The 60,667-nt window shown below is 37.1% G+C and overlaps 4 protein-coding genes and 1 long non-coding RNA gene across 14 annotated transcripts; 4 read left to right on the top strand and 1 right to left on the bottom strand.

Annotated features, from left to right (window-relative positions):
• Positions 1 to 3,077: 3,077 nt before the first annotated feature.
• On the bottom strand, positions 3,078 to 3,803 carry LOC126616967 (uncharacterized). The gene has a single exon (XM_050285067.1). It carries the CDS (start codon positions 3,801 to 3,803, stop codon positions 3,078 to 3,080), a length of 726 nt encoding a protein of 241 aa, XP_050141024.1.
• An 8,463-nt stretch (positions 3,804 to 12,266) lies between these two features.
• Positions 12,267 to 18,236, top strand: LOC126615956 (uncharacterized). 2 transcript variants are annotated; one of them, XR_007620953.1, is made up of 2 exons: positions 12,267 to 14,790; positions 17,838 to 18,236. It is a non-coding gene; the product is annotated as an uncharacterized LOC126615956 (long non-coding RNA). The 2 variants fall into 2 exon arrangements; XR_007620952.1 differs by lacking the exon at positions 12,267 to 14,790 and adding an exon at positions 15,862 to 17,351.
• Positions 18,237 to 21,555: 3,319 nt separating this feature from the next.
• LOC126615951 (UDP-xylose transporter 1-like) lies at positions 21,556 to 24,412 on the top strand. Of its 2 annotated transcripts, none has more exons than XM_050283895.1 (7): positions 21,556 to 21,890; positions 22,004 to 22,143; positions 22,240 to 22,424; positions 22,567 to 22,634; positions 22,731 to 22,863; positions 23,018 to 23,179; positions 23,915 to 24,412. In XM_050283895.1, exons 2-7 carry the CDS (start codon positions 22,023 to 22,025, stop codon positions 24,275 to 24,277), a joined length of 1,032 nt encoding a protein of 343 aa, XP_050139852.1. In that variant the 5' UTR covers positions 21,556 to 21,890; positions 22,004 to 22,022; the 3' UTR covers positions 24,278 to 24,412. The 2 variants fall into 2 exon arrangements, with proteins under 2 accessions (XP_050139852.1, XP_050139850.1); XM_050283893.1 differs by having other exon boundaries at positions 21,557 to 21,890; positions 21,992 to 22,143.
• Positions 24,413 to 26,220: 1,808 nt separating this feature from the next.
• On the top strand, positions 26,221 to 32,158 carry LOC126615948 (protein-tyrosine sulfotransferase-like). Of its 8 annotated transcripts, none has more exons than XM_050283883.1 (14): positions 26,221 to 26,586; positions 26,765 to 26,821; positions 26,950 to 27,023; positions 27,317 to 27,530; positions 27,626 to 27,697; positions 28,305 to 28,593; positions 28,735 to 28,875; positions 29,188 to 29,292; positions 29,413 to 29,560; positions 29,843 to 29,892; positions 29,987 to 30,055; positions 30,146 to 30,265; positions 30,944 to 31,069; positions 31,948 to 32,158. In XM_050283883.1, exons 3-14 carry the CDS (start codon positions 26,975 to 26,977, stop codon positions 32,086 to 32,088), a joined length of 1,524 nt encoding a protein of 507 aa, XP_050139840.1. In that variant the 5' UTR covers positions 26,221 to 26,586; positions 26,765 to 26,821; positions 26,950 to 26,974; the 3' UTR covers positions 32,089 to 32,158. The 8 variants fall into 8 exon arrangements, with proteins under 8 accessions (XP_050139840.1, XP_050139838.1, XP_050139842.1 ...); XM_050283881.1 differs by having other exon boundaries at positions 26,947 to 27,023; XM_050283888.1 differs by having other exon boundaries at positions 26,223 to 26,586; positions 27,365 to 27,530.
• Positions 32,159 to 52,692: 20,534 nt separating this feature from the next.
• On the top strand, positions 52,693 to 56,314 carry LOC126615952 (GATA transcription factor 11-like). The gene is made up of 3 exons (XM_050283896.1): positions 52,693 to 52,999; positions 53,875 to 54,102; positions 55,379 to 56,314. The coding sequence occupies exons 1-3, from the start codon at positions 52,955 to 52,957 to the stop codon at positions 55,994 to 55,996; spliced, it is 891 nt and encodes a 296-aa protein (XP_050139853.1). The 5' UTR covers positions 52,693 to 52,954; the 3' UTR covers positions 55,997 to 56,314.
• The last annotated feature ends 4,353 nt before the right edge of the window (positions 56,315 to 60,667 follow it).

Here is a 60,667-nt window from a genome sequence, read left to right as displayed (position 1 = left end):
ATTTTTGTTGAATTGTGAATAGATGACTCAATCGTTTTTTCAACTTTTTTTGTTTGACAGAAAATTTTGTTAATAGATAGCAATCATAGTATATATTCTTATTCATGTAGAAACTGATTTTCCTTGATTATTACAGCATCAATATACAGTGTGTGTATATATATACACACAAGTAAGTAGCTAATACTCTACGGTTACATCTTAAAGACAAACATAAACATAAATATGGAGTTACAACATAACAGACAACGCCCAAAATGATCAGTAAACAATCCCTTGGTAAAAACATTTGCTAGTTGATGAGTAGAAGAGATGAAGCGGACCCGGTGATTGCCCAAAGTGACATGTTCTCGAACAAAGTGGTAATCAATAACTATGTGTTTGGTGAGGGCATGGAAAACAGGATTGGCAACAAGATATGTGGCAGCTAAATTGTCACAATTAAGAATCATTGGATGTGTGAGAGGATGCCACAGTTCATGTAGAAGACCTTGAATCCATATAGTATCTACCCATGCATAGGCTAAGGCTCGGAACTTAGCTTCGACACTGGAACGTGAAACAATACGTTGCTTCTTTGCACTCCAGGAAATTAAATTAGGTCTGAAAAAGATACAATACCCAATAGTGGACCGACGAGTATCAGGACAACTTGCCTAATCCGCATCCGAATAGGCAATGAGAAATGAGGAATCCGTAGAACAACGAATAGGGAGACCATGTCCATGTGTACCCTTGAGATAATGTAGGATGCATTTGACTGCTTCATAGTGAACATCAGTGGGAGATCCAATGAACTGAGAAACATGTTGTACAACATACGAAATGTCAGGAAAGTCAAAGTGAGATATTGGAGAGCACCTACAATATGTCGATATGGGGTGGGGTCTGGCAAGGGAGTACCATGAGTGCGGGAGAGGCTGCCCTTAGATGACATGGGTGTAGAGATGAGTTTACAAGCCAACATCTTATTGCGTTGAAGGACGTCAAGAGCATATTTGGCCCGATTAAGATGAACATAACATTTCTCATATGTAACCTCAATACCAAGAAAATAATGGAGTCGGCCAAGGTCCTTGATGTCAAATTCAGTGCCCAATGTATTGATAAAAGCTTGTAAATAGGACTGGCTGCTACCTCTAAGCACGATGTCGACAACATAGAGGAGCAAAATCATCTTATGAAACTGATCGTGATATACAAACATGAAATCATCAGAGCGGCTTTGAGTAAAACCAACACAAATCAAGAATGGGCTAAAACATTGAAACCAAGCATGATGTACTTGTTTAAGACCATATATAGCCTTGAAGTTTGCAGACGTGATTGGGTCGGCTTGGATCAACAAATCCAGGAGGTTGTTTCATATAAACTTCCTCAGATAAGTCGCCATGGAGAAAAACATATTGGACATCGAGTTGACGAATTGACCATCCGGAACTAACGGTTGGCGTGAGCCCTAGTTTGATTAGGAATATAATTGTTATTATTGTATTTCCTAGTTTGGTTAGGAGTCATCAAGGAAGAAAATATCGGTAATATCGGAAATATCGGTAGTCCGAAAACACGGAAATATCGATGGAAATATCGGGATAATATCGATATCGATAAAAATAAATGGAAACCACGGAAATTGTAAGAAAAACTTGGAAATTTTTATTGAAACTTTGCAGGATGTTTATTTAGTCAATTATCTATTAGTTTATCACAAAAAATTGGAAGAAAATGCATTACATGATGGATATAACTGATTTAAGTTGATTATACAGCGAGCTGACAAACACTGTGAGTGAATAAAATATATAGTAATTAATGAAAAAAAATTAAACACAACATAATCATTTATATATAATGATTTACTACAACTTTCAAGTAAAACTCATATTTTAGTTTTTAAATCTACCCTAATTACATACTGCCGCACCCATCAAATCTCTACTACCTTTCTTCCTTCTTCACGTGGGATGTACTACCTCCCTCATTTTCTATTATTTCTTTCCTTTCCACACACACACACGCACAAACACACCCCACTCCCTCATTTTCTATTATTTCTTTCCTTTCCACACACACACACTTCTACACACACACACGCACAGACACACTTCAAAGTGCAAATCCACACCAGGGACCAAGCCATTTCCTTCTCTCTCACTTCGACTCTCTCTCTCTCTTCTCTGCACTGTCTCTCTCTTTCTCTCAAAATCCTCTTACCTCTCTCCCTCTCTTGCCGTGACCACACACACACAGCAGCAGCACCATCTGCTCGACTCGAGCAGCACCATCTGCTCGACTCGAGCAGCTCGAGGACGACACCACCATCATCACACATCATCAGTCTTCTCTCTGCAGCCTCTGCGAGAATGGCGGATGACATCGTGACCTCCACCGTGGCGCACACTCCAGCGAGCACCATCACCACCTGTGAGAGGCGCAGATCTTGGCAGAGAAAGGCGCAGATCTTGGCAGCTGCGACGACGGAGCTCGGCTGCCGTTCCGACGACGGAGAGAGAGCGATATTATCGATATTATCGATAATATCGCGATATTATCACGATAATCAATTGGAATACTCTGAAAATATCGTTGTTGGAAAAAAACGATATTATCGGCGATATTTCGCCGATAATATCGATATTTAATTCCTTGGGAGTCATTAATTATTATTTGTACTATAAAAGATGTGATTGATAGATATAAATATATATATATATATATATTACCATCAAGAGAAAGAAGAATAATACGGAGAAATAGATTAAAACCTTAAAATTAATTTTATCTTAATATCAGAGCAGGTTTCGATCATGAATATTTCTCCTTACAGATGCTGCAAATCTTTGAAAACCAAAAGAAACAATTTTGCAGCCTTATCGTGGCTGCAAGTCCCCAAAATCCAAAAAGAGACTTTTTTTTCAAGTGTCTCGAAGCAAGAGACATTGTTGCTTGGAAAGGTTTAGAAAGCAACAAAACCTTGGAAAACTTAAGTCCAATGTCTTGAAGCAAGGGACGCTGCCAACCTAGACTTTAAAGTGCCGACAGTCTCTTTTTTTTTTTTTTCCAAAGATAGAGATATATTAAAGACGAATAGATAGGTTTACATCCTTAGCAAGGAGATTAAACAGGAATTCAGGGCCAATACAATCCCAAGAGAAAGATCGTCCCTCCTTAAAGGCATACTTAGCCACCGAGTGAGCAGCACGATTGCCCTCTCTAGGCACAAAAGCAAAAGAGACAGACCTCAGCTTTTGTGCTAGAACCTCAATGTCGCCGAGAATGCATTCGATACTAAAATCGACCAACACTTCTTTCTTCAGCATCATAATAATCGTACTTGCATCAGATTCGATGATAATGTCCTCAAACCCATGGTCAATACATGACAATAAAGCATACCTGATGGCTAAAGCTTCCGCAGCAGCTGCGCTGTGACAGAAACCGGATCTAGACCCACCAACAGCTTGGAGCAAACCAACGAAGTCCCGCCCCAGCCAACCCACCCCCATACACATTGTATCTTTACACCAAGCCGCGTCAGTGTTAATTTTAATAGTTCCGAACCTTGGTTTCTGCCACTTTGTGCAGTTAAGTGTTGTAGCCTTGCTTGTCTTTGGCAGCCTTGGGCTGAAATCATCAGCGTTCCACGCTAAACTATCTTTATACTCACTAGTACTCTTTCTCCAGGCCTCCAAGATAACCAAAGGCTGGCGATGGATCCCTTTAAAAACCACGTCATTTCTGTTTTTCCACAATCTCCACAGGCCAAAGGCAAAATCCTGGCAAATATCATCCGCATTGATCATGTCCTTTACTTGGGCACAAAAGTTACTCCAGCTTTCTAGACAGTCTCTTCCATGGTTGATTATCAAGCCCAACCCAGGCGGGGCAATTAGCAGCACACGCTAACACACATGCTAGGTCAGTTTATGACATTAGGAACTCTAGTGATAGGTTAATTTCTGACATTAGGAACTCCAGCTCAGGGATTATGGGCATGTCGAGCCCACCAGCAGAAAACCATCATAATTTGGGCAGTACAATTGATCCGAATCCAGACGGTTTGGGCCAAGAGCTGTCCTTTTAAATTTAATTAATTCTCAACAGCAGTCCACTAATTCAGGTAACAAGAGCATAACCTTAATTGCATCTGTTGATCTTGACACAAGTTGGATTATTGACTCTGGAGCTACTGATCATATGATTTATGATCGGTCTCTTTTTAACTCTACAACACATCCACCTCGAGATAGTATTGTCACTGCTAACTGCGGTGTGGCCCAGGTTACAAGAGCGGGTTCGATTGCACTCACTCCTACTATCTCCTTACACAACTGCTTACTTGTTCCTGCACTCTCTAGTCATTTACTATCTATGGGACAGGTTACCGAACAATTAAACTGTGTTGTGCTAATTTTTTCGTCTTTCTGTTTACTTCAAGATATCCGAACTCATACGAACATTGGGCGTAGTACTAAGAAGAGGGGGTTGTACTATGTTGACAATGTTGCACAGGGCCGTGTTAATCAAGTTCAAGGTTGTCATAGTGAAAAGTTGAAAACTGCTTAGTTGTGGCATCGTCGTCTTAGTCATGCTTCCTTTGGATAATTACGAAAATCACTTCCGTCATTGTTTAGTAATATTTCAGATTCTTCTCTACAGTGTAATGTTTGCACATTAGCTAAAAGTCATCGTGCTTCATACTCTCCAAGTTTTAATAGACGAACTATTCTTTTTGAGTTAGTTCATTCTAATGTGTGGGGACCATCTCCGATTACTACTCAGCATGAAGTGCGTTGGTTTGGAACATTCGTTGATGACTACACTAGGATGACTTGGTTGTACCTCATGAAAATAAGAGTGATGTGGGTGGCATCTTCAAAATGTTTTATCATATGATTTACACTCTATATTCGCTATCAGTTAAAGTACTTCGGTCCGACAATGGTGGTGAATATCTTAATCAGAATCTGTCTTAGTTTTTCAAAGAAAATGGCATTCTCCATGAAACTACTTGCCCTCAAACCCCTCAACAACATGGAGTAGCTGAGCGAAAGAATCGACACATACTTGAGATTACTCGTTCCCTCCTTATTGGTGCGTGTGCACCTAAGACTTACTAGGCCGACATCGTAACTTATGCCATTTATCTCATGAACCGAATGTCGTGTGTTCTCTCTTTTAGAACTCCTTTGGTTGTGCTTGCTAATCATGTTTCACTTCTTTCCACCCTTCATCTCAAACCATGAGTTTTTTGGTCCGTGGCATACATGCATGTCCACAAAAATCAACAAAGCAAACATGATCCATGTGCGGTACGATGTGTGTTCCTTGGGTTTAGTCCACAACAAAAGGGTTATCGATGTTATCATTCATTCACTCGACATATGTACGTCACTATGGATGTTACCTTCTCTAAAGATGAACTATTTTTTTCCTCCCAACCATACTCCTTAGGGGGAGACAACCTTAGGTGACAATTAGGGCATGTTCGATATAGTGGAGAGTTTCCATGTAGAAAACTATGTCAGCCCAAGTGGGCTTTGCAGCTTAGATAGCAATAGCCCTGTTACACCTGCTGCATGGACAAATCATGAAAATTATGGGCCATTTTAATGCCCAACCTGTGCCACCTCATGTGGGCCTTGTGAGAGCTCAAATTGTGACAACCCATGTGGGCTTTATAAATCCACCACTACTACGAATTTTTAGCATGCAGTTGCACTGAGTGGGATAATATGCGCTTTGGCCCAAATGGGCCTGGATTAGAGACACTAGTTGCCCCGAATGTGGGAATAATTGATGTTGGCCCAAGTGGGCCTGGTTTGATGATTGTAGCTCCAAAATTAAATGAACAAATGAGCAGTAACAATGAAGAAGAACATGTCAACCCCTCTCATACTCCTCAAGTACGCGTCCAAGGTCCAACGGATATCCCTGAGATAAGTTCTCACTCAAATACTGTTAAATCATCTTATGTGTTACCTCCTCGGCAAAATCAAGGAAAACCACCGAACAGGTACTCTCCAGAGGGAAAAATGTGGTACCCTATTGTAAATTATGTATCCACTCATCGACTTTCATCAAAATATTGTGCACTCGTTCAACAAATGGAAACAATTAAAATACCTACCAAAGTGGAAGAAGCCTTGAGAGATCCGAGGTGAACAGAGGCAATGCAAATTGAGATAGAGGTGTTACAGAAGAACAAAACATGGAGTATGGTCACACTCCCCAATGGAAAAAAATATGTGGGATGCAAATGGGTATTTACCATCAAACATAAGGCGGATGGGACGATCAATAGATACAAGGTAAGATTGGTAGCCAAAGGCTATACACAAACCTTTAGTGTTGACTATTAGGAAAAATTTGCTCCAATTGCAAAAATGAATACAATTAGAGTTTTGTTATCTCTTGCCGCTAACCTGGATTGGCCACTAAGACAGTTTGATGTGAAAAATGCCTTTTTGCACGAAGATTTAAAGGAATAGGTATATATGGATTTTCCACCAGGATATGGCACTGAGAACTCCAGTGGAAAAATGTGCAGACTTTAGAATGCATTATATGGGTTGAAACGATCGTCGAGAGCTTGGTTTGGGAAATTCACTCAAACTATGAAGAAGTATGGATACCGACAAGGGAACTCAGATCATACTTTGTTCATCAAGCGTAATGATGGCAAAGTGACCTTACTTATTGTATATGTGGATGATATGATTGTCACAGAAGATGATACAAAGGAGATTGAATGGCTCCAGGGGTACTTGTCCTCCGAGTTTGAGATGAAAGATCTAGGAGGACTCAAATACTTCCTAGGAATTCAAGTTGCTAGGTCTCGAGAAGGCATATATTTATCACAACGTAAGTATGTGTTAGATTTGTTATCAAAAACTGGCATGTAAACCAATGGATACCCCGATTATGCATAATCATCATCTTGCGATATATCAGGATCAAGTCCCGACAAATAAAGAAAGGTATCAGCGGTTAGTTGGAAGATTGATTTACTTGTCACTTACACGACCTAATATTATTTATGCGGTAATTGTAGTAAGTCAATTCATGCATGCACCTAGTGAGGATCGCATGGCGGTTTTAATGCGGATTCTCAGTTACCTGAAATGGACTCTTGGAAAAGGGTTAATGTACAGAAAGCATAGACACATAGGGGATGAAAGGATATACCAATGCAAATTGGGTTAGAAATATTACTGATAGGTCTACATCAGGTTATTTTATGTTTGTTGCTAGTAATCTTGTGACTTAGAGGAGTAAGAAACATAATGTGGTAGTGAGATCATTAGCGGAGGCCGAATACAGGGGCATGGCACTTGGTATTTGTGAGCTTTTGTGGCTTCAGATTCTACTTACTAAAATAGGATTCAAGCCTAAGGAACCTATTTTGTACTGTGATAACCAAGCAGCAAGGGAGATAGCTAACAACCCAGTACATCATGATAGGACCAAGCATGTTGAGGTAAATAGGCACTTCATAAAAGAAAAGTTGGATATTAAGCTGGTTGATATTTCGTTTATAAGCATGGAAGAGCAGTTAGCAGATGTTCTAACACACTCAGTTTCCGCTGGAAGATTTCAGGACTCACTCGGCAAGTTGGACTTGGGCAATATCTATGCACCAACTTGAGGGGGAGTGTCAGCGTGAGCCCTAGTTTGATTAGGAATATAATTCTTATTATTGTATTTCCTAGTTTAGTTAAGAGTCATTAATTATTATTTGTACTACAAGAGATGTGATTGATATATATATTACCTCCAAGAGGGAGAAGAATAATACAGAGAAATAGATTGAAACCCTAAAACTAGTTTTGTCTCTAACTGCAAGACTGAGCACGATTCGAATTGTAGTTGGTTTAACAATCAGGCTAAATGTATCAAAATAACTAACCCATATTGTCGGATCCCTTGGCCACAAGAATAAACATAAACATAAATATAAATATACAAGTGAGTATCTTATACTCTATGGTTACATCTTAAAGATATAAACATAAACATAAATATGGAGTTACAACATAAGGGACAATTGGCCAATATTCTATAATTAGTGTCATTAACTATTGTAATTCCCTAACAAATCAAATAGCTTTAATGTTTTTTAACATATTACATCAAAACTTTTGTTACAGATTTTGAATTCCATCACTTCAATTAGTATCTGTTTGGGCCCAAAATATTGGTTTGGGCCGAGATGGATTCTCGACCCGGAATGCCTTATGGAAAGGTTATTGTGGACCGTTTAGTTCATGGGCTTCCTTACCTAGGTTGGTCAAGTCATGCTGAGAGACGAATAATTGAATCCTGGCGCAATAAGGAGTCTCGGCAAGATATGGATAGAAGTGAATCCGGCTTGATAAAGGACTGGCGTCAAAGTCATAGTGAAAATAGGACTGGTCGAGGCGGTGTTTGATTAGAAGAAGAAATCCTAATCCGAGTGGGGTTTTAACTCGATTCAGAAAGTACTTGGTGCTATAAATAGAGGAGGCTGTGCATCGTTCAAGACCTCTCCAATTCAACACACAACTGCCATGCGCAAATTCTCTCAACAACCTTGAGATTTTTTCCTTTTCTTTTTTCGCCAACACACATTTAGTTTGGATAAACAGCATTGTGAAGGCAACCGGTGATATCTTCAGTCGACATAAATAACACTGTCACCGTAGAACCAGCCAGTCTCACAACATCTTCAGTCGGCATAGATAGCACTGCGTCGAGGGTGACTGGTTATCTATCCAAGTCTCGATCGAGAAGGATTTTCGAATCCTTATTGATCGAGGTCATCTTATTAGCCTTCTCGGCGAAGTGAGGTGTTACAGTTTATTAGGCTCGGCACATTGCATGCCAAGTTAGTTTATGATTGGATACTCTCAAGTGGGATTTAGAGTTCGGCATTTTGGCGGCCGAACCACGTTTATTGTTAAGACATATATCCGCTTTGAGTATTTGTGCCCTTACATTTTGGTGTCGATTCGGCATGAGTCTACTCTGACGAATACCATCACTATGACCGAATCTGACGGTGACGATTTGTGAACTTCATAAGAATAGTAGCCTTGTCTTCAGGTTCGAGAACCCAAGTGGCTGAGACGTGTTCCTTCCTCGGTCGTAATCGCGAGACGCAGAAGTCAGTCGCGCACCCAACGCAACATCAACAAATTTTACTCCTCGGCCGAGCTCGGCCGATGAGTTAGCACGCCCCGCATTCAACCGAAGGATATAGTTAGCTTATAGATTACTCGGTCTGCGCGCCACGTAGGCTTGGTAGTTTTTAAGGTCAACAGTATCATGATTTACGTTGTACCAAGACCATCCGGTTTTGTGCATCAACAGGAATTAAGCATGGTTAATTAACTATCTATCTAACCTTTTTGTGTGCTTTCTTTTCAAATTCTTGTTCACAAACTAGAATCGAAGACTACTACATAGTATCTGGGATGACTGAATTGCAGTAAAGAGTGGATAAGGCGAATACGGAATCAAAGTTGGAATCCCAACTGAGAACCTTTTTATCAGAAGACTCACCTGCTTTTCACCTGACAATGCTACCGTTGCTCTAAGCAGTGGAATCAGCGATGTTAGAGCTGAGGACATCATGACAGCCATTCACACTCAAGCGTGAGGATCAAACTACAGTAGGAAGATGAGCTTATGTCAAATATATCTATTTAAGGAGGACCTGAAGACTTTTTTTTTTTTGGACAAACTAAGATACTTTTCCATTAAACAAAGAGACTAGTACAAGGAAAAGAGAGTCCAAAAGACATCTCACAACCGAAATACAAGCTCAGCAAGAAAAAGTAAATACAACACAAAGCCGAAAAGGCATAGCTAAATGACAACAGAAACCCTAATAATAAAGAGGAAACCAACAGCCATCACCAAATTTGACACGCCTCCATCGGAAGGCCACCACCACAAAAAATTGAACCAAAAACAGCAACCGGATCAAAGGAAAATAGGGGTGAGCGAGCAACCAGCGTTGTGAATGCTCCCATAATCCTACCAAATAGTGCAAAAAGCACTTTAACAGCCACCCAAAACCCAAGCACGTCACCGATGATAAGCACCCGGGGCTGAGAAGCAGGGGTTGGTAGTTGTGGACTCACGACGGAAGGAAACATTGGAGCAGGAAGGTGTCTACAGGTTTCGATATGAGACAAGCTCAGATAATTGAGACAAAGCTCAAACGAACTGAGACAAAGCTCAAAGAGAGCCAAAATGAAAACAGAAAAAAAAGCACCGCAGGAAAAAAAACAGAGGAGGGAAGGCGTGATAGGGGAAGAGGGAGGACTTGAGGGTATGGGTAGTGGGTTGGGTTGTAGCAGGAGAGAAAAGGGTGGAGAATGATGACCAGAGGGCGAGGGAAATGGGCTAGAGAGGACAAGAAAAGGGGGAGCAGCAAGGAAAAGTCGGCCGACTCCAACCAGAGGAAGGAGTCGGCGGCGAAGGCTGAGAATTTGGGGGGGGATCCTGCTGGAGAGAAAAGCAGGAGCATTTCAGTAGGAGAGAAAAAGGCTGAGGATGACCTGAAAACTGAAGTATGTTTTTGGATGACTAGCTCTTACAGGTGGAAAATGATCATCGCCGGATCATTTTCCTAGGATCCAGAAGATCCCGTGATCGTGACCGTTTATCGTACATTGTATGGTCAGAAATCATTTAAAATTTAAAATTTAAAATTAAATCTAAATAGTACCTAACGAAAACTGACTGCACGATGTACGATGAACGGTCATGATCATGGGATCCTTGGATCCCTAGGAAAAAGATCCGGGGTCACACTTGGACCTGTTGAAATCCCACACATCGGTGGGTGAAAAAGAAAACTATGGGTTTAAATATGATTACCCCATTCTAATTAATATCGAGGCATTTTGTGGTAAAACTCTTCACCTAATGGATTGGGCAAGTGGTAAAGTTAGAGACAGTATTAGTATCGTTAGAGTGGGGCCCCACGGGACCCGCCAATCCAAAAATCGAACATGGCATCAGAGCTAAGGTTCGGGCCCGTGTAAGCTAACGAGCTTGTCACCAAGAAGGGAACAAGCCAGGACACTTAACATAGAGCCGGCCTCTAGTCTCGACTCTTAACATAGAGTCGACTTCTGAGTTTACGTGAAGGGGATTGTTGAAATCCCACATTGGTGGGTGAAAAAGAAAACCATGGGTTTAAATATGATTACCCTACTCTAACTAATATCGAAGCCTTTTGTGGTAAAACCCCACACCTGACGAATTGGGTAGATGGTGAAGTTGGAGACAATATTAGTGTCATTGAAACAGGGCCCCACGGGCCCGCTGATTCAAAAATCCAACAGGACCCCAGTTCCCACATCTATGGGTGAAAAAGAAAACCATGGGTTTAAATATGATTACCCCACTCCAACTAATATTGAGGCCTTCTGTAGTAAAACTCCACCTCTGACAGATTAGGCATGCGGTAAAGTTAGAAATAATATCGGTGTCGTTATAATAGTGTCCCACGGTCCAGTCAATTCAAAAATCCAACAGGACCTCAGTTTCGATCCTCAAGCATTGCCTTTGATTACAAACGTCAACTACAAACAAGTTGCGGCTGAGAATGTTACTTGTTCAACGAGACTGGAGAGAATTCCTAATGATCCTTTCAGGGGGGTATGCATCATTTCTAATGATGGGACAATCACTCTGACCGAGAAGCCAATGAACTTGCAATGGAACTGCACTGATGTGAGGGAATTACAAGCAATGTGACTCCAAAGGCGTGCTATTTGTTGCCGAGGAAGCAAGAAGTAGTTGATTGTGCTTTCCCTGATGATAGGTTGGCTGAACTAGGATGTTAAGTAATTAGTGACGTGTTTTGCAAGTAACCTTATTCTGAGAGTTTTTATTTTGAGTTTTTTCTTTTTAAATTCGTACTTCCATCAATGCGGATATGGTGACTGGATTTAAGTTTATGCTTTGTGTTTGTCTCTGGATGTAAATTTTCCATATAAAATATGGAAAATTGATAAACTAAGAGTACACGAAGTAGAATCATACCATTGTAAATTAGTTTGTAGAAATAAACTAAAAGAATAAACGATAAAAGAAACATTACATATACTAATGAACAAACGAAACTACAACCTCTATCAAACTTTTGGTACAGATTTTCTGTGCCACTCAGTCCTGCGTACACTTCGATAGACCTAGCATTTTAAATCTCACCCGTTAATCCAATCCGACCTGACCTGTTAAAATGAGTATTTGGATGAGTGTTTAACGGGTCGGCTGGTAACGGGTTATTTTGGGTGAACTCGCGAAACCCCGTTAACCATTCGTTAACACCTGTTATTAAGAGCTTTTGTGTAATTTCAATAGTCAATGAGAGCTTTTGTGTAATTTCAATAGTCAATAATAGAAGACCCTCACTCTGTCTCGCATTGCAAGCCGCTGCTCTCTGAGAAGTTTTCCTTGCTTCTGATTCTAGCTCCCGTTCTCTCCCTCAGAAATTTTACTGAACTCCACCACTCTCTTCGGTAAACTTCGATTCCCTTCCACCTCTTATTTCATGGCGATTACTAGGGTTTACGTGTGATTGGATTGGAGATTTTGGGGTTTCTAGGATTTTGTTGTGCTGCTCTCTCAATTTCCTTACTTTATTTCTTGATGATCATTAAATTACGTGACAATCGGCATATTTTGTGTTTTTTTCTCGTTAATTGGATTGTTTATGCTATTTGGTTAACCGGGTTTCAATGATATTAGCCACATGTGAATGTATTATGGGAGGCTATGGAAGCTTATTTTCTGCATTCTCTGAAAATGCATTCGTTGTCATCTGCATTCTCGTTAATTGGATTGTTTCTGCCAACTCAAACCTTCCTGGTATCGATTAGAATTAGATTCGTTTGCTATTTCATATTCTCAATTATTGCTGGCATGCTTGATAGTCCCAATCTCCTCGATACCAAAATCTAGTTTACTGATTGTAAGCATTACTTTTGTTATGCATTGAGGATTAGCTGTCATTGGATTGACAATTTGTTTTTTTTTTTATAAATAAAACTAATCTGAGCTTGCATTTATTCAACCTTATAAGTAGTTAGTTGAACATTCAAGTGCTTAATTTGCCCAAAACCAATTGGGTATTCGTCTGTTTAGTAATTATACTCTTTGAAAAGTCTAAAAGATTGAATTTTTAAGCCACCCATTTCCTGCTATTAAGCACGATTGTATTGATCTCATTTTAATTTTCCCAGCTTAAAGTTGCATTCTTGGAACCTGATATGTCAATTTTTGAGCTAAACTTCAGCAGTTGGGTGCTTTTTGGGCTGCAATATATATGTTCCAGGAAGTAGAAGGTCAAAACTATTGGTAGATATTGTAAGAGTATGAGTATGATTCTTACAAGTCTTGGGATAAATCTTTATGGTCTCATAAATCTTTATGGTTTGTATAACTTTGAACTCTAGTCCAATTCTGATAGGGAATGGACAGAGGAGTACTATATATATGGTTCAAACCAATGCTCTTGCGATACCAACTTGTGTTGTTCTAAAACCTATTGATTAGAGAAGTTATTATCATCGTAAAAGAGGAGAAGGTTTCGAACACAGAGGCTGCAATGGCTTCTTCATCAGGATCGAACAATGCAACTATGTTCTAAGGGTTTGATTCTTAAGTCTGTATAAATACAAAGCTTAAACTAGATGAATTCTTGATTCTTGGATAAGGTGTTATAAACTTGTTCTTACATGTGGTATCAGAGTCATAAAGATTCAACCATTGAATTTGACTCATGATTAAGAAATATTGCATACAACTTCACTGCCTGGGTTTCGAACTGAGCTTTAGGGCTCTTAGAAATACATAAATTCAAAAACTATGTCGTTTTGTTTATAATAGAGCCGTTGGAAAAGGAATCGCGAAACGGTGTCGTTTTAGGTAATATTTTAATAACTAGATTTTTTGTTGGTTGGGAGATCTGGGTCTTTACCTTTTATGGTGTTCTTCGGAAAAGGGCTCTCCCTCACTGTCCTTCGAAGAATCTTATCTTCCATTCATCACTCATCTAAATCTAAATTTAAGACGAGATTGATGATGAGATTGATACGATCCTGAAACCATTCATAAAAGGGTATGTATTTTGAAATCTCATTGCAATTTCCTAAATTTTGTTTAACATTTAGACTGAGTTAAATGAAATTGGTGTCAAGATTCTGCAACCTGTGTTTCTCAATCTGGGGTTGAGAGAACTTTTTCATGCTTGCTTATTTGATGATAAGTATAGTAATTTAGTTGTATACATCTCTCTTAAATATCATAATTCACTTTTTTAAATTATTGCTTTCGCTGTGTTGATTATGATGTTTGCAGATTGAGATAATTTTGGCTTATTAATCCTCTTTGTATTTATTAGTGTAATGAATAAACTTGTATTTTGGTATGCTAATTGTGTTATTAAGAACCATTGAACAAAGATCATGTTATCTGCATATTGAGATTATCATTCTGGCCCTTCCTATTGACGTTAACTCGTTCATTGTTCTATTGTTTCTCTTGTTTTATTGAAATATGAATGAGAATTGTCTTTTTTTGGGAATTGGTGCCGATGGGATTCTTGCTGATAACTTTGTTGATGATTTTGGTTCGGCGTGTCTGTAACAATGGCGAGGTCCATGGAAATTTGGAATGATGACAATCCGCATGGATGGTTCTCAAGCATTAATGGATAGTTTGTTTCTTTGATGTGGAGTTGAGGAATCTCAGTCGGGTTGACGAATATGGGTCCAGTGATGCATTCGGGTAACTCTGTTTCACTATTTCATGCATGATTAATTGTTTTCCTATATACATGATTATATAGTGCGATGAATTGGAGCATAATAAATTAGGGCTTTTGCTATTTCAAATATGCTTGTTTATTTATTTATATTGTGAAGGCATAATTATACTCGAAATCCCTATAGATGCCACCTTGTGATTTACGTGAGATGTTTGGAATCACAATATATTTAATTGTGGGGAGCAGCACTTGCACTTCTTATTGTCAATTATTGATTTTCAATTGGCTTGATTTATGTCAAGTTTGGTTGGAATTAATAGAATTGACTGCATATCATGTATTCTTTATACGGTGCAAATCTATGATATTAATTTTCGTCAAATATGAAAGCTTGTGGGTGCTATGGAGCAACACATACAGAAGAATATATAAGGTAGATGTTTTATTGACCGCCTACAATGACTCTTGCGACATTAAACTTTTAGCCATTTACAAAATGTATATTCTATTATGAATTGGAAAGTAAATAATTATTTTGTCATCTTATTGGAAATTCATAAGATTAAAGATAAGCGGCTGTCATTATTTTCTCCAATGACTTGCTTACGAATCTATATATAATTGATGATGGTGTTGATAATGAATTAAAGATATGAAGATTTTTAATTTGGATTATTGTCAACTTATGTTATCATGTATAAATCTTAGGATTAATAGACTTGTTATTGTCTATGGTCTATTTATTCTATTATGAAAATCATGGAGTTTAAGATGCATGCTTATTGTATATGTATATTTGTAACTTCATTTATGATGCATGTTTCCGCTATTATGTATTGATTGAAATCACAAATAGGGAGGAAGCTGAACTTTGAGCTCTCCATAAGAAATAGTGGTCTTGATTATCTTGTTTTAAAAAAAAAAGGTCGTACCCAGTGCACAAGGCTCCCGCTTTACGCAGGGTCTGGGAGAGGTGAATGTCGGCTAGCCTTACCCCCATTTATGGAGAGGCTGCTCCCAAGTCTCGAACCCGAGACCTACCGCTCATGGGCGAAGGCACTTACCACCGCACCAAGTGCGACCTCTCTTGATTATCTTGTTTTAATCAAAACATATTGTTGTGATATATATCCAGATATTATCAAGATTTGGTTGATCTTGCTCGATGGATATTGAACTATTGAACTAGTTAGGATAAAATTGAATGCAAAAGTATTGTGCTTGCTATTCTGATTTTGATCGTTGTTGAAACTAGTGATTTTGGGTTTATGTGAGATAAGTTTTTCCGAATGGATTGTGACTATCTTTTGATGCATAGACTGTTTGCATAATGGTTTAGGTGTATATGACTAAACTGAGATTATGCAATTGGTGAGGATTCGGGAACCAATTGATTCATATCTCCGGTTTCTTTATCAGCTGTGTAATACATTCTTCTTATGCTTAAGTCGGAGAATCATATGTTCGAATGTAAGCATAAGGCTAAGAGTATTTAGGCCGGCCATTATAATTCATTTGGATGCTTAAAAACCAGTTTATGGTTTTATTGAAGCAATTGATTGAATTATTTGTGTTACTTAATTTGTTTAAGTAATGAGAAGGATCCTATTATGTTAGCATTCAAAAGGAAACAAATTTGGTTTCCATATGGATTCTGATTAGTCATTCATTGTATTGGAATGATTTTTAGTTAATATAGTTGCTATTAACTTGTACTTAACTTGGTTGTGTTAAGTACGGCCTAGATAAGTGGGAGCAAATTGGTTTGGTTTTGCTAAATGTTCACATAATTACAAAGTGCAAATTAAGTATGTTGTGACTTTTGAGTTAATTCTGTGATGTAACAGAAAAGATTCTTAAGTTCAATACTTTAAAATGCATAGGTAAGTTGTATGTGAGGTTAAGCTTTTGTTATCCAAAAGATTTGGTGATCGCTTCTATGAATATGATAATGATGTTGATTGGATCATAAATGTGATATTTATACAATTATGAATAATTTTAAGCTGACAACTTACTGTCAAGAATATTTGGTATTTTTTATATCAATTTTGGGCTATATGAGTGGGAGTAGATGTCTTGGTTTACTCTTAAGCTTAGATACATTGCTATGAACATGAACTGGACATTGTGATTTGTAAGTTAAATTTGCATTTTGTGTTGCAGAGGCAATTATAAATTCATTGTTTTGGTTTATGTAAGCTGGTTGTGTCTATGTACTAGTGTGATGGTAAATGACTTATTTGATCACTTTTATAATAATTTGAGATGATTATTTGTTGTGATGAATCATAGTCAAGTGGGAGAATGTAAGAGTATGAGTATGATTCTTACAAGTCTTGGGATAAATCTTTATGGTCTCAAAAATCTTTATGGTTTGTATAACTTTGAATTCTAGTCCAATTCTAATAGGGAATGGATAGAGGAGTACTATATATATGGTTCAAACCACTGCTCTTGCGATACCATCTTGTGTTGTTCTAAGACCTATTGATTAGAGAAGCTATTGTCATTGTAAAAGAGGAGAAGGTTTCCAACACTGAAGCTGCAATAGCTTCTTCATCAGGATTGAACAATGTAGGTATGTTCTAAGGGTTTAATTATTAAGTCTGTTTAAATACAAAGCTTAAACTAGTTGTGATTCAATTGGATGAATGCTTGATTCTTAGATAAGGTGTTATAAACTTGTTCTTACAAATGTGAGTTAGGCCATTTGGCGTCCATCCCTTGCACCCGAAGTAGAATTCCCTTCGGGTCGTAAACTAGAGTAGTTTAGAATAAAATATCGGATTATGCAAGATTAATGCTTACTTTTATTGTTCATTTGGTATCAACACTAATGGAAATTTCACTTCTTTATCCAGTTTTTTCTTTATGTTGGGCCGAATGAATAGAAACATTTAACGCTGCATGCATCCTTTGTGTTTTGTGATATAATTGTGTTTGCACCTTGTAAAGCACCACCTTGGCCTTGACTTGTCAAGGAAAAATATTTCCAATTTAATCCCTTTGCATCATTTTATTACGTCTCTCCTGGCTCTCTGACTCAAAATTTTAAACCATATAGGTGAATGAAGACACTGCAAAACCCACCCCAAAGACAAAGGGACGAAAGCCATCAATTCGACTTGTTACTGTAAATGTTGGCAAAAAAGCAGCAGAGGATGCAATGCAAGAAGAAGGTTGACATAGAGAAAATTTTAGTTGCAACAAGATGAATTTTTCGTTATGAAAGAGAAGTGCTGCAATGAGACGCTGATGGAGAAAGAGAGCCATTGTAGTGTGACATTGGTTGAGAAAGAGAATTACTGTGTTTTAGTTGATAAACAATTTCCCAAACCATGTTAAGATTCGGAGACGCATATAATTGATAGAAAGTCGAATTATACTATACAAAACGGGGCTGTATTTGATTTGGATGAAATGTAAAAAACAAAAAACAAAAAAAAATTGTTAACAAGTTAAACAGGTGACTTATTAGATTAACGGGTTAAGTTTGGATGACCGTTAGCTTAACGGGTTAGGCTTGGATGACCTATTAAATTAACAGGTCAGGGTTGAACTTGACCCAAACCCAGTAACTTAAGTTGTGATCTCCTTCGTAGATCTGTACTTTCTCTTATAACCGTAAGACCTCTCATTCTTCCTCAACCGACAAATCACAAGATCAAAATACCTATTAGTATAGTAATTCTTGGAGACCTTTGGATCGTGGCCATCAGCTCCAACAAGCAGACTATATTCATCTAAACACCACCCTGCGTGTTGCTCCGAGCCTTGATTCTCGTATAAAAACTTCCTTTTTTGCCCGACAGGGTTGAGATCTCCATTTTCCTCTGCATATATAGTAAACCAGTTCTTCTTCACTGAGTTCAATCCAAGTACCTGCATGATCAGTCTTGCGATGGATGTGCGAACCCATCGAGTTTAACCTCTTGACCTTGCATAAGAAATATAGTTCTTGATTATAGTGTTGATCTCCTCCGTATTCTTCCCAAATATTCCATGGTTCTTTGGTGCCAAAGAGGTCCTCTTCATGCACAAGGTTATCGTACGGCGGCATCAAAGGTTTTCTTTCAACAACAATCTTGTGGAGAAAGAAGCGAATGATTTATCGGTCTGTAAGACGGAAGCGGATACGTACCAAACTTCCCACGAGAATTAGGCATTGCTAACAAAAGAGAGACGATTAGACGAAGTAGTTCTTGTTTCTCTATCTGTTTGTTTAAGTTTTGATGGGAAAGAGAAGGAGATCGATGAGTGGTATTTATAAGCAAAGAGTATTGGAAAGTTGGAATAGGACTATAGGAGGTTTTGATCTAATTGACTAATATACTTGAAGAAAAAAGAATGGAAAGTAGAAGGGTTTTTGAAATTCAAATCTGGAAACTCGTATGAATTTGAACTTCTTAAGAATATCTCCTTGTCGAATCAGGAAAGGTGCGCCAGGTCTTAGCCTTTCTCATACACCACTTGTGACTATAGCAACTTGTCAGCAGTAAGGACTTGGGTTTTGGCTAAAAGATTTTTATTTTTTGTTAGCGTTTCTTCGGTCAAATAACAAAAAGAGATTAAGTTGTTTAGTTGGCCACAAGGTTCAATATATAAGAATATGGTAGATCATTAATAAATTAATAATGGAATCTAAAAGTTCACAAGGTCAAATGACCCCTCTAACTACAAGGTGGCTCTGCCGCTGGTTACATTACTAAGAATCGTCTGACCTATGTAGATTGGCATAGAATTGTGTGCTGTCAATTTTGACATGTTTTTTATTTTTTAGATGTTTTGTTGTGTGGATCCTAATAATGCACCAGTAAAAAATCATGAAAATTAGTTTTGATTGGTTTTCTTTTGAAGATTGGCCTTGCCTCACACCATACCGGTGTGTTGAGTTCTAATTTACCATACCAGGAGCTTTTCGTTAAAATTCCTTAATAATAAAAACATATGGGTTAGAGCAAAAGAAAATTTGGCATTGCCATATAGGCCTTCAAATTCACATTTGACATTTTTCTTCTCTTGAAATCTCCATTGGAGATGCTTTATCTAATTAACTTGACAAGCGTGATAATAGGCCTCAAACCCTCCAACCAAATCACACCACATGCACCACCATGAGCTCTCATGAGAAGTAATGGTTTCCTCTTACAAGAAACCCTAAACTCTTGAATTTTCATTCATCTTCTGAATCGACCCTAGACATCAGATATGCCTTGCCTTACACCATACCGGTGTGTTGAGTTCTAATTTATCTATTCCCTCCTTGACTGCAGGGATAATAACAAAAACTATTGTGAGGATTTTATTACCCATAATCACATGTGATATTTGAACTCAGACTCTCTTCTAATAAAGGTTAAGTTGAACACACTAGTAAATCAAATTAATGGCCATTGACATTTGAACTCATTTTCTAAATGTTTACTTGGAAAGTATACGTTCTAGCTAGGATATAAGACTACATTGAGCTAGATGATCAGAAGATATCACTTAACACCAGCTAAGATTCAAGACTGCAGTACCATGCATGTATACATATAGAATGTTATGACTTCCACATTCATGAACTAAAATGCGTATCACCCCAAAGCCGATCGTGTTTTAAGATTCTGAAAGGTAGGTTTGTTTGCTCCATTTATATGTCTTGGTGTGTGATGCCATAAAAAGGGGCAAACGATGGGCCAATATTTCTTTTGTTTACCAAAAAAAATAAATTGGAGTGGGACTCAAGTTTCTTCTTTCACCAGACACTAATTGAGGTTGAGGGTGCCAAACAATTTGCTTGCAATTGCAGATACCTCACCCTCATAAAAGAAACGTTTCACCTCACCTTCCTGGCTTGTTTGCCAAGACTTCTTAATATTTCAACCAGTGTCATGGTGTGCAAAGAAGTTTATCAAAGAAAATTCCATTGGTCTTCCCTCCCACCAAATACATGGACATGATCGGTCTAATCAGACTTGATCAGTCTCAGTCGCTAATGATTACTGGCTAGCTAGAAGATGAAACATCAATTGTTGACAAAAAAAAATTGACCATGGTAATTTTTGGATTTTTTTTTTGTAAGTATAACAATATATTTTATACTAAGAGAAGAAAGAGTTCGGCTAAACGACACAATGTGCAACCTAATTTGGTATCAAATTCGCCATCCACGAGATTCGAACCTAAAGCCTCTTACTTATAAGTGAAGAGGAATATCATACTGTAATACTGAATGACGGTAATTTTTGGACTTATATCATGCCAAAATCCATATGAATTCGATCAATCAGCAAAAGAGATCTTTAATTAGGTTGTTTTTTTTTTTTTGTCGAAAATGGGATTTTTTATTTGGTTAAAAATGGTTTTTTAATTAGATTATCAAAAATTGCTTTACCAAGCAATGAATCCAATTCATGCGTTTGAGAGTTAAAACTTAAAAGTCATCTTCAAATGTAAAGTAAATTACTTGGTGAACAAAATTTCATCATGTGCATCAAAGACTCTTTTCCAATTCACTTTCCAAATAGGAAGTGGGAGGTTCTTTCTGGGATTCAAATTAATATCAGGTTGACATCTTAACGGTCATTTTTATTTGACTGTCAGTTGCAAGGTTTGCTTATACTTTCCGTTAACTTGCTTCTGAATAAACAGGAAAGGAACATGTGATAAATAAAATATCCTTCGACCCAGAAAAAAAAGATAAATAGAAGATCCAAATAATATTGTTTTAAATTTAACGGCGTTTGGCACCAACCACAAAAACCATCTAAAATAAAAAGGGTGCAAAACCTTTGCATTCTTATACAAGTCAATTATTGCCACGGCAATACTATTCTCTCTCTCTCCATTTCTCTCTCTGAGTTCGTGGTTCAATTAAAGCTTGGTCTTTCATATCCAACTCCACCATCAGTTTGTAAAGCTAGGGTTGCATGGAGTTGTAAGATTCTTAGCTACGTATTGTACATATATATATATACATACATATGAATCCTTAGCAAATCATAATTGGCACATTTGATCATCTCAAAAGGTTGACAAGTAGCCTTGATCATTTGTTGCAATCGGTTATCTTTGCTGAGGTTTCTGGGGCTCCTAAACTCCCATCAGGATTTCTGGTTTCATTGAATTCAAGGTACTTACTCATCTATCTATTTGTTATTTTCCTTGTCATATTCTTATCAATTCTTTCGTTGACCAAAAAAAATATTCTCATCGATTCTTTACTGATCATAGAGTCCAAAGCAGAAACTCGTACAATCCTATCATGGGAGAAATGGCTGGATTCCAATTGGGCGTTATTGGTGCACTGTTTCTTTCAGTGGCATCATCTGTCTCTATTGTTATATGCAACAAAGCTTTGATGAGCAATCTCGGCTTCCCTTTTGGTAATAGATCAATTTCTCTTTCCTCATTTGGTAATAAACTTTTTCTTTTTTCTTTTTTCATTTCAATAATCTTTTTTTTTTCTTTTTTTTTTGCAGCAACAACACTTACCAGTTGGCATCTGATGGTAACATTTGGCACCCTTCATGCGGCACAACGTCTCAAATTTTTCGAGAGTAAATCAATTGACATGAAGACTGTCATGCTCTTTGGTATTCTAAATGGTGTTTCCATTGGACTGCTGAACTTGAGCCTCGGATTCAATTCCATTGGATTCTACCAGGTAATTTAATTTAGTTTTCTAATTTTAGGTCATATCTGTACGAGAAAGATGAGCGGTAGATATAGTACATGTAGCACCGTCGAGTGTCATATGTTCTGCACAATTGTCTTTGTTATAACATTTTGGATTCTTGTTTTTGCAGATGACCAAGCTTGCAATTATACCCTTTACTGTGTTACTGGAAACTCTTTTCCTTAAAAAACAATTCAGGTATCAAGCATTTTTAAATGGAAGTTCCACAAGTTATATATACTAATATATATTTCAAAATTAGTAACCCTTTTATTTTTATCTTAATTATTGCAGCCAGAAGATCAAGTTTTCTCTCTTCTTATTAGTTGTTGGAGTTGGAATTGCCTCAGTGACAGACCTCCAGCTCAATTTTGTTGGAACTACTCTCTCTCTTCTAGCCATCGTGACAACCTGTGTTGGACAAATTGTATCCTCGATATTCTTTTTATTTTATTTTATTGCACTTCAAATTTTTATTCTTTATTTTCCAACTACCTTCTGTTTTCAAGTCTCTTTTGGGTGGCTCATCTGGCTCAGTTGCTTGTAGAACAAGTTAATTCTTAACTAAGCTTCCAATTCAGCTAACAAACACAATACAGAAAAGGCTCAATGTCTCCTCTACTCAGCTTCTCTACCAATCAGCCCCTTTTCAAGCAGCTATTCTTTTTGTATCAGGCCCTGTGGTCGACCAGTTCCTCACCAAGCAAAATGTCTTTGCCCACAAATATTCTTCCATAGTTTTGGTAGGTAGATTCTTCTTTTCATACACTAATTGCAATTTATATTCCATGATTGATTTCAATTAAAATAATAACTGTTCTGGTATATATAATATGTCAGGCCTATTAAGATATGAAGAGTAATGGTTATGATTGATAATCTGAAAAAAATAATATACATATATATAATTGTTATAAACACTCTAAAAATCTAATTGTGCACCCCCAAACTCTATAATTAGAAAGAAAAATACAATTATAAGGAGTACATAATTAGGTTTTTGGAGTGCTAATATAGTAGTTTATATAGCATGTCAGACTGCTTAAGAAGTGAACAAGCATGATTAATTTCAATGAAACATTTTCACGATTCATAGTTCTAGTTGATGGTGCGATGACAAGTGCCTTCGCCCATGAGCGGTAGGTCTCGGGTTCGAGACTTGGGAGCAGCCTCTCCATAAAATGGGGGTAAGGCTAGCCGACATTCACCTCTCCCAGACCATGCGTAAAGCGGGAGCCTTGTGCACTGGATACGACCTTTTTATAGTTCTAGTTGATATAAAATATGACAACGTAACATATCAACCTATTTAACAAGAGAAGTTGCACATCTAAATGTTAAAATACATATAATTGAACGTTCTCTAGCCATACGTTGTCAAACAATCAATCTACATCATCAATTAGGTGGATGCTTATTTTAATATGTGGCTTCAGATTCTAACATATTTCTGCGTTATGTTTTGTTTATGTGTGCAGGTATTCATCATACTCTCATGCCTAATAGCCGTGTCTGTAAACTTCAGCACCTTCTTAGTAATTGGCAAGACATCACCTGTTACATATCAAGTGCTAGGCCACCTTAAGACATGCCTTGTTCTAGGGTTCGGCTACACATTACTTCATGACCCTTTCACTGAGAGGAATATAATTGGAATTCTGGTTGCCATTTTTGGGATGGGATTGTATTCGTATTTCTGTGCCCAGGAAAACAAGAAGAGACAAGCTGGTGGTGACCTCTCATTGGGATCTCAGATCAAAGATAAGGATGGCACTCCACTTTTGATCCAAGATAAAGATAGCCATGAGGTTAAGAAATTAACTAAGAACTCTCTTGTTTGATTGATAGGGTTTTTTTTTTCAGATCATATGGTTGCATCTGTATTATTGCAATCTGAGTTTTCAGTCTTTTCCACACAAGCTGTAATTTGATTTTTATTCTTTTGATTAATAAATTTACCCTTTACATATGTACAATTACCAGTTTTTTTTTTTTCCTTGTGTTTTTCTCTCTTCTTTTTGGTCTTATAATTTGTTTAGGGAAATGGTTCCCACGCCCTTATTTTTATTTCTGGTACTTGGATTGGATAAATAAAAGAATGAATAACAAAAAAAATTAACAAGAGTGTGAAAAAGAAAAATATTATGCCAAAGTAAAAAAATGATGTTAGAAAATCGTTTTCCTTGTATATAATAGTGCCTACTTTATTGAAGCCTGTTGTATATTATTCGTCTGGTCCACTATGAAATTGGGCTAAAACACAAAATAAATGAGAAGCCTTGTAACAACTAGACTGCCCATAATAGAATTGTGAGTCCAAAATATAGGCCCCGCTACTGCAAATGAGCACTTATTATATTTGATTGGGTAAGAGTTGGTCTTGTTTTTCTAAAATACTTAAGTAATGAAGTCTTATTTTAGTGAGATTTTTTAGTATGCTGGGAACACAACCTGGTACTTGGTGCTCATTCTTCTATTCATTTTTTTTTTCATCATATTATCGAATGTTCTTTCTCTACTGTTTGAGATGATTTTCATAGTCCACAAACTAGTGCTAATTATAACACCTCCTTCCATAACTCCTTTTTTGCTTATAAGTACATAAAGGGCATCCATGGCAATATTTTTGAAATAGTGTTGTCAAAGTTGTATTGGTAAACGAAAATGGCAAGCAAAATTTTGCATTTTTAAATTTTGAGAATTATGTCTGGTAGTTTACACTGAGAACGATGCTCTGAAAAAGAAAATCGCGAAAAATATCATGAGAATGAAATAAACAGTAAATATGCGTGATGGGAGTGGGGTGTGAGTCATAGCAAAGGTGATGGCGGCAGAAATGGTAGTTAGGGTGATTATGGTGGTGGAGGCAATGGAGAGGCTATGGAGGTGTTCAGTTAGTTTTGGAGAAGCACTTCAAGTGCTTTTGGAGTCCAATAACATTTTCTCTAAAAAAAATTCAGTTATTTAAGAGTGAAACTATCCACAAACCCCTTTTATCTCTCACACACCATATTAATTTATATCATTTGATCTTCAACAAAGCACTTACCAAACAAGCTTTTAAATTCAAGATTTATTTTGACAACGTAAAGATTTAATTTCACTAGACCAAATTCAGTCAATAAATTATGAGAGTAAGTGGTGCAATAGTTATACAGATTAACTCAAAATTAGAAATCGAACTAGCATAGGATGTGTGCAGTGGTTGCCCCGGGAACGTGAAAGAAACAATAGCACCAGGGCACAAGGAGCATTGCATATGACAAAACAGCAAGTGCGGATAGGCAGAGGGCTCCACTCTTTTTGGCCCCCACCTTGTATTATTATGGTAATTTTATAAAATGGTAGCAATAGTTCTTAATTTTAACTTGAGTCTTGATCTCTCAACTAAAAATATGTGACTATTAGTTTATTAACTCATCAAAACGTGTTGTTTTCGTCAACTTTGTTAGAACTTCCGTCAAAATAAGTCAAGGTGGAAGGACGATTGCTACAATTGAGTTAAAGTTTGGAGGCTATTTCTCTAATTGGGGTAAAAATTATACGACCATTGCTCCAGTTGGATTAAAATTGAAGGAACATTGCCACAATTTTCTCATTTTAATTTTTAACATTTTCTCATTGATTTAGCCTTATGTGACTCATTTTGACAAAAATACATACGAAACTAACAAAAAAAAAATCATAATAGTTTGTTTTGACGAGTTAAAAGCAATGGACCACTATTGTCCAACCATGAGATAAGAGGGACACGCTGTGTCGCACTACTAACAATACAAAATTAGTGTCCCCAAAAAGCCTTTGTGACCCAATCTTCTAACTATTTCATTCTTTCAATGCAACGAAACTTTCCACTTGGAGTAGCGCGCGCACAATTGTATACACAAACAGATAGATACACTGTATCTTTACATGACCATCCTCACACATAACCGCAGAGGGATTGAGTGATAAAAATCCTGAGAAAATCGGGCTGTTTGGTTGCTGAGAAAATTTGAATCCGGGTGGGTTGGACAGACCTACCTTTTCAGGATCTCTAAAGGTTCTGAAAGGTGGGGACCACATCCGTCATCCCTCATTCATCATCCTCCGTTTGTCTGCTACACTCCCAACACCGTTTATGAACACAACACCCCCGATTTCGATACAGGTATCGAATTTTGTTCCTTTCCCCCCTTTTCTCGCTCCGCTTTATTGTCGTTAGGGTTTCAATTTTGTGGGCTCTTATAAGTTTGCATATTTCCATATCTCGGCTTTGTAATTCCGGAAATGTCTGGTCTTTGTTTTGAATTTTGAGGTTTTGGGTTCTAATCCTGTTTGTTTGATAGGAAAATAAGAGAATTTTCTGGGAAAATTTTGCACCAGCTAATAGAATTAGTTTAAAGGTTTGCTGATAGATACTCATTTTTCATTTGATACATACATACATATATATATATACGTATTTTTATTTTTCTGAACTCTTTTGAAAGATGCCAACTTTGGATATTGTTGATTTTGTTGTTTGCAGCAGTGGTTGGAGAATAGGAATAAGGTGCATGGATCTTACTCTGAAATTCTCTGTCCTGCTGTTGCTTCTCGGATTCGGTATGTATCGAACACAACTTGTGTCTCTTATGCTTGCTCTTAATTGTTCTTATCATTTCGTAATTTATAGTCTTCAAGTTAGCACTTTTGGTCTTGGTAATATTGTACACTAAATATATGTTCGGGGCGGTTTAGGTGGGATTGTCTGGAGTGAACCTTATGCAATTTGAACCCATTTGAGTAACAAACGAAATGGGGACCGTGCTGTTCTGAATAAATTGTTTTTGGTTACTTTCTTTCTGTTTTCTTTTGGTTCGTTTCGTTGCAATTACTTGCCTAGTTATATTGGTCAGGATGCTATTCTTGGGGTTCTTATAACTCATCCACACCTTCTGTATCAGCAAATGCTTCGCCTTTTAGGAATGATTTTGGTCACTGTGAAAGAGTTGTCAAAAAATGGGCTTCTTCTTCACTTGAACAAGAAGTTAAAGAAGACAAACACACACTGGGGGATTTGCTGTTTTTTCTTCATGTCCCCAGAACAGGAGGGCGTACTTATTTCCACTGGTAATTCCGCATAGGTCCAACTTTTAAGCTAGATTGACACCCATAATTTTGACAACTGTATTAATGCATGATTCTGGCTATAAATACACTTGCAGTTTCTTGAGAAAGTTGTACTACAACTCTCTGGAATGCCCTCGATCTTATGATAAGCTGCGATTTGATCCTAGGTAACATCTTGAGTTCTATTTGTTAACTTTTGTTCTTGACATTTTCAATTCAGTGAATTCTCAATACTTTAGCATCATTTAAGTTCTAAGTTCAAATAATTTTGTCAACAAAGAATTAGTAAACTCAAGTATATACTATTTTATTTTTGAGCATTGAAATGTTACAAGGGTATGATTGATTTACAGTTGAGATGTCTGTAGGCTTGAGTGGTTTGTAGAATTGTGTTGAGAAAGTTTTGCAGGAAGGCTGTTTATATTTGGAAAATAAACTTGACAGATACAGTAGAATTTGGTAGCTCCATTTCTTGGAGAGGGGAAAGGTTTATCATTTATCATTTCAGCCATCTTTTTCTATTTTGACTGTGATATTCTACTTGTTGAGTCATAAGTTGGAGAAAAATACAATTAAAAGAAGAAAAATCACAAGGGTATCATATGTGCTTCTACTAGGTTTGCATCTTAAAAAGTAAAACTAAGCCTGAAGTCAGCTACTAAGTTGGATGCCAACAGAACTATAATATTCTGTCACCCTTTTATTAACCCTTTCCTTTCCTAATTTTGCATATATTTGCATTTTTAATAGATGTTAATTCCATACCCTTTGCAGAAAGCGACATTGCAGGTTGTTGGTTACTCATGATGACTATAGCATGATGTCTAAACTTCCCAGGGAGAGAACATCAGTTGTGACAATACTTAGGGATCCGGTTGACCGTGTTTTTAGTACTTATGAATTTTCAGTAGAGGTAGCTGCTAGGTTTTTGGTACATCCTAATTTAACTTCTGCAACACAAATGGCAAGACGTATACGGTCAAAGACTAAAGGAGTAAGCACGCTGGATATCTGGCCATGGAAATATTTGGTTCCATGGATGAGGGAAGACCTTTTTGCTCGGGTATGTTATTTTGGTTATGTACTGCTTGGACGAGTTGACCTTTTTGGTTCTGCAGCTCTCATGCACTTTTGGGATATTTCTGCTGAAGTGCAGTATTTCTTCTTCACATATTATTTGTAATGTACTGACTTTTCTGGACAGAGAGATGGTCAAGAGCATAAAGGCTCAGGTTATGTTCAGAGCAGTGACCCGTACAACATGGAGGAAGTTGTGATGCCATTACACGAGTACATTAATGACCCTATAGCTGAAGAAATTGTTCACAACGGAGAAACATTCCAGGTTGTTTGTCCTCCTATAGTTTTGAATAACATCATGGAAATCTTTAGTGCTTATTTTTAGTTTGCTCCATCCATGACTTGTGAAAATGCTAGAATGCTTTGCTTAGAGTCTTAGATGCTAAATAGTTGCTTATTTTTCTTAATAATGAGATTCCTCCCATAAGACCTTTTTGTTTGATTTTTCTTCTATGTGGACCCCCTAGTGGCTATAAAATGATGAGTTTATGAGATTTCATTATGTTGAAGCATCACTACGCACACATCTGTATATAATACTTTAATTTATTATATGGTTGACTTTCTAGTTCAAAAGGTTGCAGGATTGACAAACAACTCCTATCTATCAGAATCACATGAAGTGCGCCATTGCGTACAGAGGTATAAACATCTTGGTGAACATGTCCTGGAAGTCGCAAAGGTAATTAAAATGAAGTTTGAAAATTTTCCATGGTATTTTCAATTTTGTTATAAATGTTGTTTCTCTCAATATCCATTTTCCCGTGATTGTAATCACTGTAGCGATTTGTAAATTTTTCAGAAGAGGTTGGATGATATGTTATATGTTGGTCTCACTGAGGAGCACAGAGAATCTGCAACCATGTTTGCAAATGTAGTTGGCGCCCAGGTGATTTCACAGCTAGGAGGATCAAATTCTAGCGAGGAGAGTGCTGCTAACAGCAATTCCGGTCAGTGTGGCGTCTACTTAAAATTTCTGTTATTTAACCTTGTTCAGGTGTAGTACTCTAAAAAAATATGGAGTTGTACTATTTGTTCAGCGTTAAGAGCACAACGAAGTTGAGAACATTGAGTTCAACTTTGAACTGTGTAATGCCTCTAGCTGAGTTTTTTAGGATTACCAAATTATTTGCATAGTACTTTGGGTAACATGTTGATTTGTTATAATTGCTATATAGGGTTGATTTACACTACAATCTGGCATTTATCTTATTCCTCTGCTTGTTCTACAGAACAGAGCTACTCAGTTTCAGATTCCAAGTCAGATAATAATGAACTTCGGGTAATTAGAAAAGACCATCATCAGTACGTGGATTGCTTCGTATTTGTAAATTGACTTAGCAGCTTTCTTACTGCAGTGTTTCTGTATATGACAGGACAGGACCCCAAATGGAAAGGAAAGTAAGATTGCTTCACCTGACACTGTTGAAGCAGTGAAAGGAAATGTAAGCCATTTTGCATATTGAGTTATTGACACAATGATAGTTGATCTGGCTTCCACTTTGTTGACTTTGATCCTCTCTACACCTTATTAGATGACTGTGGGAGAGCTTATGGAAGCTTATGAAGACTGCATTTCTAGTTTACGAAACACCCAAGCGAACCGGCGCATCTCTTCTTTGAAGAGAATCTCCCCTGCAAACTTTACAAAGCAGGTAGCATTAGGTTTCTAGTTTCTTCAAAGTAGATGGTATAATAGATGATGTTTTGCATCACTCATTAATGTGTGTGCACAGCATTCATTCATCCTTGTACTCATTCTCTTCTTGGTTAGATGCACATGTAATCTAGAACATATATGAACCTGTGATTTATCGGAAATAAATATTGTAAAGCCTGTTGCCCTTGTTTGCATGTTGCTTTGCAAACTACCTTCTAAGCACTTGAACTTGCTATGTCAGTGTTGAGTTGCTATAACCCACCTTTTTTCACTTCTTTATATATAAAGAGTAGTTCTATCCACACACCCATTTTACTTCTCACACACTCCTCTCAATTTTTGGTTGTCGGATCGAATGAAATGAAGATCAATGGCCAAAAATTAACAAGGGTTTGTGGGAGGTAAAATTGGGTGTGTGAATAGCACTATCCTATATAAAGGGAGAGGGGGAGTTAGGTGAAACTATCAAAATACTAAAAATAACCCTTGAGTGCTAAAGTGAACAAGACACTCATATAATACGGATAAATTAGTAAACTGTATAATTAAACACAAACCAAGGAGAACTACATTGGATGGCCAATTGGCATGCGCGACAATGTGCCAAGAGGCAAAATACTCAATTTGGGCCCTCTCTTCTTTTAGATGTCATTCTGACCCTTAAAATTTACAGGCACGGCTCCAGGTACCCGAAATGGTCCTCCAGCAGATAAGGGAACTTAACCATCTTGATGTGGAGCTTTATAAATATGCACAAAATATCTTTGCAAATCAACATAAGCGTACTTTTGGCATCACAGTAAGTCTCTTTTTCAAGGCTAATAATTCCCTATGCCAAATACATATGCATGTGGCAGGATGTGCTAGACCATCTTATAGTGTTTTATCTTAATTGGTAAATTTACAGTCAACCATCACATTTTCAGTTTTGTCAGACTAAAAATTAGGCCGGGGAAGAGAAAATGTAATTGTGGTCGAAGAAAATAATTTGTGATTTTTAAGAAAATGAAAGCCTTTTTTAGGCAGCGTTCATGTTTAGAAATTGTTTAGATGTTTTACAGGTGGTATCCACCATCAACTTTTAAACTCTGTTATAATGGGGTTTCGGAATTGAAATGGTAATTGTTGCTGGAAATTGTTAATGGTGGTTTGGATTTAGAATATAGAAAATCTTTCTTTAGGCTGCTTGACCTCAAGTCTGTCTTGTGAATTGTATTCAACCAAGCATCATGGTTATTCTGTCCAATATCATATCCCGACTGTTTCTCTATCATGAGAGAGTAGCTTGGGTTTATTCCACAAGTACGATAACCATTAGACATTCACTGGGAACCTCTATCTAGTCTCCTTATTAGTACGTATGTGGTTATTTTCTTTTATGCCTATTTCGTGTTCCAGCTTTTATTATCGCCTTGAAGTGTGGTGATAGCCTTGTTCTTGAACATGTTGCCTACTTATTTTACACAGTCTGTACATAATCATTGAACTGATCCTGTACTCTTGCTCTTTTACACAGTCTGCTTCATTATTTTGTTTAGCTGTTTACGGAAAACTGAAGTTTGTATTTCTGTGTTGTCCCGTTGGGGGGAGATGCAGGAAGAAATTTAGCCTTCTTAGCACCCCAATTAATTTGATTTAACAAACTTAGTTCCATCAACTAATGCATCGAAATTGCAGGGAGTTTGGGAGGGGATGCAGAACAGCACATATGGCACGGGCATAAAAGTCCTCTCGTTAGGCGCGACTCTTGTTTTACTTCTTTTGGCCTTCTATGTATTTGTTAACGCCCAAAGAAGAACGTCAAAAGTCAAAATATGAATGTACCTTGATAGACTGGTGTAGAAATATTGAGAAACTGAGATGGAAAGAAGGTATCACATTTGCTTAAGTGTTCATCCTTTGTGTTTATTTTAAGGGAAATTAACGAAAAATACTTGAAAATTTTGAGTTTTAACGATAAGGATAAAATAAAAGGTAAAGTGAATAGTATCAGAATTGATTTTTTAATGTAAAAATATAGTTTTTCATTAAAGTGAACAATATCGGAAGTTTTTAAACTAACGAAAAAGATTTGAAAATTTTGAGTTTTAACAATAAGGATAAAATAAAGGGAATTTTAACGAAAATCACCTGGTACTGTTCACTTTAACGAAAAACCACATTTTAACACTAAAAAGTCAATTATGGTACTATTCACTTTACCTTTTATTTTGTCCTTATCATTAAAACTCAAAGTTTTCAAGCCTTTTTCATTAGTTTTTCTTAAAATAAAAGATCAAATAAATAGTACTATAATTAACTTTTTAGTGTAAAAATATAACTTTTCGTTAAAGTAAACAGTACTGGAAGTTTTCGCTTTATTTTATGGGTGTCTTTTTAATGTAGGTCCAATTAATTACGGTGGAGATCTTCGTTTTTGGTCGTTTGCTATCAGTCCTAGACGAGAAAGCTAACAGCTTCATAGTTTTTTCATGGTGCATACAAGGACATGACATATTACTATATGACACAAACAAGCACTCCAATTTCTTTACCAAGGACAATTAACCATCAATTTATGTATTTTTTTTTATAACCTAGGACACTCAATCTTTTAACAAACAATGGCAATAACCTTTAGCGCTTTCTTTTTACGCTCAAAAGACAGGAGATTGCAGAGGAGTTTCTCCTCAATATAAGTGTTTCATGAACAAAACTTTGTATTTATAATCGTGATTGTTTATATTATATATCATTGTGTGAATATCATCTCTATAAAAAAAAATTAAAATTAAGGTTGTTCAATCAATCACTAATAATAAATAGATAGATGTTCATAATTCTTTTATTGAATTTGTCCTTTTATTTTTGTAGTTTGATTACTAAATGATTTTATATTTTATTATTTTTTACAAAGATGATATCTATAGAGTGCTTTATAATATTAATGGTACCGAATTGGCTACGAAGTAAATTGATGAGGAACTCTTCCTCAACTATTGATGAGTCAAGTTAATTCCCTTACATTTAAGGTCTAAAATATCGATATTATCCCGATATTTTCATCGAAATTTCCATGTTTTTGGACTATCGATATTTCCGATATCATCGATATTTTAGACCTTGATAGGAACTCTATGTGGTACCAAGTCACTCATGTATCTTACCATGCAATGTATAAAGTGTAAAATATTGTACTAATTCATTATATATAAATTATTATGGTGTGTTTAAACTTCTTTCATTAATTACTACATATTTTCTACACTCACAATGTTTGCCAGCTCGCTATATAATCAACTTAAATCAGTTAAATCCATCATGCAATGCATTTCCTTCCAATTTTTTGTGATAATTTATAGATAATTGACTAAATAAACATCATGCAAAGTTTCAATAAAAATTTCCAAGTTTTTCTTCCAATTTCCGTGGTTTTTATTCAATTTTTATCAATATCGATAATATCCTGATATTTCCATCAAAATTTCAATGTTTTTGGACTACCGATATTTCCGATATCATCGATATTTTATACCTTACTTACATTTCATAGAAAAAGGTACATTTTATGTTAAAAAATGAGAATTTTGCACAAGTACCACTTGAACTAATAGGTGTGTGCACAATAACCACCCATACTTTTTATTTTGGCAATAGATCACCCAAATTTCATATTTGGTGCAAATCTACGACTTGCAACCAAATTCCCTTCATAAGAGATTGAAAAATTAATATTTGAATAAATTAAGGAAATCACAAATCGATTTGCCAACCTACAGAAAAAATTGAAAATTCATTATAAATTTTTTTTTTAAACTTTTTTTATTATTAGGGGGGAGGGGGGAGGGGGGAGGGGGGAAGGGGGAAGGGTTTGAAACTATTACAATAAATGTAGGCAGGACACATAGGTAGAAACCCAACAAACTATTCATTGTAAATGAAAGACTATATTTTTGTATAATTTCACTTCAATTCTTCTACAATCTTTACCAAATTCAAACCCGAAATCAACTTCTCCCTTTCTCTTCATGACCTAACTCCAATGATGCTAAAAAAAAATGTCGTTTGCCTCTGTATAAATTGACTCTAGTGAACCCTAGGAAGTGAATTGACAAAAATATCCCCCCATGTGAAGGACATGTGACATATTATAACGGAAAAATAGATGAAAAGTAACGTAGGTGGTAGATTCTAACAGTTAAGAGAGTGTAGGTGGTAAAAAACAAAAATTGAAAAATTTGTTAATATTAACGCACATACTTACAAGTTCAGGTGATACTTGTGCAAAACCTCATATAGATATTTAGGGTTCCTAGACTCTCTAGTCACCTAAGTCGAACTCGTATGTTGAGGATTCAAAGGCCTTGGCAGCACGAGAAGGGGTGGATCTTGCTGGTTGCCGAGGTTGGTTCTATATATTGAGGTGGCGGTGCTAAATCGGGTGATAACACTTCTCCAGCGTTGCTTACAGAATAAGCTTGTGCACATGTACAAAGAGGAGAATTCTAAAGCTGCGTTCGTTTAGTTGTTTGAAGAGAGCTCCCTGAGTTATCCTAGACATTCTTTTAGCTAAAAATATTGGCCGGAGTCCGGCAGTTTACTCCCCACTGTTCTGCTATTGCTTAGTCGAAATTCTGAAATCGCGATATAATTAATCAAACAGCGCGACTTAGGGTTGGCTATAGCTAGTATCAACACCAACTCGAAACCAACAACGAACACCATCGCTAACGTTAATTAAATGCGTATTAGAACATTTATTTTTTCAGTTAGAGTCATGTTTCTGTTTTTGTTTCTTTTTCTTCTCTTTTTTTTTTTTTTTGGCCAAACGAAAGAAATAATTTGGAATCATGCTGCGGGTAACATTCAATGCACAAGGATTTCACATAATTAATACTGTTTCCTTCTATTGCAATATGCCACCCAGAGAAATAAAGGTAAGAATCCAACCCATGTGATAATTTTCCTTAATTGACAATTCTTGTTTTTATCTCCCTATTTAGTTTTGTTATATATTGTTGTGAACAATGTAATAAGCAAGGCATCATTTCTATTAGGCTTTGATCCCCACCATGAAAAATTTGTCGCGTAAAAGAGTTAGCAATTCAGTGAGTTTGCTATTCTTTGTGTCCACAATAATCCAAGGATTTTTAATATTTGATATAGGCCTTGACAGCAAGCACTACGGTTTTCACGTGGAATTCCTATGATAATTGAATGAAGACTGTGATACTTGAATGATGTGTCAAATATGCGAATTTATTTCTCCTATCAAATTATGGGATTTGTTGCTCATGAAAATAATTGTTTTTCTCTTTTTTTTTTTTTTTTTGCCTCAGAATGGAGATTCGCATGCGATCGGGATTCCCTGCGTCTTGAATCGCCAGGTGCACAATACGTGTGTTTTAATATTCCAAGATATACTGCTTTCGATTTTTCAACAAGCTACTTACTGTGCACCTTATGTTTGTAGGCTTCCATCGACGATCCAGATGCTTGGCGGACTGTTACCCTTACGGATGTCAATGATTTCCATACTACGACAACAATAAGGAGGAGACCGAGGAGGAGGCAGTGGCGGCCAAGCAACGGGAAGATGATGATCATGTTTGGTCTGTCTACGGCCATGATGATAAGAAAGCTTACGAGCTTCAAAAAAACAAAGCGCCCTTCAGCTCTTTAAGTCCTTTTTTTTAATGACAATGCCTCTCCTTGTTGCCAAGTTTAATTGTTGCTCTTTGTACTTTGAGTTGATGAGTGCTTTTTTCGGTTCCTTAACAAATGAGAAAACACAGATTTTTCAAGTGATACCAAGTAGTGAGTTGTTTATGAAGTGAATGAGCTAGTACATTGTATGATCATATTCACTCATCTTATAACACGTGAACTTATTATATCACGTATTATTTCAATTTTACACAAATTTCGAGGCATAATTTCAGGTTGAAGCATAAAATCAACTCCAATTTAACCCTATATTAAAGAATTTACCAAATAGAGAACAATTACAACAAATTTCCAAACAGCAATAAAATACATGCACAAAATTAAATGCAGAACTTAAAAAGTCGGCTTCATTATCAACTCGAGAAATGTTAAGGGGACTCTCTCAAAGTGGGACTCTCTACTACCACAGTTTAACGTCAATTCATATGTCAACATTATCAAAAACATGAGGTGGCAGAGAGTTCATGGAGAGTCTCAACTAGCCTCGTTCTAGTCATTTTCTTTTAATACATGATTCACATGTATTAGTTAACAAACACTTTCACACCGTTGGTTGCTACTATTCATTTCATACTCGACAAGACTATCCTATTGCCAATGTCGTAAACATATGGCGAATATCTATAGATATACCATTGGAAACCACACGATGTTCTTGTGGGTGTGGTCGACTCACCAAGACAATGCCTTAGTAACCAACTAAGTGTCATTCTAAGATCTCGCATGATGAAGTACCATACTTGGAAGATATATTTTTTATTAATAAAAAGTGAGTAGATATTATCGACTCTTATTTCCTTACATAAGTATAACCCTTTCTCCCAATAATGACAACACCATTCATGAAATTTGTCTCAAAACTTTTCTTTTCTAAGACAGAAACAGAGACAAGATTCCTCCTAATGTTTGGAGCTTTCTTTTCTATGACAGAAACAAAGACAAGATTCCTCCTAATGTTTGGTGCAAACAGAACATTTTTAAGTACAATGGTAGACTTACAATTGTTGATCTTCCAATCTCCTTCACCTAAAACATTGACATAAGTATTATTGCCCATGTAAAGACAATGCTCTCCCAACGCTTTCTCCTTAAAGTTGATGAAGCAACTTTTGTCCTTACATATGTGTTAGGTTTGCTCCTAAGTCTATCCACCATTGTCCTTGACTTTAGCAATGAGTGATTCGAAGACAGTCAATATAAGCTATTTAAGAATTTTGTTGTTGTTGTGTCATTTGGGGCACTTGAACCTACAGTGACCCATCTCTCCATAGTTGAAACATGCAGTACTCTACTTTACTTTGAACTTGTTCTGCTTGCGCTTTCCAACTTTTTGAAGTTTTGGCGCTTGTTGCTATGTGGCTTACGCATGTGTGGCTTGTTTTTTTGAAAATCTTTTGCATGAGGAGGTTAACTCTGCCCTGTCCAATTTCCCTTTTCTTATGATACTTATGAATTTCTTCGATAGCCAACTTTGCAGGCAATGATCCATTGTTAATGCTGCTTGACCATAAGTCATGGAAGTTGGATGACCTGAATTGATTAAGTCCTTTTCCATTAATTATAAGGGATATGACTGTTGGATATAACTTGTTGATGCACAAAACCGGAGGTCTTGGAACAACGTAAATCCGACCGTGAATCTGCAAGTAATGTAAATGACACAAGAGTTATCGTGGTTCACCCCAAGGTTTGGGCTACGTCCACACTGATTGTATTGTATTTCTCTGTTGAAGAGGGAGAGAGAGAGCTTAGAGCTTAGGGGATGTGAGGAAGCTTTAAGAGGGGGTGAGAGGCTTGAGAGTTGGCCTCTGAGGGTGAGAATGAGGCCTCCCTCAATTGTGAGGGTGAGGGGTCCTTTTATAGAATAAGGACTCCTCACTTATTACATATTTGCCCCTTCCTTTATCCCATAATTACATTTAAGTCCCCTGAGTATTTGTACGAGATCTAAATACGAGGCCCTAAATATGGTATAAACAGTAGTCCCCTAAGTCTTCAGTCAAGAGAGTCTTTTGGCTGGAGACTTGAAATTCAGTCCATGTGTGGGCCGAAGTAACTAGATGTCGTCTAGAACTAATGCTTGATATGAGGCGGTGCCCAATCTGAAATGATGCTCAACTGTCACATGTTGCGAGGTTGCTCGGCTTGTGTTGCCTTGGTTGGCTCGGCTTGTGGCGTTTGAAGGTGAGGGAGTCCCTTTTATAGAATAAGGGTTCGCTCATTAATACATAAATAATGGGCTAGAGTCCCCCAAGTATTTTTCATGAGGCCCAGTTGAGGCCCAATATATGGTACATAATGTAGTCCCCCAAGTCTTCGGTCAATAGAGTCTGTTGGCTGGAGACTTCAAATTGAATCCATGTATGGGCCGAAGTGGCGGTTGTTCGGAGGCGGTCTTTGTAGACCATGCACTGAAGCTTTGTAAGTGAAGCTTTGCAAGTGAAGCTTTGAAGCTATAGCTCTGTAAATGAAGTCTTTGAAGCTAGAGCTCTTGTAAATGAAGCTGTTGAAGCTAGAGCTCTGTAAATGAAGCTTTTGAAGCTAGAGCTCTTGTAAATGAAGCTTTTGAAGCTAGAGCTCTTGTAAATGAAGTCTTTGAAGCTAGAGCTCTGTAAATGAAGTCTTTTGAAGCTAGAGCTCTTGTAAATGAAGCTTTTGAAGCTAGAGCTCGTGTAAATGAAGCTTTTGAAGCTAGAGCTCTGTAAATGAAGCTTTTGAAGCTAGAGCTCTGTAAATGAAGTCTTTGAAGCTAGAGTTCTTGTAAATGAAGCTTTTGAAGCTGATTGACATGAGTGATGCTCATGAATGTTTATGTTGATTGACATGAGTGATGCTCATGGATGTTGTCATGAGTGATGCTCATGAATGTTAACATGAGTGATGCTCATGAATGTTGAGATGAATGATGGTCATGAATGTTTATGTATGATTGTCATGAGTGATGCTCATGAAATGTTTATGTATGAATGACATGAGTAGTGCTCATGTATAATTTGGAGTACTAGACGTACTTTTGATGACATGGTTGGTGCTATTTCAGGCCTATGGGCCTTTGCCCTCCACAACATGTCAGCCCATTTGTTTTGGGCTTTTCCTTTTTTTTTTTTTTTTTTTTGTTTTTTTTTGTTTTTTGTTTTTTGTTTTTTTTTTTTTTTTGACCCTCTGATGGGGTTTATATATATTACCCTCTGATGGGGTTTATACAGATGTTTCCGAAAGATAATAAAAATAAATTACATCATTCGGGTGGGGTGTTTATTACTTGTTTTTGCAGTGTTTTTCTGCTGCACTCTCTTCTTCTTTTCTCTTTTTCTTTTCTGCTTTACTTTTGCTTTTGTTTCTGTCTTCTTTTCTCTTTTGCAGATGGCAGACAAGAAAATCATGTGGAGTGTCTCTTTTCCCCTTCTGCTTTTGCAGATAAAATCAGTGGAGTCTTCAGATTGCAGATGGCTTTTACTTTCTTAGAAATCAGAAAATGACTTTCCTTTGCTTTCTCAGAAATCAGGAAATCAGTGGAGCATTTTTTCCTTTTGCTTTCTCAGAAATCATAAAATGATGGCTGTTTTCTTTTGCTTTTGTTTCCCATGTGCTCTTGCAGAGCAAAACTTCTCTTTTGCATGTGGGTGGTCGACAATGGAGTGGGTGGGCAGCCACGCTTGCTTTCTACTTCCTTTCCATTATTCTCATACCTTTTCTCTTTTTCTTTACTCCAGTAAGATCGACTTGTCCTTGATTTTGCATTCTCAATCTCGGCATTGATTTCAGCCACGGTCATAAACCCGCCGGTAGCCGACCTTCAACATTAACTTCAATATTTGAAAGAACGGTTGCAGGAAACTGCTTTGGATCCCTAACCTGAAAATGTGGATCATCTGCAACAACTGCACGTTCATCCCAATTTAAACGACCATCAAATATATTCCAAACACCATTTTGATTCTGATATTCTGCACAACGGTGATTTAGAACAGCATCTCCAAGAACTTTTAAACTGGTATCATGGAATGTCTTCACAGTCTCCTTCAGTTCGTCCATATTTCCATATCTGGAGTTCATATTGTATAAATCCTTCGGCATGTACCCTTGAGGCGACACAAAATCTGTAGGAGGTGGGACCCAAATCACAATGAAACATAGTGAAGCTAATTCTGCAACTTTACTTTTGAGTTCCTTGTACCGTCTTCCAAATTTACTAGATTCCCAGTTAAAACCTTGGCACAATATTTCAAAACCTGTTCTTGTCCCCGAGCATATTTTGGCAGGGGCGACTTTCACTCTTCAGTTTCTGCAATGATTTCCTCCGGTATCTAAGCATCTTCAGACCGAACCTCTCTTTGCCGAGAACATGTTCTTGAAAAACGAGCTTCTCGCCGACAAGACGCCCCGGTGTCGAAGTTTGAATCCCCGAAGTTGAAAACCGCCGGATAGCTGAACTTTATCGAACTCGCAGCCGGTAAAATAGTTGCCAGCAAGGCAAACATTCTGAGAATAATGTAGTTCTTGGCAGCCATGGACGTTAAAATCTGAAAGCTTAGGACAAAGAAGCTGGATGGTGGTGGGCATGCGACGAATGGTTCGCTCATGGCTGGAGCCTAGAGGGAGAGAGAAGGAGATTGTGATGGTGCTATGCCGTTTTTCTGGGTGTCTGATCTCACAGAGGCGACGAGAGCTAGGAGCTGCGAAAAGGATCTCGTCTTCTTCGTTGGGGACGTCGACAGCGATCAGACGATGGAAAGATTGGGGTGCGGCGGAGGATTGGCGGGGCTGCGGAGCAGATGATGATGATGGTTGAGACGATGGAATCCCTTTCTTTTTCTTCTGGATTTTTTTTTTTTTTTTGTTTTTTTTTTTGTTTTTGCTGAGGGATTAGTTTAGAGAGAGACAGACAAAGTGTGTCTGTGTATCGAGAAGTGGGCTTTTTGTTTAGCTTCAATGTGTTTTCCAGAGAGAGAGACGAGTGATTTTGAGATCTAGATCTTTTCTGTTTCTGGGTTTTTGCAAAATTTTGCAGATTCACGACGGAGATGAAAAAATGAAATAGAACCGACACAACTTTTCGTATCGTTTCCCACAGACGGCGCCAAATGTTGATGCACAAAACCGGAGGTCTTGGAACAACGTAAATCCGACCGTGAATCTGCAAGTAATGTAAATGACACAAGAGTTATCGTGGTTCACCCCAAGGTTTGGGCTACGTCCACACTGATTGTATTGTATTTCTCTGTTGAAGAGGGAGAGAGAGAGCTTAGAGCTTAGGGGATGTGAGGAAGCTTTGAGAGGGGGTGAGAGGCTTGAGAGTTGGCCTCTGAGGGTGAGAATGAGGCCTCCCTCAATTGTGAGGGTGAGGGGTCCTTTTATAGAATAAGGACTCCTCACTTATTACATATTTGCCCCTTCCTTTATCCCATAATTACATTTAAGTCCCCTGAGTATTTGTACGAGATCTAAATACGAGGCCCTAAATATGGTATAAACATAACTAAACAGTTGTATTCAACAAGAGAAGTTGTAACTTCCCCCTGAAGAACACAACTCTTTCGGAAAGAGTATTTCATCTCTATATATTCACCAAATTCCTTGCCTGTTGGAAAATATTAGTATTTTATGTATTATATTGTTTGGATTTTCTTATAAGTTTAGTTTGGGCCTAGCATGGTAGTATTAGGGTTAGATTTGTTCTCTATAAATATAATGCTTCATAGCTATGTATAAATGTAGCTTCATGAGGTTTTATAGTCGTTTCGGTATTCTAATTTGTTTAATATTATTCTTATTATTTTGTAGTCTTGTTTATCGGGTAAACTGATATTCAACTTGGTATCAAAGCAAATTAGATTCTTCGGAATTTAATCTATTCTAGGTGGGTATCAATTTGTTCATCCATTTGCCCGCTGCGTATGAGTTCGTCATGATATGTTTTGTTGGTTTGTCTGTCTTGCAGTAGTTAGGGTTTTGTTATATGTAAAATAAAATAAATAAAAAATAAAAAATATTGAAATTGCTAGAAATCTGAAGTTGAGTCACCAAGCCACGGGTATCGCGTCGCTCTGAAACTAGAACCCCATTGCTGCAATTCGCATTTGATGTTCGCATATCGCCGGTTTGTCAGCGTTTCTGTTGACAAATAATGATATGTGACCCCTGTTCCTTGTAGAACAGTCACGCCTGCACAAACCCGCCATGCTTGCACCGCTCGAATCGTGACCCGCATCAGATCTGCCACACATGTTCAGTTATACCAGACTCACATCACACCATCTTGAAGCCGTACCCGATGCAAACTGCAACCCAGATCCATCCCGCCACAGCACACCCGTCTGCCTGCTGCTCTCGCCCACATCAGACCTGCTACGCACTACCACCATCCTCACGATCTGTGTCTCTTGCTGCTGTAACCAAACCACCACCGCTGCTGTCTATTTCTTCTGTTGCTGCTAATTTTTCTTGCTGTCAAGTTGCATCTGCTGTGCCTTGCTGATCTGACTATTGGTATGGTGTTCTTTGTTCGATTAGTTTGGGACCATGAAGTAAACGAAGAGAAAATAAGGAGCAAGGAAAGAGAAAAAAAAAGGCAAAAAGAGAAAGGAAATAAATTAAAAAAATTGTTTGATGTTGCTTTAGGCCCACACGGTCAAGGGAAAAATGTTTAAGTTTGTTTTTAGGTCCACACAAGTTTTTGGTCTGTTTGGAATTGTTTTGTAATCGTTATTCGAGTGCTTGGAGTGTTAACCACTCAAGTGATAGTTGCTAGAATTTGTTGACACTGTTCGTTTGTTGGTATAGCTGAGATATGAAAATCTTGTCCATTTAGTGACAGGAAGCACTCATGTGATTTCTTTCCATACTCTCAACATTAACATGTAAGAATTGAAATCACTTTGCAAGTCAAGTCAAGTTTGCCAGTTCGCCAGTTTGCCAATCAAGTCCATTCAAGTCAAGTCAAGTTCAGCTCGCTTGTTCGCCTAACGAAGCCAGTATGCATCTGATTGTTTGCAAACTCATGTCGTATACCACCATGAGTTTGACGGGGATGTTGAAAAATATTAGTATTTTAGGTATTATATTGTTTGGGTTTTCTTTTAAGTTTAGTTTGGGCCTAGCCTGATAGTATTAGGATTATGTTTGTTCTCTATAAATATAATGTTTCGTAGCTATGTAGAATAAGTTCGTCACAATGTAACCTCTTGAGGTTTTATAACCGTTTCGACATTCCAGTTTGTTTAATAATATTATTATTATTTTTTAGTCTTGTTCATCGGATAATCTGATATTCAACTCCATCTGATGGGGTTTGTGGACATTGTGGTCAAACTGGCCACTCCAAAGCCCGCTACTACGAACTTATGGGTTCTCCGAAATGGTGGGATCATAGTAAGATTCCCCGAAAACAAAATTCCACTCACTAGTGCACTACAGCTGCTAGTGTTGCTGAAGCCTGAAGAGACCCCGAAGAATTCTGATCAGGCCTCCGTCTTCGTAGTCGTAGCAGGTAATGTCAGTAAGGTTTCTCAAAATTCTATATTAACTTCGAATAGTAGATGGATAATTGATTACGTTGCTACCGATCATATGACACGATTCTAGACAGGTTCAACTATTATAATTCTCCACTAAAACCAATGTTTCGACCGCAGACTGTTTCCACCATCCTCTTCGGCAATCTCAATTTGGAATTTGTCCTAGTAATCATTCATCCGTTGAGAGATTTCACTTCCTAGCTTTTTATAAGCTGGAATCAACTTATGGAAATGAAGGGGAAGAAGAAGTCTTATCTCCCTTGACCGCCATGCATCCTTTGGTTGTGGCATGGTGCAAAGGTGGTTATAAAACCCTAGACTTTGTACTTCTTTCTGTCTTTCTATGTTTACCATTTGAACACCATATAATATAAGCATTCAATGAGTTACTTAGAACATATATTCGTTAGAGACACAAATAGCGTGTTTGAATAAATGAACTAAATAATAGAGAGTGTGTGCTTACTAGGTGAGGCCATTGTCAACGAACTCTCAATTTCGAATTTTTTTTAAGATTATTGTACAAATTCTTTACGAAAGAAGATCAGATTCTTTCTTTAATCTTCCAAGAGCTCTCAGTCTTTACAAATTGAACGTGTGTTTGTAAGTGCAGGGACTTCACCTCATATAGGTTCCTAACAGATGAGTTCCTTCTATCAAGGAAACTTAAGCGTTATCTTTAAGCATCAATTATGCCTTATCATATTTAAACCGGTTAGCTTCTAAAATCAGGCTTCCATATATAACTGACTGAACTGATGTGAATATCTGGTTGACATGTTGAATATCTCATGTCGGTCAGAGAAAGAAATAATAGTTTAAATATTCTAACATTACATCAACTGCCATGTGGTACTATTATTTAATGGTATTTATCTTCACTTGTAAGTGAGAGGTATTATGTTTAATAAAATCCACTCCAACTAATACCAAGGCTTTTTGTGATAAAACCTCACGCCTGTCGAATTGAGTAGGTAATAATTAATAAGTTAGGGACAATATCGGTGTTATTAGAAGTGGGTATTTGGGTCATGTCGTTGATAATTTGGCATGGTATCAGAGCCAAGAAGCGAGCTCGTACTGCCACGTGATGAATGGGCCCACTTGGCCTTGCCCCATGATGGTGAGTCCCTTGGCTCTGCGTGTTGGTTAAGTCTCTTTGGCTCCACGTGGTTGACAATGTGTGGACCTCCCACGTGTGACCCACTAATTTGGTCCACGTGAGGGAGCGTGTTGAAAATCCCACATCGACCGTGTCTTTGAGAAAAGAAGTGTTCAAATATCATAACCTCACTCCAATTAGCACCGAGATCTTTTGTAATGAAACCTCACACTTGTCGAACTCTACAAATGGTAATTAATAAGTTTGAGACAATATAGACGTTGTTAGAAGTGGGCCTCTCTGATAATTTGACATTACAAAATTGATAGATTATCTTATCTTTGTTCCTTGTAATGTTGGAAACAATTTGACATTCCTCATGACTACTATTAATTAGAGAATTGGAGTAGTGCATACCCTCAATACAAGTCTATCGCCATGGACGGAGCTGGCTTAGGCTCAATTTTTTTTTTTTGATGAAAAAATATACTCTTCTAGTTGCTTGTGACAGTAGTATTAACTCTTTTATGCACTATTGTCATCTTTAAAAGAGCATATTCGATCATAAAATTTATGAACATTGATTAAGAAATTAGATAGGAGATTAATGGATGAATGATAACATGATTATTTTATTATAGAGAAAGCTTTAATGGTATTATCGTATTAGTAATGAAATTGTGCAATGTTTCAAAACATGAAACGCGTCAAGAGATCTTGTAATAAGTTGAATAAAAAATCTTATGGATTAATATATAAGTGTTTTATGAGTACATTCTTGAACTTTTAAATTTGTGACTTTGTTATTTGAAGATGTTACCATGGAGATGTCAAGCTTCGTCCCTCTCTATCGCTGTGTGATTTTGGGTTGTGCATTCATATTGGACGAGACGTGGATCGCACTTACCAAACTTTTGAGGTGATCGGTTGTGCTCCATTTGATTTTGGGTTGTGCTCCATTTGAGGGAGCCGCATCTTGGGGGGCAAAGGAAGTCGTGAAGGCTTCGGTGGGTGGCGCCGTGAGTCCCATGGGGAACGGTACCAGTCTCGTGGTGGCGATAAGTAGCACCGTGGGCAGCTATGGCAGCTCAGGCCGTGAGTGGGGCTGGTGGAATTGGTTCAAAATCAGAGAGATTTTTCAATGTGACCGGCATACAAGATGGTATACCACGTGTCACTATACTAATGATGAGATATAAATGTTAAAAAGTTAATAACTTAAAATATAAAAACACGTGATGTACCAGCCATGTTCCCGTCACAATGAAAAATTTCTTCAAAACCTGCAAGATAAGGAGCCGAATTTGGAATTGGTGTCGTCGCCGTTTCAGTTGCTGCTCCGTGCTTCCACCAATCTTGAATTGAAGAAGAGAAAGGGGAAGGAAATTTTGTGTTTAGTGGGTGCCAAAGAGATTGATAGGCAAACCTGTTACACAATAGGTTAATCTATGCAGACCGTGTAGCAATCGACTTGGACCGTTTGCAATGAGTTGGGCTCGGGGGCCTGTGGGGTGTTAGGGCCTTGGTCAAGAATGTGGTACGTTATCCCATTATGATTTGACTAATAATGTGTATACTTCGTCAACAACAAGTAATCATATTTGATAAGTTATAACATAGCGTATTTCCGCTAATCGAGATATTTTCTGTTCCTAGAGATACCGTTTGGTATGTGGAACGGGACAAAACGAAGTGGGACGAGGTATTCCGTTCCACGTTTGGTTTCCCACGTTTGGTGCACCTAAAATGAATGGAACGCGCTATTCCATGAGACGAATTTTGGATGAATTTTCATTCCGTCTCATCCTTGGAACGACTAGTTCCACATCTGTGGAACACAAAATTATAATATCTCCGTCTCCTTCTTCTTCCTCCTTGTTTTTATTCGATGACATCTTTACTCCCTCTCCGTTCCGTCCCGTTTGCATACCAAACGATATCATAGTGCACATACTTGTTTTTACACGTTCTTGGCACGATTTTCTTAGCTTTTCACAAAAAGTCTTTGAATATGATTGGTATGCTTTAGGCCCCGTTTGGGATTGAGGTGATTTTAAAAAAAACCACTGTGAAAAAAAGCTGAGGGTCATTTTTGTGTTTGGTAAACTGAAAAAAAAGGGCTTATTTTGGAAGCTGCTGTGAGAATAAGCTGAAAATCAAAGGAAAAGCTGAAGCTGCTATTTGCTGCTTTGAAAAAAAGCCAGTTTTTTCAAAGCACACGGAGCTACAGTGCTCCTTTAATGAAGACACACTATCATCCTGCTTTTTTTTCCAAAAGCACTTTCACAAAAAAGTTTACCAAACACTCTACTGGCTTTATTTCACAGCCGCTTATTCTCACAGCACAGCCGCTTATTCTCCCAGCAGCTTTTTTTCAAAGCACAGCAATACCAAACCAGCCCTTAGTCACATCGCATGACCTGTTCAAGAAACATCTGTTTTTAGCTGTTTATGCCGACCCCTGTGAATGTGTTTAAATTTCACATGTTGAATCATGTAATCTTCTAATTACCCTTTTGCCACACTATCTGATTGCTTCAAAAAAAAAAAAAAACTTGATTCCTTTGATTAATGTACCTAATTGCAGACAAGTCCTCTCCTTAGGCGTGACTCTAGTTTTACTCCTTTCGGCCTTCTTCCTTTGTGTGTCAAAAGTTAAATTATGAATTTCAACATGCTTTAAAACTGTCGGGAGAACAATCACTCGAAAAAAAGGAACCGCTTATTACACTAGCTAGATTTATTTACATGGTATATTTAATTCACGTGTAGCTGTCACTTAAAACTACGATCGAGTGATATTTTTCTTCACTTGTTAGTAAGAGGTTTTATGTTCGATTCATGTCAAAGGCGATTTGAACCACATTATTACTAGCAAATTGTGAGGCTTAGCTTACTCCCATATCCAGTGACGGATTCAGGATTTCAAGATTGGGAAGTCCCAACATAAAGTTAAAAAATATATATATATTAGACTAATTTGGTTCATACCACTATTTTCTATTGAATTTGGTTAATTGATTAAATCAAAATTAATCTCAAAGATAATAAAACCAACAAATTCTTCCCAGCAACATAACGCAATTAGTAACTTTACAAGTTAAAATTTGTTAATGTTACATATATATTATTAATTGGGAGTTGGGACTAGAGTCTAGGATTAAAAAACTTATATGAATTTGGAGGAAATAAAATTAGGCAGCTAAAGGCGGTAGAACGGCAAATGGTGACGGGGAATAGGGTAACTTGGGCTGAAAGTTGGAAGGTTGCGACGATTGGGGTTGAGAGTTGTTAAATATAATTTGGATATACTGGAAAAGACCGAAGTTCTCGGGCTTTGTAGAGAAAACAGAGATATTTTAGTTTTTAAAATTTTTATAATGACCTGGCTAAAAAACGTTGTCGTTTTGGCTAGGTCTTTTAAAACAAAAATTAAAAATCTCTTCTTGTTCTTTGTTATAAGCATTGTTGCCTGCACATCCATGGAGGCAACAAACCTCTCCACTGGACATGCCCAAATTGTTGGAAGGTCCCGAAGGTCGATCACAAGTGTTTCTTCGAGCTTATGAAGGATCCCGGGACCCCCCAGGTCCCTATATGGATCCACCAGTGCCCACATCCCCTTAATTAGATAATATTGTTTGTTCAAAAACAAAAATTCACGTGCATGTAAATATGTATTAATATTAATGGAGCTTTAATGAAAAGGGCTTGAGCCAACAAATATTTAACCAAAAACCATCCCAAAATGTTATTTAATCAAAAGAGCTCAAGGTTTAATAAAAAAAATCATCCAAAACTATTGTCCATGGGTCAAACTTACAAGCCCAACCCACTACAAATCTACACTTCTGTAAATATCCCTAAATGATTTGATATTATCTTGACTCTTCACCAACCTTAACCCAGCACGAAACCACCATAAGAACTCCATGTCTTCCTATCAGATCGAATTCCCCCCATTTCAAAAACAACCAAAAGTTGAAAATTGAAGCATTCATCGGAACAAAGCCGCCGTAACAAGTTCAAAGAAGTTTAATGGCAGAAACCAGCCAAAAAGTGTCTGGAAAAAAAAAATCCAAAACATAAAATTGTTTTTGGATAACTCAAAACATAACACTATTTCTGGAAAAAAAAAATCAGATACAGTGTTTGTTACAAACACTGTATTTTGAAAGAAAAGAACCAAAATCCAGAAACAGTGACTTACATTCCAAAAACAATGACTTAAATTACAGAAACAATGACTTAGATTACAGAAACAGTGACTTAGTTCCAGAAACAGTCTATATTTTAACCTTTGACTGTTTCTTTTCTTTCATGCATCAGTTGATTATATTTAAGAAACATGGTGCTTATTTTGCTTTGAATCCAAATATAGTGAATTTCAAGTATTTCTTTTCTAACTTACATTTAAGAAACAGTGTGTCTATTTCACTTGGATCCAGAAACAGTGACCTAGATTCCAAAAACAGTAACTTAAATTCTAGAAAGTATAACTTAAAATCCAGAAACAGTTTATTTTTACAGTCCAAAAACAGTGACATGTCGTTATTATTGAATAACATGCAGATCTCAAATTTATTTTCTGGAGAAACAAACGATGAACTCCACTGATGATGAAAATTAAAAAAAGTACGTCGAATACACTATGAATAATAAGATCACATTTCAACGAAATAATACAAAATATAAATTAAATAGCATGAGGATCTATATTTGTGTTTCAAGGAAAAAGAAGAAGGTTTGCAAAACAATGATGAACTCCATTAACGATGAAAATCTGGAACTCAACCTAAAAAAGTTAAGAATAAAATCGACAAATCATAATTTATTATAGTTGGATCATTTTTAGTTGGACTACTTTAATATGGACCTTGTACCAATCATTAAACAAAACTTATAACATGGTTTTTTTTATTAAAACTAAATTTTTTCAAGTCATTTTCATTAATTTTCCTTAATATTAAACACTAAATTTTAAGGGTTTCCATCCACTCGGATCACTCTTACTATACATGAGATTGGTTATAACACATGATATTACCCCACAAATTAAGGGTCATCTTCGTTCACCCAATCACTCATATTATTACACGTAATTGGTCACAATAATCATATTTCAGTACCATATACAAAATTTTGTTCGTCATGATTTTGAGTGCATTTGAAGCTTAACCCTATAAAGAAGAGGGCTTATTTTGGTTTCTAAGGTTGGTGTTATTACAATGAAGAAAAGAAAGTGGATCGCCAAACCAATCATTGGAAATTTGAGGTTTTATCTTCCTATTAAGATGTTACAATTGAACGTAATTTCAAAAGTATTATGACTTGTATATACGTGGCTCATGGATCTTGCTTAAAGTTGGTTTAAAGTAGAAAGAAGCTCTATGTATCTTTATGCTGATGGGGAATGTAAAAAGCAGTTTTCCCTTTGAATCTAAGTTGGCTTTTTCCTTGCAATAAGGAAACAGGGAAGAAGAATAAAGATCCAAAAATTTTTATTTATTTTAATATATGGTGTTTTTAGTGGCTGAGTTAAATTTTTTTAAATAAAAGATCATAATATCAACAAAAAAAAATTTATTAGACCATTTCGTTGAGCACCTAGTAAGCAATGCCAATTATTGCCAACAAATGTCGACAACTACTATTATTTGCAGAGGCTCGTCAAGGGTGGATGCATAGTATAGTGGAATAATGTAGAAAACTATCAAGGCTTATCAACAAAGGTACGTATTGAGCTCATGATGTGCATAATAGAGTCGCAACATAAGAAGAGAGAGAAAAGAAAGACAAATATGATAGAAGAAGTAGAAGAAATATGTTGTAATTTAGCTTGCTTTAACTGTTTATAAGGACCAAATACAATATACAAACAAATATACATGAAGTTTTTGAAGTTAATGAGATCAATGACAACAAATGACTACATGCTGGTGCCGTCACTATGATCACATATTAATTTTTCTTTTATTCAGCTTCGGTTTCATATAAAGGGACATCATACTTTTAATCTGTGGAGTGGTTTGGGAGTGAGGTGCTTAAAAAAAAAGCACCCATGAAAAAAAACTGTGAGAGTTTTAGGTGTTTGGTAAACTGAAAAAAAAATGGCTTATTTTGGAAGCTGCTGTGAGAATAAGCTGAAATCAAAGGAAAAAGCTGAAGCTGCTATTTGCAGCTTTGGAAAACTGGCTTTTTTTCAAAGCATACAGAGCTACAGTGCTCTTTTAATGAAAAAAACTCACTATCAGACTGTTTTTTTTTTCCAAAAGCACTTTTACAAAAAAGTTTACCAAACACTCTGTTGATTTATTTCACAGCCGCTTATTCTTACAGCACAGCCGCTTATTCTCACAGCAGTTTTTTTTCAAAGCACAGTAATACCAAACCAGCCATGTATCTCAAAGCAGAGATGCATGTATTCATAAGACTTCAAACCCGTATTGGGATAAATATTGATTTTAATTGATGAGGAATAATTTAAGAAAAAATGGTTTGAATTTTGGTGTCCAAAATATTTGACCAAATATAAAAATAAAATAAGAATGTTACCCCAATCGTCGGTGATGCACTATTAAGCAGTGTCAGTGGAGTAGTGATGGCGATGCTTTGTTGCCTTGCCATTAAAAAAATTGAGTCCCGCATGTGACCTTTGCCACCTTCCTCATTTGAATCCGTATCACAACCACCGACGCTTATCCAACTTAAATATATTATGGATGAATGATTTTATATTTTAAAAAGAAATTATAATCTTTTCGAATTTTTGAATTTGAAAAGTTTTTTTATTTGTGTTTCGTAATTTTAAAAGAGTGATGTTATTCACACATCAATGTCTTATCTTACCACATACCTTTAAATGAGCTTTTTAATTACAAATTTGTCCATTTACAAAAAGACTGATAATGACATTAATTATCTTATTTTGCTTAATTTAAAAATATAAAAAAAGGTTGGGTATGTGAGATGATTTATCTTCCTTAAACCCTAACTCATATTTCATCTCCTTTCATTTAGATAAAGTACAAAAATAACAATTGACTTAGAAGATGATTTTTTCATTGAACATGTCAAAGATGAAGCTTCTACGAAAAAGGTAGAAGATTATGTTTTCATTGAAAATGTAGAAGAATAATTTGTGTGTAGGCTATTTGAATTTGTCCATCGTATTTTTAAATTTGTCGTTGTCGAATTCTTTCGCAGACCTTAGTGGTTTTCATTTACATGTTATTTGTTATATTTTTTAAGAGACAATTTATAATTTCATATGTAATAGTGGGTGGGAAAATAACATTTTAATTTTTTTTAACTTTTTAAGGTGGGTATAACGTGTGTGAGAAAATAAGACAATGGGGTGAGTCTAGTAGCTATCTTTTAACATTTTAAGTAGCTTCAAAGCTTTTGATAAAAAGAAACGTCCGTTGCCAAAATCCGCAACTTGGTTACGTAGCACAACGGTTGTTATGATTGGACAAAGCATAAAGAAAAATGAAGTGATTTTGTGTGCAATATTTTTGTGGTAATGAATGATCATTTACTAGTCATGTGAGGAAATGTCGTGCAAGGAAAAATAATATAGCGATTACAGACTTTACAGTCAATACATGAAAGTCTACTATCACTTATAGTTGAATCAAAATCTAATTATCAATGTCAAGTGAAAAAAAATCAAGGAAATTCTTGAGACTGAATCAAGTTTCAATGCTAACTTGCCAACCGTCAAAATTAATCCAACCATCGTGAGTCGATGTCCTAAGCTTGAGTCCATAAACCCTAATAATTGCCTTTTGAAAACTAATCATCTGTCGTTGCTCTATGTACTTTTTTACCTATGTCATTGCCTCTTGGTCACCGACTTATTCTTCAAAATTAATTACTAAACCTTAAATGTTGATTATTCCTTAAACTAGAAAACAAAGTAGAATGCAAAGTAAAGAGTACAACTTCTCTAGAGGGTGTAAGTGTAAGTATCATATAGGATTTAATCATATAACAAAATAATATTGAGGAAAATAGTTTGAAACTGGAAATCTTATGTTATAAGTACGCACGTTGTGGAAGTTGACTGAAAAATGAACAAAATCTGAATCTGATTGGGAAGTGAGACCTTACCGTAAAAACGCGTGGGGCAGCGCTGCACGTGAATCCTCCTCCCCCCGCTGAGAGAGAGAAAAGAAAACCTAAATTCCAATCTCAGACAAACGCAAAGAGGGCGCAGAGCCATCTTCTCCTTCTCCTCCCCCTTCTCCTCTGCAACTCTCTCTCTCTCTCTCTCTCTCTCTCTCCCCCCTCTGAAACGACAGACAACCACGAGCTCTCTCTCTTCTTTCGCTCTCTGAAAGTTCTGACAGGGACAATGACGGCTGTCTCCGCTGACGTCGCCAAGCTAACGAAGCGTGAGGTGCCTACACTCGCATCCCCCCCCTCTCTCTCTCTCTTCTTAACCATTTCATCTTCTTCTCCGTGAATGAATGAATGTCATGTTTTCATTTGCTGCTTTTAGGGTTTTTCAGAGGTTTGCATTTTCTCTATTTTCCGTTCGCATTTTACTTTTTATCCTGTTTGGCTTGCCAGAAAATGAAATTCGAAAAATACCCAACATTCAATTTTCTTCTAATTTTTTAAAATTTTTAAAATTTTTAAAACTAAGTATTCATGGAATTTGTTGTACTGCTGCTGCAGTTGTGCAATTGGCATGCAGTGCGAATTAGTGTTTGGTTTTCTTAAGCATTTTTTTATTTTCCCAGCATTTTCTCGGAAGCCAAACAGTGTACTTGGGGAATTGGGATTGCGAGCGTGTGCAGTTATAAGATTTTAATTATAGTTATAATTTTTTTGTTTTTGTTATTTTTCTCTGGTTTAGTAAAAGTAAGTTACCATTTTATGCTATTGTTTCTGATTCAACATTGATGATGAAATTAATTGGATAATTGAATATTCAGAGTCCTAATCTGGGTAACCTTCTATTAATTACGATTTTCTACTGAATTAAAAACGCTTTCCCTCTCTGAATTTATGACCAAAACCCACAACAATCCAATCCAATCCAATCCAATCCAATCCCCCTGAGATAACTTTTCCCTTTTGACTTCTTACTGCGATATCTCTCTTTTTTTTTATGATTTTTTGGCTTATTTTTTTCCATTTTTTAGCACTAGATATATAGCAAGCAATGCCATGCTTCTCATGTTTGTCAGTACATCTTAATTAATTAAAAAAGTTTTCGTATTTAAATTCTTGCTTCCTCTGCTGTTGGCCTGTTGCCACTGTAAACAGAATATTAGTGACATGGATGGTTCTTTGCCCGCCGATGGGGCCTTCAATTACGAGAGCATCCTCAGCGCTCTCGATTTCCCAATGGAAGACATTGATGACAGTGTCGAAGATAACGATTGGGACACGAAGTTCCAAGACATAGAGCCGCCGCCTAACATTGATCAGTTGCTTGGTCCAGGAATTTTTAGTTATGATGACGAAAAGAAACATACCAACCTCTCCACTCCGGTGAGATTGTTATCTTATGTTAGGGACATAAGGGTTATTATTCTGTTTGTGTTTTTTCTGTGGAACTGTCTTTGTGTTTACAGTATATATGCATTACTCTGTTAAGTTGTTTCGCTTCGCACTACTATGTTGAATACTTACTACTAATGTGGCCCGGAAATTGGTTTCAAGAATTTTTCATCCGTGCATAACTATTCGTTGTTGTATATCATGGGCAATTTATTCTCGTTGGACGAACAAAGTATGCATAACTAGTTATTGTCGAGTACTTTATGAATGCATTTAACCGTTTTGATGTACCAGGAACTTTATGGTTTGGCAAGGTGTAGTGACGATAGATAGCCTACTTTTATATATAATTTGAAAGAGGATGGAGATAAGTATATTTCTCTGGGAATCAGAGCTTCCATGATATGTGATTACCTGTTATCTTTGAATTTCTCTGCCGACTCTTGTATTTCCTTAAGTGAAACTATGGCCCTGCAAATTTGACATGTTGTTGAAGGTTGTAAATCATATGTTGTTCTTTTAGCGGTAAAAATCTTGTTAAACATGTATTTTCATTTAGGTTATGGACTCTTGGACTCGCTAAGTCATGATGGAAAAGACCAAAGATTCATTGGTAATGTGTTCTGAAAAGTAGCGTAGGCATTGCAATTCTCTGAGTAGCGTTTTATTATGGAGAACGTTTTTGGTGCTGAAGGAAGATTTCCATCAAACCTAGCATCAATAGAGCATATTGTTTCTTGACTACATTATATATGAGTATTAGAGTTTAAATTGTAAACGAATCTGGACAATATATGAAGTTGGTATTGATTTCTCAGAGAACAAATAGAATTGAACATCCAGGCTTGTTCTTGTTGACATGATTTATATAAGATATACTTATATCACTTTAGAGAAAACTGCTTATATGCATCTGTATTTTGTCTCAAATTAATTTTAGGCTTCCCTTCAAAGCGTTCTTTTTGTCCATCCATCTGGGTGGTGCTCAATTTTAGATTATCCTTTGAATACTAGACGTCCAGATAATGGCGTTGTGGTCCTTCAAATAAATTACTGATAATGTTCATGCAGTTGATGGTGAAACAGGTATGGTAATTAAACGACTTCATGTTTAGGAATGATAGGCTTGTACTTTGTATTTTAAAGATGTGTGCATTTTTCTTGTGGTGATTCTTGTAAAGAAATTTGAGGTTTTATACTGTTTTAGCCAACAAATGCCAACGTAGGTCCTTCCCTCATCTCCCTTTTGTGTTTTATTTGCTTTCAGTATGGACATATGTATCAGCGACCGCAATTCCCAAGTGTTACTTGTGAAACCATCCGCAGCAGAGTTAGCCTTCGCAAAGATGGCCTTGAAAGCATTGGCTCTTGTGCTGCTCAATTTGAGCCCAAATTTGAAAAGCGCACCCGAAGCAAGCTTTCACGAAGCAGGCGTGCAAACCCAATTATTTTCAGTACACAGTTCATCCTCAGTACCTCATCCAATTCCTCTGCCTCTGAAAATTTATATCGTTGGGATGCTTGTGAATTTGACTTAGAAGCCTCTCGCACAGAGGATACATCAAACACTGCCAAAAGAAAACAGAAGAAGAAAACGGGAAAGCTCTCCATGGACGAGGCAGGTGAGAGTCGGGAGACTAAAAGATGCACGCATTGTCAAGTGACGAAGACCCCTCAGTGGAGGGAAGGGCCACTAGGACCGAAGACCCTTTGCAATGCATGTGGGGTTCGGTACAGGTCTGGCCGCCTCCTCCCGGAGTACCGCCCTGCAGCAAGCCCTACATTCGTCGCTTCAGTGCATTCAAACTCGCACAAGAAGGTCATCGAGCTGAGAAGCAAGTCTTGCCAGGGGGCGAGTATGGGGATTTTATCGTCGGCCCAGTAGGAAATTCAGATAGCAGTACTAGTAGTAGCAGCAGTAGTAGTCATTTATTTCATTATATCTGGAAAATGAGAACAGTCTTCGTAGTTGAGATACCTTTCTTTGTGTCTCTGTTTTATTGCTTTCTGTTCTAATTTATTTGATGTGTTCTTTGTGTACATGATGGAATAAGATCGTCAGAAAGCAGTAGTTACCTCTATCAAGGAAAAAACTAGAAGAGCAAAACAAACAAACTAGCTCTTGATCTCCGAGTTCATTTGTGAGGATCGACTTGTGATGTCCCAGTCTGGATTTATTATTGAGTAGGTTTGTTTCGGCTCTTGTTTTTAGCCCCATTCTTTGCTTTTAGCCCCATTCTTCAACCAAAATAAAAAGGCATATTCGACATTCATTTAAACAAAAATGTTTCCTCAAGTTCGAACTCTATTCAAAATTAAACATGGAAGTCAGTGTTTTTTTCAAATTTGATAGGAAAAAAACATAATCAAAATTCAAATGTACTGCCTACAAATAAAGATTTGTAAATTGGTGTGGTGGATTAAATTAAATTTATCAATATTTAATTAATCAATGGAAGTAATCCAGTTAAATGAATTATAGTCTTTTAAACTGCAGCAAAGAGATTAAACTTAGTTTTAGCAGGATAACATTACTTTAAAAAAAAAATCTGACATATTCCCAGGAAAAAAAAAAGCAAGACATATAAAAAGTTGCTTACAGATTAAATTTTCTCCTTTTTTTATTTTTAATTTTTTTCAGAGATTAAATTTTCTTCTTGTTTGGGGTTAAAATACTCCAGAAGATATTTATATATATAATTTTTAAGGGAAGAGATTTCCATTTTTTTATAAAAATAAGGATTAGTTATAAGGTCTACACCACATCGAACTTTAACGATCCAAATCGTCTATTTTCAAGTTGCATCTCATAGATCATCCTTACAAAATATTAGTCGAATCAGAAATGTTTAAGACATTTTATCTTGATAATTAAATAGACAAATAGTTTCTGATTGAATTGAATTTTTGTAATGATGATTTATGAATCAACGGTTCAGATCATTAAAGTTCGATATGGAGTGAACCCCATACCTAATTCTCATTTTGTTGATGCACAAAGTCAATGAGGACTTTGGTACAATAGAAAGTGTCAAGTTTGTGACCTTCGCTAGATTGCTCCGGCTAATAGTGTGAATAAGTATGTAAATGGATAGAGACAGGGAAGCAAACACAAGATGTACGTGGTTTACCCAGATTGGCTACGTCTACGGAGTAGAGGAGTTCTCATTAATTGTGAAAGGTTTACACAAGCACATAAGTTCAAGCTCTCCTTTAGTGAGTTCTAGTGAATGATTTAGTACAAATGACATTAGGAAATATTGTGAGAGAATGATATCTATTTATAGAAGAGAGTTTCTAGTTTCATTCTGACATTGACACGTGTCGTGCTATGATTGGCCTCTGATGTCGACACGTGTCGTGTTATGATTGGCCTCCAATGTTGACATGTGTCGCGTTGTGATTGGCCTCCTAGTTGGAGGGAGACTCTTGTGGGTCCTTGGTTGTATAATGTTGACCGGTGCTTAGTAGTTTTGGGGTTGGTCAAGTATGGTACAAACAATGCTCCCCTAAGTTACCGAGTGAGGGAAGCTTCTTGGTTGGGGACTTGCAAGATCCAAGCCATTGAGTAATCACGAAACTTTTAAGTACCGAAGTGTGGTATTGTTTTCACTTGCCTTATCTGTCTCATATGTAGATGTGACATATTCTTTGGAAGTATTTTTCCTCCATCCAGGGGTGGTATCTTTAACAGATGAAAATGCACAAGGTAATGTATCAATATCACTTGAAGCTTACTTGTACTTTCGGGCTTGGTCAAATGCAATACAAACCCTATAGTAGGAGTCCCCCAAGTCGCCGAGCTAGGAGATTTACTGAAAGAGGTAACAGACAAGGTAAGCAATCAGACTTCTAAGCAAGCAACCTGGATCGGAGGTTCGACTTCAGCTTTCGTTCGATTGTTCTCCTTCTCTTTGTGTCGTAAACATCAACAAGGATAAGAAGAAGCAAATGGAGAAGATATGATATGAGATATTTTTGCTTTTGAAGAAGTAACTTTCCACAGGCTTATTCTTGAACTGAGCTGGAGGATTTTCTGGTTTCCTCCAGAGTATAAGGCTCACTCAAGAATTTGAGGGTCAAAACAAGTCCATCAAATCTAGAGTACGTTCGACCTTAATGATATGGGATACTTTTGCTGTCGACAAAGTAGTGGGTGTGGCATGGCAAGGCTTTGCTCTTTGGCGATGGTGTCAGCGAAAGGTTGTTGAAGCTTCTCGAGTTCTTCGGATAGGGCAGCGATGCTGGGTTTGGATTTGATTTAGACTCCTCTATCTGGGTTGTGTGGTTCTGCAGGAAGGGCATCGTGCTGTAGTGATCTGTTCCAGCTCATCATTGATTCTTCTGCTTCAATCTCTTATAGCATTTGTCCCCGATGCAGGAGTGGAATGCAACCTTTGCATTTAAATGGTCATTCAAAGCACTACTTCTTAGCGACTCATCCATGCGTGGCAACTTCAGTGTAAAGCGTCAATATCGTATCAACTGTTCTGAGGTATTTACCGAAGGACTTCGTGACCTTGACAACAGTTGAAGATGAGTACTCGAGAGCAATGTTAAACAAACAACCATGCAAAGATTTCGGGCAATCAGTTCCAGATCGGAAGTTTGATTTCAGGTTCCGACTGATTGCGTTTATTTTTTTTTATCCTGCAGGTAAGAGCAAAGGCAAAGGAAAAGAAAGAAAAAGCATGGTATGGGATACTCTTGCTTTTAACCCTGATGATATTAGATACTCTTGCTCTGGTATGGCTTGTTTGCATAGGTATTATCGGGGGAAAGAAGCTGAGTATTTTAAGAGACTCTGCTGGGAGTGCCCTCTCTGATGTGAATAAAAGTTAAGCATTTTTTTTATTTGTAGGTATGCCTGGCTGTAGAGGATGAAGGTCGACATATATAGGAATTGTCTCAATGACGGGTAGTAACGTTGTTCCTTTACCCTTCTCGGTCATAGCAATGTAGTGGGAGCTACAGGATTCACGTGTTTTAACTTTGTCAGAACATTTTGAAAAAGTTGTATGTGGTATCTAAAAAGCTGATGTTTCGTGTGAAGATTGCAGACAAATTTTATCCAAGGAAATCTGGTTCTTGAAGTTCAGAGAGCAGTGCCTTTTCGATTTTTGAGAAAGCAATCCTGGTGGGAGTCTGGCTCTCAAGATTCGGAGAGCGGTGACTCTTCGATTTTTGAGAAAGCACTTCTGGTGGGAGTCTTTTCTCGGATATGAGTAAAGGTTGGGTATTTTTGCCAATCTGCCTTGCCACGGAGCACGGAGGTTGACACACATAAGGACTTTCCAATTATCAAGCAGTGGTGCTGTTCCTTTACCCTTGTGGGTAATGGTAGAGTAGCTGGATCTTCAAAATTTATGTGCCTAAACTTTGTCAGAGATCTTTGGCAAAGTTATCTGTGGTACCCGATGTGGTACTCGATGAACTGATGTTGCGTGTGGGGATTGTCGACATACTTTACTTAAGAAAATTTGTTTCTCGAAATCCGGAGAGTGGTGTCTCTTTGATTTTTAAACAAACGGCCCTGCTGCCCTTTCTTTTATAGGGGCACCAATTGTGTGCAAAAAGTACGTTCAGAGAGTTATTGCTTGTAGGAATTTTCCCCTTATTTTTGTACTTCAGAGATTTATTAGACCTCATTTCTCCTTCATCATTTCTGAAAATGTCTCGCCCATCTGACCGTCGTTTTGACTTGAACTTTGGTGAAAAGGCGGCCATGTCTCCTCAAGACAACATATGACGCACATCCTTCTTATCCCCTACTGGTCCTCTTACCGTTGGGGACTCTGTGACGAAGAATGATATGACCGCTGCGATAGTGGCTAGGAACCTTTTCACTCCCAAAGATAACAGACTACTGTCTAAACGATCTGATGAGTTGGCTATTAATGATTCTCTGGCTCTTGGTGTTTAGTGTGCAGGTTTTGTGTTTAATATGGCCCAACACTTATTTGCTCGAACCCGCCAAGTTGAATCATTGGCGGCTGAAGTGATAAGTCTCAAATAGGAGATCAGAGGGCTCAAGCATAAGAATAAACAGTTGCACAGACTTGCACATAACTATGCTACAAACATGAAGAAGAAGCTTGATCAGCTGCAGGAATCTGATTGTCAGATTTTACTTGATCATCAGAGGTTTGTTGGTTTGTTCCAAAGGCATTTATTGCCTTCGTCTTTTGGGGCTATACCGCGTACTGAAGCTCCAAACGATCAATCTTCGGTGCCTCCTCATTCTGAGGTTCTGCCCAGTACTGAGGCTCCGAATGATCACCCTCTGGTGCCTTATCTTCTTGGGGCTCTGCCAACTGTTGAGACTTCTCCTGAGCAACCTTTGTAAAGGCTCCATCTTGTTTGTTTATTTTGATTCATGTATATGTACATATTTGTAACTTATCGGAGATATCGATAAATAATCTTTGCTTCATTTCAACGTATTGTGTTAAATACACCAAGGCCTCATTCACTAAGTTCTTTGAATTTTTTTTTTGTTGAAGCTTGTATTTTGAAGCTTTGTGAGTGAAGCATGTAGGTTGAGGTAATGCTCCAT

The sequence above is a fragment of the Malus sylvestris genome, chromosome 3 (assembly GCF_916048215.2).
Source record: "Malus sylvestris chromosome 3, drMalSylv7.2, whole genome shotgun sequence".
Taxonomy (NCBI): domain Eukaryota; kingdom Viridiplantae; phylum Streptophyta; class Magnoliopsida; order Rosales; family Rosaceae; genus Malus; species Malus sylvestris.
This window is presented reverse-complemented; position numbering and strand designations above follow the sequence as displayed.

What these genes read in the sequence shown, in the direction of transcription:
- LOC126615952 (XM_050283896.1), top strand. Translation starts at nt 52,955, where the DNA reads ATGACGGCTGTCTCCGCTGACGTCGCCAAGCTAACGAAGCGTGAG. An exon ending in CCAAGCTAACGAAGCGTGAG is followed by an intron (nt 53,000 to 53,874) that starts GTGCCTACACTC and finishes CACTGTAAACAG; the next exon opens with AATATTAGTGACATGGATGG. An exon ending in ATACCAACCTCTCCACTCCG is followed by an intron (nt 54,103 to 55,378) that starts GTGAGATTGTTA and finishes ATTTGCTTTCAG; the next exon opens with TATGGACATATGTATCAGCG.
- LOC126615951 (XM_050283895.1), top strand. Translation starts at nt 22,023, where the DNA reads ATGGGAGAAATGGCTGGATTCCAATTGGGCGTTATTGGTGCACTGTTT. An exon ending in TTCCTTAAAAAACAATTCAG is followed by an intron (nt 22,635 to 22,730) that starts GTATCAAGCATT and finishes TAATTATTGCAG; the next exon opens with CCAGAAGATCAAGTTTTCTC. An exon ending in AATATTCTTCCATAGTTTTG is followed by an intron (nt 23,180 to 23,914) that starts GTAGGTAGATTC and finishes TTATGTGTGCAG; the next exon opens with GTATTCATCATACTCTCATG.
- LOC126616967 (XM_050285067.1), bottom strand. Translation starts at nt 3,803, where the DNA reads ATGATCAATGCGGATGATATTTGCCAGGATTTTGCCTTTGGCCTGTGG.
- LOC126615948 (XM_050283885.1), top strand. Translation starts at nt 26,975, where the DNA reads ATGGATCTTACTCTGAAATTCTCTGTCCTGCTGTTGCTTCTCGGATTC. An exon ending in GGGCGTACTTATTTCCACTG is followed by an intron (nt 27,531 to 27,625) that starts GTAATTCCGCAT and finishes ATACACTTGCAG; the next exon opens with TTTCTTGAGAAAGTTGTACT. An exon ending in AAGCTGCGATTTGATCCTAG is followed by an intron (nt 27,698 to 28,304) that starts GTAACATCTTGA and finishes TACCCTTTGCAG; the next exon opens with AAAGCGACATTGCAGGTTGT.